Below are 72,089 nucleotides of genomic sequence, written 5' to 3' on the forward strand. Positions count from 1 at the left end.
TAACTAAAACTAAGAAATTATGAACATTTATTTAACAGCATGGGCTTTCTACATACTGTGGATGGCTACACAATAGATAATAGAGGTATGTACCTACTTCACCTATAGTGCCAATTACAGAAAGAGATGTGTGCTTAGAAACAGGTTTAACATACTCAAATTCATGGAAGACCATTGAAACAGAAGCATTTTCCCAAGAACAAGGGGGAGAGCTGCAGGAGTTGTGTCATCAACGATGCTTTTTTTCCCCCTCTTGGCAAATGCTTGGCAACCTCAACTGGGCCACTGAGGGTCAAGGAACATAAGATACACTCTGGTGGAAAGCTAACTCAGGGAGCAACTCTGCAGTTCACCTCCCTTCTGTCAGAAGGTGTCTGCTGAGTTGGCAATGAACAGCCTTCCTCTGCTCTCCCCACTTTGAGATTCTTGGGACTTTGCTCTGACCAATCCGCTTGTCCTCCCAAAATGGTTTTAAGTGTTCCCAAGTTTTCTTAATGGATCTGGAAGCATGTGGGGAATTCTTTGCAGGGGGGCAAATTGCACAATGACCTTGTTAATTTCATCTGAATCTGAAAGGGGAGGGAGGGGGGAATTCCAAGCCTGCATTCTTTTCATTTCAGTCTCTGTTTAGCGGCTACCAGTGGGTTAAAGGTAGGGGATCTTGTCAAGGCCTTTAAAAAGAATTAGCATTAACCAAATGGAAATAGAAGAAAATGTTACAGCGTTTTATAGTGTAATAAAACAGTGCATGGGTACAATTTCAGAAGCATAAAGGAGCAGAAGAAGAAGCCTGGGCAGGAGAGGGGAAATAGTTCATTTCTTCACAGCTCATAAATTGGTCCATCCTGGCTTTTACTAGGCTTTCTGAGATACAATCCCTTTTTTTTTTTTTTTTTTTAAAAAGGAAAACATACATACACAAATAAACTCACAAATCACAACCATTTTCTAAAGAGCTAAATGTCAGCTTTCACAGACCGTTACAAATGCAGTTCTTATTCTCCTGTAACTTGCCAAATGTATGATCTGACCAGCAGGCTTAATAGATACTCATGCAATCATTCTCAATCTGAATCAAGTCATTCTATTGCCCAGGGAGAAGGCAAAGATGGCACTGTCTTCCCTCAGAAAGTAAATTCACCCAAGAGTGGACTCTTATTTCAACATAGTGATGAAATAATTTCTCAGGAGGACAGTTGGCCACTTCAGGGTTGTAAGACAGACTTCATGGCACATACGTTGCATCATGCACACATACATTCCAATAATACAACTGAGGGCTGCTAAGGATATTTCCTCACTCTGATTGGCAGCAGGATTGATTCCAGTTTTGAACCTCACAGACACAAATATTCAGGTCAAGAGGCATAATAGATTTTGATGTAGATTTTATTAAATGCCATTGCCCCATTCCTATAGACTATTGCTCAAATGAAGGGCTCCAGAAAAATCAAATCTTACCACAGATAGGATCGAGAATTACCAGTGAAATGCAACAACTGCTGGAATCATTAAAAATCAGATGGAGTCTGGTAGTATCTTTTCCAACTAACAAATGTTATTAAAATGAGCTACAGCTCATTTCATCAAAGTGTCTAAAATGCTGGACTTGTGTGTATGGTAGTGTGTGTGTGTGAGAGAGAGCGAGCAAGCAAGAGAGAATGAATATATGTGGTAAATGTCAACAGATATTTCAAATTATAACAGTTATTGCATGTGGGATTTTGCAGAGCATTACTCCTTTGATTTTATGCACCAAAGCTTGTAAAAAATAAATTTCAACTGTTCTGACAAGAATATTACTATTTTTTCCAAAAATATTCCAAACATAAATATGTTTCTGATGTGAGAAAAGCTAGGAAAGGGGACTATACAGAATAAAGTGAGATCCATGCTGGATATGCTTGAGAAATTATGCTTTGCAGTTGGGGAAAAGCTAAGGAGGATAATTAATTGTAACTGTGTTTTCCTTCCCTCTTATAAATGCTTGGGAATTTAGAGACACAGCATGTAATTTGATAAAGTAAAGATGGCCAAGTAAATGCCTATACAAATGTCTCTGCGTTTATTTTTGCAGATTTGGAGTTGTCTTTAGTTCAGAGTTCCACATGGTGGGTTGATGAGTTTCCATACATCAGCACTTCAGATGTTACTGAAAAGAGTGGGGGAAACTTTCATTTTCTGTTGAGGAGCAGAGTTACTCAGAGACCACATGCTTATGGTGGTAGAGCAGGGCTACCACCACCTTTTCCATGTTTCTCCTCCAAGCACATTGTTAACACGTACATAGCATTCTTTCCTGTTATATTATTATTGTACCATTATCTTTTCTCTGGGAGCTCAAGTGGTAAAGAGTTTAGCTAAAGTGACAATTTGGAGAAAAAACAGTATGGAGCTTCTTTCTATTGTTGTTGTTTTGGGGTTTTAGCCTAATCATAGAATATGTGCCTCCCCAGTTTGGGATTTAGGAGTGAGCAGTGAGGTGGCCAAGATTGGTGGTAACACCAACTTATTCCAGATAATGAAGACAAAGAGCCTAAGGCAGCTTTCCAAATTTAAGTAACTAAACATTAAAGTGGCAGATATAAACACTTTAGTACTAGGAAACATTGATGTGCGTATGGCAATGTAGGTATTATCTGTCCAAGAGCGATAAGGGCCAAAAGACCATTCACATGGTGTGTTGTTTTCCTTCCCATTTTCTTTTGTGTCGCTGCCCTGGTCATCAGAGTTTATTGGGGTCAGTAAACTTCTTGACTGTTTTTGAGATTTAATGTACACATCAACATCTTCAGTTGTTAACTCTTTATAATATTCCTGAATCACTGCCTAGTTTAGATAGCAAATTTCACAACCTTCCAATTTCTTTATGTTCAGTTGTAATCTTCAGATGGAATGTTAAAGCCCACACATTTTGGTAGAACTTCAGGTACGCCTGTACAGTACTGTAATTAGGTTTATTTCCAGGGGTTTCAGATAATTTACCATATTCTGGTTTTCCTTCAGATAGTATAAAACATTTGTATGGCATTTTTGAAAAATTCCATGTTGCAGACTTTAAAAATTGCCTCTAGTGCATTGCCTATATACAAGTCTATAATGCAACCAGAGCTGGCATGCTGTTAATACCTGTGATTGCCACACCTCAAAGAGTATACAGTGTTGTAATTCTGGGAAAAGTGCAGAAAAGGGTAACTGAAAGTATTATGGGGCTTGAATGTCTCTATGTAGAAATGCTATGGTGTTTGCATCTTTCTAGTTTAGTAAACAAAGAGACGTGACAGAAATTAGAGAATTGTGTTTGTTGAAGGTAAGTACGTAGAGCCAGGTTTTCCCCTGCCTGAGGACAAAGATTGCATTTCGTCATCCAAATACAGTTACAACAACTTCCTTCATATGCAGTAACAGTCACCGGCCTGGACAGCTTCAAGAAGGGACCAGATAAATTCATGATAAATGAAGCTGTATCAAAGATAAGATGCCTGTTTTTGCACTTTTCAAGGAAATCAGATTGGCACTTTGTGGAAAACAAACTGTTGGATTACATGGGCCTTTGGTCTGATCAGTAGGACTATTATCTCTGTTTCTAATAGCTCAGACCATGTGGCTCTGCTATTTCTATTAGTACCATGAACCAAAACCAGAGAATAGCTTAGGAAAACCAATGAAGACCTGGGAAATATTGTACCTATGTAACTGGTACTTTTAAAAAACCTCAATAAACTAACTTAAAATTGTCTCAAGGGAGTTTGTGACAGCTCCGTGGTTATTCAAAAATTCAGAGCATTGTTAGTTATTGTTGGCCTCCCTCCAGTCATGGCTAGTCACCACATATCTTCCTGTATCAGTTAACTGCTCAATAGATGATCTCGTTAATGCTCCCAAAAGACAGCAATACCTGTAATTTCCTCATTAACCTTTTGCAACTCCTGCTGCCTAGAAAGCATTTAGCTAGATGGCCAACTTTCACTTTGGCCCACAAATAGAATCGTAGCCCTGCCTAATGTTTGCACTCAAGGTTCCTGGTTTAGTTATAGTCAAGGAGAAACTGATACTATTACCATAATTTTGAATCCTCTCTATAAAGACATTGGCATTTCATTTTGGAAGAGGGATGCAATAATATTAAGGGCCAGCTCAGTTTTATTTATTTCTCCATACCGGAGAGATTGCAGTGCAAGAACATATAGAACAACCCCGTATACAATTTCTGGCGTCTTTACTTCAAAGGATCAGGTATTTGGAAAATTCTTGGACATTCCTTGTCAGAGTGGATAATACTGAAATTACACAACTGTGGACAAAGGAGTCACAAGGATAATCTAAAATCATCCACAAGAGGTGGTTGTCCATCCTCTTCTTAAAAATCTCCAGAGGTGGGAAACCTACAATGTCCATATGTGGACTATTCCACTGTTGTACAGATCTTACTGTCAGGAAGTTTCCCCTATGTCTAAATACTATACAGTTATTTCTGATCCTAGTTTCTGTGGAAATGGGAAATCATTGCTGATCCTCTTCCCTATGTCATATTTTATGTACCGGTCTTTCCTGAATCTTCTCTTCAGACCGGACATCCCAAGTTCTGTTAGCCTGTCCTCACAGGTCACGTCCACAAGTTCCTGCATCATCTTTGTTGCTCTCCTCTGAAGCTGTTCTAGCCTGACAATAGCCTCCTGGAAATGTGGTGCCCAGAATCATACATGTGGGGAGGGGAATAAGGACTTCATGTGTTATTCATACAATTTGCCTTCTAATGCAGCCCAGAACTGCATTAGCCTTTTTGCAGCTGTCTCATACTAGCTCATATTCAGCTTGTTGTCCATGACCAAACTTAAGTCTTTCTCTTATTTAGGACTGCCATGCCATGAATTCCCCATTTTGTATACATGCCCTATATTTTTCCTCCTTAAATGTAATAATCACATTTCTCCCTGTTGAAAGACATCTTGTTTCTCTCAGACTATTTTTCCAACTTGTCCAGATTAGGTTGCAGCCTCATTTGGTCAACCCTGCAGATCCCTGCAGGACACAATTGGTTACTGCTCTTCAGTTCAATGCAGAGCATTAAGCAACTGGTTGTGGACCCACCATAATGTAGTACCATCCAAACCACACTGCTTGCCAATGTGCTTGTCACTGTCAAATGGTTTGCTGAAATCATGGATTTCATCCATAGATCATATCCAAAGCATTTTGTTAATTAAAAGAGCTAATTTGTCAAAGAAGATAACATGTCTCACATAACCTATTTTTAATAGTCATGTAGATCCTTAGCAGTCACAGCACTGTCTTCAAGAAACGTTCAAAAGGCCTGATGTATTATTTGTTCTAACATTTTTACAGGTTCACTGGTTGAAAATTGCTTTTTTTCCTTTTGTGTTCTTCTCCAGTCCTCCAGAAAGATAAATGACAGAAGTCTTGGCAGCTGTTCACCCAATTCCTTCAATATTTTAGGTCTATTTTGTCTGGGCCTGGGGACTTGAAGGAATCAGATAGATCTTTTATCACATTCTTACTGACCTGGATGTTCCCTGTTGTGTTTGTTCCTGGTCTGTGCTATTGAAGCCACTATTTATTTTGGATGTAAAGATCAAAGAAAATAGGAGTTGAATTTCTCTTTTTCCTTTCTGATTTCTCCATTTGGAGTAAGCAGCGAACCTACTGCTTTGCCTTTCTCTTGTTATTGACATATTTGAAGAAACCCTTTTTGCTAGATTTTGCTTCTTACTAGCCTTAACTCGTTTTCCACTTCTACCTTCTTGACGGCATTCTTACATTTCCGAGCAGAAGCTTTGGAGACTTGCTTGGTCCTTACCTCTTCCTTTCATTTCCAATAAGCATCCTTCGTTAGTCTTAGCTCCTTTGCAATGCACCTCTGCATCCACACTGGCTCTTTTAGATGTCTCTCCCTTGTTCACTGATATTGAGACTGCATTAATTTGCCTTTTCAGTTAGTCCCTAATGGTTGTATCACCTTTGCCTTTAATGTTGTTTTCCCATGGCATCTTACTATTTCTCTTAGTTTATTAAAATCAGCCTAAAACCCTGAGTTTGGGTTTGTTTTTACCAAGCTTTTCAACCATGGTCATATGCACCCAAATTCCCACTGCTTTAATACCATCAATCCATTCTCTCTTTTAATATCTAATTCCAGTCGTTTGTTCCTTCCACCTTAACCTTTTGAAAGGAAAAAAATACCAACTTAAGAATTTATCTGGCATCTTGTGTTTGGCAAAATTATAACAGATGTCCTGGTAGTTGAAATCTCCCATCACAACCACTTCATAGTTTTCTGAGCCTTGTTGTCTGCTTTAATAAATCTTCACCTACCTCTTCAGACTAGCAAGGTAGTCTGTAGCAGACCTCTAGCAAGATACCCACCAATTAGTTTGTCCTTTTATCTCAACTCATGTTTTTAACACGTGTTACCATCAGTCCAGTAGACCTGTGTACATTCTCACCTTGCTTGTTATGTGTATTTTGGCATTAGCATAGAGACATTTAAGACGTTTAAAACATTCCTGCATTCAGGCTCCCTTTAACTTTCTGCCTAGGGTTCCTCTCTGGATCTGGTTAGCCAGCTGGTTAGTTTTCCCTCTTTCCTGAGATGAATTCTTTCTCTGCAAAGCAGCCTCTTCTCCCTGAAGTTTGTTCAAGTATTGGGCCGAGGTATCCACAGGATTGGAGGTTTTTGTCAAAATGACAAAAACAGAATTGAGCTACTGGTCATGGCACACGTTTGCCACGATGCACGTGCAAAGGGGGCTGAGCTTCTGTTATGGCAGTGTAATATTGCTTTTATTATCTGCCCCCCTTGCCTGCCCTGTGGATGCCTCTGAGCAACAGCAGGGACGGATTTCAAATTGGACAAGATGGCAGATGTAATAGGTGGATCCCTACTGTACAAATGTGATAAGAGCATGAACATACAAAAGGAGGAAGGTTGTACCACAATACTCCATTTGCTCTCTCTCCTGTTTGGACCCCTGCCCCCCCGCCCTTCACAGACACTGCTGGCAGAAAGTTAAAAAAAGGCTGGCCTGGGCAGAAAAACAATAGGAACAGTAACTGACAACATCAACACACAATTCCTTATTTTTTTTAATTATTTCTTCCATAACCATTGCATCAATTTATGAGCAGACAAAAAGTTCTGGTCCCACTTTGCTAGATTTAAATTAGCTTCTCTGGATGGAAGAACAATATTTTATAAGGCAGTACTTTGAAGGCCACCCAGAAAATACATGGCAAGATAGTGCAACTGGCACTTAAGAATCCAAAATACTACAAGATGGAAACGTTTTACAGATCACCTTCTTCTGACTATGAATTCATTATATTGCCTTTTAAAAAAAGGCTACCATCTTTATTTTTAAAAAAAACTTTTGTCAAGTTCATATTGGTCAAAAAGGCAGTATTTTAAAATACTCAAGGGCAAAGATTCACTACTTTGAGAACAGAACCAGGTTTAGCCTTCTACAAAAATCCAGAAATCATTAGGCAAAAATAAAAGACATTTGTTTTCCCGTATTTCCACTGTCATCTAGCAGTCATATTGTTTTTCTGCAACCTAAATATAGAAGGCACAGACATCTGGACAAAATATATGGACTGGATTCTTGAAACAGGTTAACTTTAGGAAAGCCACAGAATGAGACTTTTTGCCCTTTCCTTCCTTCCAGTAACTTTCAGGAGGGTCACTTGAACAGCAAAGAGATCCTTTGGGGAACGTGGGGAACATCAGGAAATTCAGGGAAGGGTATTTTCCTATGCTAAGTAAACATTTCTTGGGTTCTAAGTCATCTTTTAAAAGGCAACTATATTTACTGTATTTTGGAAGGACTTGATGCTCGCTTCTTTAAAAACTTGCTATGCCTACTACTAACAAACATCTCTTTCCCCATAAAAGGAGTTTCATCTGGCCCTCATTGTCCTGGCCTTTTAGATTCCATATTCTAGTTCAGACTTAATTATATGCATACACATTTCTGGAAACACGAATGCCTGTTTTATTTGGAAGCTTCAGGAAAATTCACTTTACAGCACAGTTGGGCTACTTTTTGCGTTCTCTTTTGGGAGGAGCAAAAAAATGCCCCATATTTTAGTCACTTTTTTAATCAAGATCAAAGCAAAGTGTTCTTGTCTGCTAAAAAGTAAAAAAAAACAGAAATGAGAATAGAGGAGAATTTTGAACTCCTCTGTGCCTTTACTATATCCAGTTCTTACCAAAACATCTAACTAATCAGTCTTTCCTGCATGATTCCCTCCATATATGTTGGGCCATCACTCCCATTTTCCTCAGCCAGCATGCCTACACTGATTGGAAATTATGGCAATTGTAGTCTAACAAGAGGAGGCCCACTGGGGAAACCTGCTCTAAGTTTTATTAACTCTTTTGTGGCTTAACTAAAGAAATGAATGTTATGTTCAGCTTTATGGAGGATGCCCAGAATTCTATTAGTGAGCCCCTTTTCACTGCCATTTCAGTCCAAGTATATCAGGGTAATTGGAATTCTAAATATATAGTGCAGATACCCTCCAATGAGACAGAATTTTAGTTTTTCAAACAATAGTTGTTCCTTTCTAAGTACCTTGCCTTAATCCTTTTCCCCTTTGGAGGCATTTCTAACTCATTAACTTCTTTGTGCAATTAAAGAAACACAGTGCAAACAAAATCATCACTCCAATCACTAAGATTAGAGATGATCATCAGGGTCTGTTTGGAGAGACAAAGGCTGTTCAGGAGAATGTTACTGGACTTAGTTGCTCATGACTCCAATTCAGTGTTTTTTTGTTGATGATGCTGGGAGAAAAAAAAATTACATCCCTTTTAGTCCATTACTCTACAGATAACAGATGCCCTCCCATTTTTCCCCAAGTACTCCAGGCCCATTACACTGTTTTTACTTTTTTCCTACATCCACTGCCCTTCTATCAACATATCTTTTCCTCTCTCCAAACATACATCCATACCCTGTTATACCATTTTACAGGCAATGTTAAGAATGTAAACATTCCTTTACATTCTGAGAACAAACAAGGAATATGTAAAAATAAATATATTTCCAGCCAATTGCACTTCCAGCCCTGTCAGGGAGAAGACAAAGGCTACTGAAAGTTCTTTATCCATTTGAATGGGAAGTGCAAATTGTTTGGAGAATGCCAGAATCTGGGCTGTAAAACATCTTTGCCATAATTAGCAAAGGTGTGTCAGTGGTCCTGACTGACAATGAGGCCATCAGCTCAGTTTCATGCTGATAGTCACAGCCCGTTTGTAGACTTCAGTGACATTATCACAGTCTGCCAGAGAGAAACAACTGTCTGCAAGGGGTTTTTGGCACTGAGTCACTGTCCAGCGTCGGAGTCGGCGGCTCTTGGTTTCCCCATCTCCCTCCTCCAGCTGCAGGAGGTCATCTGCAGAGACAGAGCCACGCATGGAGACTCCTCCACTTCCTGGCATTCGATCGGGCAAATCAAGCTGGTCAAAGGACTCTGTGGAAAGGATGCTGTCCTCACTCACAGCGCTGGATGGGCAAATGCGAGAGGCTAGGGACAGCTTGGGCAAGATGACCTCAGGGAACATTGGGAAGACTTTGGCTGGCACACCATCAGACTCAGTGCTGCTGGAGGAGTACTTGCCATTGTGTTTCAAAATACCTTTCCGCCTGGCCTGATTGTCACTGGAGGTCTGAGTGGAGGAGGGAGTGCCCACAAAGACACTGGCATTGAGGTCTATGTTTTCAGAGTCCAAAACATCTGCAAATTCACTACGGTCCGAAGATGAGTAATAGCCAGACTCTCTCTTCTGTGGCTTTTTCAGAATTCCTTTCTTGGGCATTGGGGGGATGGCTATAACACCTTCTGTATTGCAGGCCAAGGATCTGGAGGACAGGACACAAGCTACATCAAGCGCAGGCCTAGTATTATCTTCTTTCTGCACATCAAGAGGAGCTACCACAGCCAAAGGACTCTGGGACTTCTCACAAGAGTTTCTCTTTTTCAAGATGCCCTTAGGTCTCTTCAGGATTGATTTGGATTGGTTCTCTGGAGCTAGGCCTGTTTCTTGCAGAGCATGAGACACATCGTTCTCCTTTTTTGACTTCTTGAGTGAACGCTGCTTCTCCAGCGTGACACCAGGGATGTGTTGCTTGAAGAAGCAGCGCATCTTGGAGCCATTTTCAAACAAAGGCCTGGAGGAGCGGCGAAGCCAATCTGCAACAGTAGCCAACGTGGATTCATCCTCTCGCGAGGACTCCTGTTCCCCAACTGGTACTCTGTAGCCCCAGTTGACCCACCAATGGCTGGCTATGTCCTCAATGGTAGCTCGGCGTTCTGGATTCACCATTAGCATCCACCGGATCAGGCCACAGGCATCTGCAAATCAAAGAAATCATATGAGATGTACAGATAGGGGGTACGCTTCATTTCTCAGAACTCATTTCTAACTTCACTACCACAGGAAGAAAAGGTCCTATTTCAGCTAATGACCTGGACTTACTATCCATCAGATACCCAAAAGCTACAGCTATGAGAATGTACAGACCTTACATTCACAGAAGCATAGTGGTAATTCAAGGCATGAAGTCCAGCCTGCTGCTCAGTGCAAAATTCAAATTAAAGTATCCTATACAAATGGCTGTCCAGCCTAAGCCTCGCTTAAGAATTGGTTTTACTGTCAAGCTTCTCTTACTATACAAAGTTTTTCCTGACACCTCTGTGATGACAAAGAACAGATCTTGACTTTTCTCTCTTCTTTTTCAGTATCTGAAGCAGGTGATCTCTCCTCATAGGACTTTATTCCTGGATTTTTTATCGTTCTCATTGCCCTTTCTGAATCTGTCTATCTGTCTGAAGCTGCAATATCCTGAATAGGATACAGTATTCTTTTTTTTTTTTTTTTTTTTAAGAAAAATCATTTAAAATATCTATTAATATAAAATTTAAAAAACACAATCAAGAAGAAAAAGGAAAGTAAGAAAAAAAGAAAAGAGATTTACAAGTGCTATAAGTTGGAATAAAAAATTCAAAGTAACATTAGATTAGTACTGTGTATTAAAATACCTTGTAACAATTCAGAACTTCAGAATATTATCAGAATCAATGTATGCACTGACTACAATAGCCAATTGTAAGTAAAAAAAAAAGAATTCAAAGATTTTTGTCTGATCTAAGAACTCCATCCTTATTTAGCAAATTAAACAAAAACTTAGATATTAAAGCCTTACATTAAAAGAAACTCAAACTTTGAATATGATACAAGCCTATATGTAGAATTATAATTCAGAAATGGTATCTGATTTGTTTCTCAAATATGAATTTATTTTTTACACTAATGCTTACTCCCACTACTTAATTTGCCATTCTTCTATGGAAGAAATTATACCTGATTTCCAATGAAAAGCATAATGTGTCCTGGCAGTTGTTACCATATATAAAGCCAACTCAGTATACTTCATGGAAATATAAGGTTTGGTCATGTTTAACAGAGAAACAAATGATTGGAAAGTAATTTCAACCTTTAATTTTTTTCAGTGTATAATAAATTATCTTCCAGAACAGTTGGGCATTACAACATTGGCATCAAATATGGAAGACTGTTCTAACCTGATTATTGCATTTATAACAATTTTTAGAAAATGAGTTATTTTAGCAATCAGTACTAGAGTAATATACCATCAATAGAACATCTTGCACTGGTTTTCTTGAAATGTAATATTCTTGGTGAATTTAATGCTTCTCTTCCATTGATGTCCCTGCTGTAGCACGTCAATTGTCCTATTTAAATTCTGCACCATTTAATCATACAATCTTTAAGGGTTGATAAATGAGCTCCAGCAAATGTTTTTAGTTTTTTGTTACAAGTTTTTCAAATTCAGTCAAGTCTTTGAGTATTCCATCTTGTTTTTGTAATTTCTCTAGAATATTTATGCAAAGCACCTGAAGAGCCACTCCCTCAACAGAAGCAACCCAGCCATTAAACAACATAACCTAATCTGTATAATCTGCAGATGGCTTGATAATACAGTTTGAAATGTGGTATTGCCAATCTGCCTCATTCTTTTATTAAACTTAATCCTTGGCCGTTTTGGACCATATAGTTTTCTCTGCCACTATTTTAATATCTTGTTTTCAATTCTTACTGGAATCACCTGAAATAGAAAGTTAAGCTTCGGAAAAATACTCATTTTTATCACTGCAAGGGATACAGTACTCAAAGTGTTGACTGATTAATACAAAATGGAATGGAACAACTCCCTAGGCAGAAAACCGCTAATCCTGTTTCCACTTACCTGAAAGTTTGGTGGGTTCTTTGTAATCTCCCCTTGTAATCTGTTTCACCAGTGTCTTGTAATCATGGCCATCAAATGGCATTGTGCCATGGATCAAAATATAGAGAAGAACACCAAGGGACCAACTGTCAACCTGCAAATATAAAAGCCAGCTGTTAACTTGCAGCCAGTCTACCCAAGGAATAGAACTGTTCCTTGATCTTTATGTTGGCAACAGCTATCACCATCAAGAAGTGCAAATAAGAATGCCTTGGCCTGATCACTGCTGATAAAATAGCAATGACACTGTCTCAGGATGTACCTTGGCTGCAAATAGCACTATGGAGCCAGTTGTTTCTTGCCATCAATTTTCCCCAAAACATCCAACAGGGTTGTTAAATGCAACATGCATGGCCAGGTGCATGATCTTGCAACAGTTAAGTATTCAATGGGAAGAGCCAGGAATTTCAGCTATGACTGTTTTGCAGCTTGAATAACATTAATAGTCCAAATGCTTCTCCAGTATTGAGGAATTTTTATTTTATCAGTTCTCTTACCTCAGGTCCTTTGTAAGGCCTTCCGTTAACTATCTCAGGAGATGCATAGAGTGGACTGCCACAGAAGGTGTGAAGAAGCCTATCTTGTTGGAAGACATTGGAAAGGCCAAAGTCTGCAATCTATGGTGAGGAAGAACAATCCTGGATTAATGCTGTTTACTACCAGAAGACAAATAGCAAGGATTTCCTTTAAAGTAAGTCTTACTTACCAACCCCAAATCAACTAGAATTGTATTTTTACAGAAGCCTTTCAGTTTCCTGCATTGTCCACATAAACACAAGCTATCTGACCTTAGATTTCGAACCAACATAAGTATATGTAGTTCAGGGTTGAACTGTGGAGTCCTTGGCGTTCTCTGAGCTTGGTTGTTTCCTTGCAGACATTTCGTTACCTAGCTAGGTAACATCTTCAGTGAACCCCAAGGATTCCCTAGATTTAGAGTTGTCAAATGCTAATTTTGGCAACAGAATAAGCACCTTGTTCTTATTGTTTACTTATGGTAAATATGTATGGTGGCCTTTTAGTCAGGCTTGAAATCTGAACCTATTGTCACAAATGACAAGCTACTACCTATAAAGCAAGAGATCTTTTCCCTTCAAATATATAGTAAAGACAGGTGGATCATACTAGCTCTCCTCCCCTTACAATTATCCTCTGCCTTTCATCACTGAATGGCAGCACAAATAAAATAAGGTGACCTTTTTTCCCCACAGTGAAGAAATACCTGCACTTGTTGGACTTAGACCTGTTGGGAATATTAAGGTAGCCTTTGAGGTGGAAGATATGAATGCTAACAACAAGCTCTCTTTCTATAGTGAGAGAACCACTTTGTTGAGTGCACACCAGAACTTTAAGATCAGTTTAGCTGTGACTCCTGTTCTATTAGTCTGCTATCCCTCAACAGTAAGTATTTGCTAATGCCACCACCATCATGTTCCCTCATGCAGCCCACAGCCAATCAGATGAGCCAGATGGTACAGCACATGTTTTCAGAGTTTGTGATTTCAGAACAGCTGATTGTCTGGGCAACATAAATTGGGGCCTAGGCCCAGCAACATGTGCAGCAAGGGTCAAAGTGAGCAAGATGGCAGCCACACCATCACAATGGAAACCCTACCCTTATGTGTATGCAATGCTGACACAATCTGGTACCCTCAATCTGTGCTCAACTATAAATTCTTTATACCCAGTGGCCCACCTGACATGTTGGCTAATGGCAATAAGCATTTTCAGATATGCAACTGGATTATTTGATCTAAAAAACTGTTTTCAAAGTTTCTATCACTGTCCCATAAATGTTTTCCTTTTCTTTTTCTTAAACAAACCACATCATTTTCTTCTTGTATTCTACTTTGCCAAGAGTCCCTATGTACTTTAATTCTTCATATCAATCTGCCTGTTTAGGAGAAGAGAAGCTAGAATTCCTGGCAAACACTAGGTATTTTTAATCGTTTCATTGTTAAAGGATCCAAGTAACCCAAAATAAATGGTCAAATCAAGGATTTGGACAACAGCATTTTCTTGTTTTCTGAAGCCATTAAAAAAAGGTAGGACTCAAATTTCCCTTCTGCAACTCTGAAATCTAATAGAAACAGATGGCAGTGCATAACGTAGAACTGTCAATGCCCCACTGGCATAGTTTGAAGGCACAGAATATATCAACATTGCTGAAAGTAGCCACTTCTGAAGCTGTCTGTGAATCTTAATGTTTTGAAATCCATGAAATAAATGAACATTGTCAAACCATAAATATTCAGTCTTACTGCCTAACTAGCCTATGACATCATGCAAGCTCTAAGTTGACTTAGAACATTTTCACACTGGAAGGCTGAACATACCAGCTTCCCAACTAAAATCCATTGTATCAATATAAATACCAGCATTGGAAATATCTGCATTTGTAGGAGAGGATTGGAATTCATCACATACTATCCAAACCTTTCAAAATTGCTATTTTAAATTGTCCTTACATAATACTTTAAAGTTCTCCAATAAGTACCATAGGAAAGAGGTGCTCATATCCATTCCAACTTACTTTGATGTTTCCATTTGCATCTAGAAGAATGTTTTCTAACTTCAGATCTCTATGAACAATTCCATTCTGTTGGGAGAAAAAACAGAAGCTTGTTTTTTTCCTGTTAGAAAAGAAAACAAAGACATGCTGGAAGGCTATCTCAGTTCATCCCACCTAGTTTTATATCATATATTAGTAACATGCTTAAAGATCTGTTTTTCTGTGAAGTAAAACACTAAACCAGACAGAGGTAGAAATGTTAAGTAAAACATATACACATCGTATGCATACTAAGTAAAGAAGGGAGAGTAATATGGAATAACAAGAAGCCTCCTGCTAAGAACTATTTTGTACCTCTGAATAAAGATGCTTACATTCAAATCTATGGTTTTCTATGCAAACAATATAATTTGAGTGTGTGATTGTGTGGGAGTAGTAGTAGTAGAACCCCCTGCACAATTGTTGCTAGCTAATGCAGATGAAATCACAACAAAGGAAACCCCCCCATAATGCTTACAAAATCCTTCAGTGAACTGTTTCCTTTTGCTATTGAGAATTCCCCACATTGGATGATGTGGAAAAATGCCAAATTTCTTATTCTAGTACATTTTGTTGCAAAGAACAAGCTGTTGTCAGTTTCTAAACATGTCCTAAGACAATGGAACTAGTTGCAAATGAATGCAGTATGTTCCCACCCACTGCCCACACTCATCTGTAGTCCTTAACATTCCTGGAGCCCCAACATTACTTCCTAAGATAGAGAAAAGAGTCTAAAAATCTACATTTCTTCCCTCCTCCCTACAAGAACAAAGCTTGCAAAATAAGAACAGTAAATGTCTAGAATTCCAAGCTGACAAGTTGTGTATGAAGCAGGTTATCCAAGTTGGACCTTAGTTGGTTGCATTACGTTTTCCCTTGACTTTCAAATGCATGGAAGTAGGTGCTTCCCAATATAACAAGTGATTAATTTTTGGCATGTAATTTGAAAGCTGCTGGGCAAAATAAAAGAATTAACTTGACAATTTCAAGGCTACTTTTTCTAAGGCCAAAGGAAGATTGCTCAGGCTCCATTACCTTGAAGAGCACTCATACTCAATGATGGAAAATTTTGATATCTCTCTGTTGTCTTTCCCATTAAAAACCCATACAAAACAGGATAATACTGGAAAGGGTTTTTTTGCTGTATTCCCTTTATAGAGCAACACATCCAAGTTTCTTCAGTGCCCTTCTTACTTAAAGTAAAGGAGAACTCAAATCTTACATTATCAGGTTTTTTTAATCCACTATTTCATGTCTCTATGATTTTCCTGAGGGTAAACCTGAAGTTCGTACTACTCTGACTATCCTTATTGGGAAAGCATTCCCAATGCTTTTAGGAGGACATAACACCCAGTAGGCCAAAATCTCCCAGCCTAATAATTCTGACCTGCTAGCACAGACTTTACTGTAGGTGTGCTGTCCCTAACGCAGAAGCTCACAGGTCCATCCATAGGACCAGATGGAACATTCTGAATATCACCACAATTGCCCAGCTTGTGCAGATTTTGTATGTAGACAGGAACCTTAATATACAATCCTTTTTTTTTTTCACTTTGAGGAGGAGGTTCACCCTCTAATGTTTACATCCTCAGTAACATAAGGAGGAAATTCATCCTCCTATGACAGCTAAAAATGAGAAAATGGTTCAATTATTAATGTTGCCCATGCATATAAACGCCCAAGGATGCTGCATAACAATGTTATTAATTAATCTACCTGGAATAGATGTGTGCTCCGTATTAAACTAATAAAGCATTACTCTGCTAAAAGGGAAAACGGGGGAAAAAAAACCCCCTATTGTGCTTTTGATACAATGCAGGAAAGTGAAACTCATGGATCCCAATGGTGATGAGAGGATATTTAAATAGGTGGCTATATTTCAGCTTTCAACCATTTTAAGTAACTAGATGTAAAATATGCACATGAAAATATAAATTGAAATATTTAAGTAGGTTATCAATTTTCACTAACCTTATGACAATAATAGATTGCTGACACCACTTGCCTGAAGAAGTGCCGAGCTTCCTGCTCCGTCAGTCTCTGGCGCTCACTAATGTAGTCATAAAGATCTCCCTTGCTAGCATATTCCATCACAATGACAATCTTGCTACTGTTTTCAAATACTATATAAACAAGAACAGAAAAAAAAAAATTAGGGCCAACTGTAAAGAATTCCAGATATCTTAATGCCAAATTCTTCTGATAATAAACCTGTTACTTTAGTTCCTGTCCTGACCTGCAGGCTTATATACTTGTGCTGATGTGTGGTCTATAGTCTTATTTCAGTTCATGATCAAAGCATCCCTACCAGATGCTTTTAATGTAAAGCAAATGGTAGCTTTTTTTAAACAAAGACATTCAGATATATTAACAAGTAGTTTAACACTTGTCTTTTTTAACTGCTGCAGTAAGTACTGTAGCAGGTAAATTAGATTTAAGTTGAATGAATTTCCTCATTAGGAAACACCATCAGCTGTGACTAAAACAAAAATTTGCTTCACAGATGGTACCACCACAAGGCATGTAGGCTGCCAAAGAATTGCAGGGATCAGTAACTGGATACCATCTCTTAATTCATTGCTGAATATAATAATGGTTTACATTTAGACCAGGGTCATGCTATTTCTTCTACCATTTAATATCTTGCCTATGTTAGTTCTGGATTACAATACTAGCAATAATGCAGTTAAAAAATTAAGATGATGTGATCAAAGCTGCCCAGTTTTCATGTGTGACACATGTGTGATGCACATAAAAAAAAGGGGGGGTGCCTTGATGGCACAATCATGGCCATCGTCTTGACTTTTTTGACCACATCTCGTGGACACTCCTGCAATAATCAAAATGATACTTTTGAAATGTTAACCTTTCTATTTCATGTTTAACAATACACCTTATGATTTCTCACCTACATTTGCCTTCATAATATTATACATAGTTCCTATACAGTGAAGTTGCCCAGACTCAATGTACTTTATTCCCAGTCCCAAAATCATAAGAATCAACTGGTATTCAGAACATGTACAAGTTATTTTGTACACAAAAATAAAATAAAAGTCAAAGAGCAAATACTAAACAGTACTAAAAAGTGGAAAGAGAAATTTTCAGTGTGGCTGTGTTTCACTTCTCCACCTGTACCTCAGGCAGAAGCTCCCGAACCCCCTCCCTTGTATTTTGCTGGTGAAGGACAGCATTTATTTATGTCTTATGTGGTCAGTACTGCTTGAAGAGAAAATCTTGGTATTTCTTTTCCTCCCCATACTATACATTTGGCCTCCTAATCAAGAGTGACAAAACCAGTTTAAACCCTTCCAGGGCTTTGCCTGAGATGTTCTTATACTTTATACTGCCAGATTTTCAGCTTGTGCCAATATGCAACAGTAAAAAAAAAAATGTTCCTTGCCAAGTGTCTCTTTCAGAACTTTCTACCATCGCTATGTGCAGAGGCCATGGCTGTTTTATTAAGCCACAGGTCAGATAAGTCAATCTTTAATGCTTTATTTTAACAAATTATAGTCCGCCCAGATACCTTTGGCAGTTGGGCCTATTCAAGGTAAAGCATACATAAATAAATCAGTCCACTAAAATATCTCAATTTTGCTATCTTATCATAGCTTACGAATGCTGCATTAAGCAGCTTTAGAACTATAGAGATAAAAATGGCTACCCGGTCCTAAAAACAGCTACAATTTCTAGAATTCAGTTTCCTCCTTTTCTGAATAGCGAATGGCCTGAAAAACAATTCTGGGACTAACATTCTCACAGAAGACCAATGCATTTAAACTGAGGCTGTGAGCAAAGAATTCTTACCTTCATGAACAGCAATGATGTGGGGATGATTGAGAGAGGACATGATTTCAATTTCTCTTCGGATATGGAGAAGATCCTGCTCATCCTTTATTTTGTCTTTCCGGATAGACTTGATAGCAACCTGGAAATGCAGAATTTCCCCCCAAATTAACAGTGGAGCAATCTCTTGTTTATGCAAGTAAAAAATATCAATGCACATCTTGGATTTTTAAAAATTATTAGATTTGTATCCCACCCAGCTCCAAGCGGTGTACATAATGCTGTTGCCTCCTATTTTGCCCACTGTAACAATTCTGTGAGGTGGTTGGGCTGAGAGAGAGTGACTGGCTCAAAGTCACCCAGGCAGCTTTCATGCCCAAGGGAAGACTAGAACTCAGGGCCTTTCAGTTTCTAGTCCAGCATCTTAACCACTACACAATACTGGCTCTTACTCTGCTTTTATTTTGAGACCCAACATTACTTTAAGTTAAGGAACAAGGGAGTGAATAAATATATTCAGAATAACTAAATGAATGCCTATAAATTCATACTCCTGGGCCTTAGAACCAACATCCATGTCTGGAAGCATAAATTTTGAGAATTCTGTGGTTTTAATTATCTATCTATCTATCTATCTATCTATCTATCTATCTATCTATCTATCTATCTATCTATCTATCTAATGTGATTTATCCCTACCTCAATCCAAGTAGTTTGTATTGAATTGGTTCAGCCCTTAGAAATGTGTGCATTTATGCCGTTAAGATAAAAAAAGGCATAAGAAAGGCAAGAATTTATCTGCTAACCACAAAGATGCCAGCACACTGGCACTTAAAACATTTTGGTTACAGATCGACTCTTCATTTTTAAGTTAAACATCTTTTGTTCTTTTTAAACAAGAATCTGCTCGATTCTTTTCAAAGCAGCAGCTTTGCACAGGCTTAATATGGAGCAGGAATTCTGTGTTTTGGTAGAGTTCTTGCAGTAAAACACACCCAGTGAATGGAAAGTGAACAGAGCACATGACTCCAAATGTCAACAGTTTTATTTGCTACAAATGAAAACATTCTATTACCCCCAGCCATCCATTATGGCTGAAAATAAGTCACTTGGTCAGATTTTTTAAAAAACAATTTGGCACTGAAACAAAGCCATACAGTTCCAGGTAATATTTTCTCTTCTGAACAAATAAATAAAAAAAAGTAGTGAACACAGAACTTCTCCAAGCATAGCCAGCTAGCCAAAATGCTGCAAATCTTAAATAGCAGGAGCAAACTTTCTAAAGTCTGCTCAGATTGCTTTATTATGAAAATTCTTTTACGAGGAAACTAAGGAGAGGAGAGGGAAAGTGAGCACACTAAAGAATAGATGTAGTTAATCCTCTTTCAAAGAGATTGTGAAGACAATGCATGTCTTGGGTTGAATTTTCAACAGAATCCGGCACAACCTCCACATCCTCCCTCAGACAAGAATGCGGAACAGCATTAATCCTGTAAAAGGATCCTGGAAGACACATAATACTAAGTTTCCTGGCAACAACAAGGAAAGGGAGGCCTAGTCTTGCATCCCAAAGGCAGAAATGTTAGAGCTCTCCCATCCAGCCACAATGAACTCAAATTCCTTCTTAGCCATAAAGGGAGAGAGAGGCAGAGGGCATTCAACTCTTCCAAAAGATGGTTGTATTTTTAAGGCATACCCTTTTAAGGCATACCATTCTCAACAACAAAATCATTTGGACTAAGTGTCCCAACTAATGATGATAGAATGAAAAGATGGTTAACCTGCTAGGTTGAATCTTAACTTGGAATTCTAAAAAGCAAATTCACTTATTCTTGTTAAAGAAAGGATAGTTTTATCAATCACCTGAGATTCAGTTCACTCAGATGGAATTTCTTTGCATTTCAATGGGTTACAAGCAAAAACTGAGGTGTGTGACTTTGCCCTGGTTCTACTGCTATGAGTATTACTCTTTCTTTCATGTGAAGCTATTTTCAGAAAACTAAGTAGTACAGAAGTATTCATCTGATATTTACACATTAATGTTGGCCACCTTTCTACTGGAAAAGTCTTTGATTCTTTCTTTGGAAGAATGGCCAATTACATTTTGGGAACATTGGTCCAATTTTTGAAATAACTTCGTATATAAAAAGTAACTCTGATGCAGAATTTAATCCTAACTGGAAACCTTTCTTGGATTATAATGTTATATATGGATTTGTGCAACATCCAAAATTTGGCTTCTCTTATCATTAGAATTGCTTCTTCATTTGATCTATACCTTTCAATACTGATCTAATGTATTGTCTACTGTTTATAGCTTTCTTAGTGATTTGAACTGTCTTAACAAAGTACTGTACGTTCACTTGAAAATTCAGTAGGAATAATTACTGGTATCCTATTTCCTGTTTTTTGATATGTTTTGTATCTTTCTCACTTATATCCTTTTCATTTATACTCTTTCAAAATATTTAATAAAATTAATAATAGACTAAAAAAAAAAGTTGGCCACTTCCCACATATGCAAGGTCACTGGGATTGTGGCCACAGCCTTGAGCTGTCTTGTGATCCTTGACTGCATCCCCACCATTTCCTTCCTCTTTAGGATGCGCTGTTGCTTTTTAAAGGAACGTTCCATTTCCAAAATATAAACCAATTATATGAATCTATCATGAATCATCTCTTGCAACAAAAAGATCAAAGAGGTTAGAAGCAGGCCTGCCTTGCAAGGGATAAACTTAGCTCAATAGTAGTATGAAGTGTGATTTTTTTCCTGCAAGCTGAGGGCCACACCTAGCATTTGAGTAATATATAAGGATCCATACTTTCAAGAACTGAGATGAAGCTCCGACAGAAATAAACACCCTCGCCCAATATCTGAAATGTAATTAAGTAAAATAAATTCTAGAACAATTCAAGAGCATGATTACTTCCTATCTATTTCATACTTTTCCTCTTTCTTATACAAAAAAAATCTGGCAGCAAAACTTTTCAAAGAACTCTGGATGCTTTGGAAGGAAAAAAGATTATGTTAGCAGCTCATGAAAGATTACGAAAAGAGAGAAAAATATGAAGGAAAAGCCTTCTAGTTACAGATTTTGTTTCATTCACATTTGTCAGCCTTCTGCAATCTCATGTCTTCTAAATTAAAATGTCCTACTCAACTAACATGTCTAATTAAGAATTTGTTTTAAAAACTATAGGAGTCAACTAGTCTGTGGGGGGGGGGGGTAGGGAGAGACACAAATGAACAACTAGTGCAAGGGAGGTCTGCAGCAGAGGATAGGAAATAGTATCCTGCAGAGGCTTTGATTCACAACACCAATAAGCACATGGGCAATGAACTGCATCACTATAAACAACTCCAATGGTCAGTGATTTTGAGATTGTGGTCCAAAGTATCTGGAAAGCAGCAGCTTTCCTTTCTCTGGTTTATACTGTACAGAACTAAGTGCAAGCCTCTTTCATTAAATGGCCTTTGTGCTAAGTTCAAGGGTTCAATCTCCAACTCTTCCCACCTCACTGCCTCACCATTTGGATAGGTTTCTGGAATGTGCATTGTTGTTGGGCAAAGCCTTTTCTGGTAAACAAGTAGTTGCCTTCTCTCAACCTATAAAGGTCCTCATCAAATCCATTTCTGAAATCTGAAACCCCAAACTACACTCTCAACTGACTCAGAAATGTTTCCTCTAAGCTAGGCAGAATTGCCCTAGAAGTTTAGAAATTAAGATTGCATGAAGTGATCAGAGCTGCTGGTGTTGAAGCACCACTTATACCCTCATTCTCAGTACAGTTGTCCAAGAATACATCTCCCAGATTCTGTTCAGAAAAGAGACAGATCTTTGAAAATGGCCCAGAAAAAAGGGACAAGTACCCCTGAGTTATGTTCCATGTCTTATTGGGACGATACTAAAAACTACAAGCTGCAAAGCCAGTTGTTCATATGAACGTCCCTAATCTGGTATCTTCAACATGTATTGGACTACTGCTTTCATCATCCTGAGCCAACATAGCCATAGGCTGTATTGGTTGCACGTTGTGAGACCTGCGATCCAACATACCAAAGACACTAATTTAACAAAGACTGGTTTTTACTTTTTCTGCTACAAATTACATACAATATGCTGTTAAGATTCAAATTTTGTGCCTTCTGTCAATCTCCTTTCCCTCCCCCAACATGGTATTTAACTATGGTGTCCTAACTCATATGGCTCCTCTTTAACAACTTTGATCCTAGAAAAGTTCACATTCAATATTGAGAATAAAGCACTGTATACTATTTGATGATATACTGTATATGCAAGAATAATCAATATTGTATATCTTTACTGATTTTTACTGAATCTACCATATGATGGAGGGCCTGAACGGGCATGGACTAGAATATTGGAAAGTGGGCTTTAAGACAATCAGCACCATATTCTACTTAAAGACGAGTTGGAATATACAGCCATTTTGTAGAATACAACTGCAAATTATGATTGCAGGTGGACAATCTTTATCACCAGTCAGCTTTATTTGATTGTTACAATTTGGTCTGAGTGCTCACTTCAAATGTGGCTTTAATTATGGTTTTGATGAGAAAGAGATCTTCAACAGGTAATAAAATTTTGCCAGGTGCTTTAGAATCAGTTCCGAATTCTATACATTGCCTTATTCCTAGGAAATCATGCCTTATATCTGGCTGACAAAAGTCCCCCGTGTTTGCTGCTTTCCTAGGTTTTGGGGTTTTTGGGGGGGGGAGAAGTGGAGTGGGGAATTTCTATTTTAAGAAAATCACTCTGCTTTTCTTAACACACAGCTCAACCCCTTGACTGTAAGTACTATATTCTGTTAGCAAAACTATAGAAATCTAGACTTCCAGTTTTATCTGGCGGAGAGCCAAGGACTAAAAGCTACTCTCCCTGGCTTATAGATACAGAATAACAAACAGGAGTAAAAACCAATATGCTTCACCATAGAAGCACTCTGCAGTTTCTAACAGAAAAACAAGGCACTCAATTTCTTTACACAAGCAATGCAGGGTCATTACGGCAGTTAATAGCTTTGACAACAAATGGAAAGTAAAAAGTAGGACATTTTGAAAAATTGCATGTATAAAAGTTTGTTAGTTGTTTAAGCTACACCATATCCTATGTGAGAACTGTTGATTTTAAGTCTGTACTCCTACACTGGTTTGGTAAATACAGGATTTATTTCCTTTGATTAGAAACATCACTGAGCAAAGCTTCCTTGGATTTATTAGTAGTGTAACTAGATCTAGACCTAGGGAAAGTAATGTGGCAAGACCATCCACCGAGATAAAATTAATTGGATCAAGACAAAGAATTCTGGGAATTGCAGTCCCAATATTTCCAAAGGCCTTCAGGTCTTATTCTTTATCTATCTTCAGGACTGCCCAACTCCATACCGACTCTGGGCAGCTCACAATATAAAAAATACAAAAAGATAAAACATATGAACGTATGACAAACACATCTAATAAGGGGTTTCATCTACCCTACCACAAGGCCTGGGAAAACAGTCAGGTCTTCAAGGCTTCCTGGAATGTCATGAGGGTGGGAGCCATCCAGATCTCGGGGGGGACCTGATTCCAGGTGCTGTGACAGAGAATGTACTTCCTGGGTCCTGAAAGATGACACTATTTAATCGAGGAGACCTGGAGCACACCCATTCTGTCAGCTCTTACTGCCTGGGCAGACACCACTGGAGATTGGTGGTCCGTCAGATAACCAGGCTCCGGACCATGTACGGCTTTATAGGTAATAACCAGTACCTTGAATCATACCCAGAAGCATACTGGCAACCAGTGCAGCTCACAGCTTGGGCCACTGTATTCTAGACCAGTTGAAGCTTCTGAGTGATCTTCAAGGACAGTCCCAGTAGAGCACACTGCAACAGTTGAACCCTAAGATGACAAGGGTGTGAGTGACTGGAGGGCTGCCTGATCCATGAAGGGTACAACTTGCTCATCAGATGAAGCTGTGCAAAGGCCCTCTTGGCCATAGCTGCCACTTGTAGGTTGGGGAAAGCTGATCCATACAATAACAAGATGTATCTTCTAAACAGAGGTGCCAGTTATCGCGCACACCTTGTTCAACTGAAAGCAAAAGCAACAGTGATATTCAAGTGTATGATTTAAATTCAAATAGGAGCTGCATGATTGGATTAGCAGCACTTATACAGTACTGCAATATGAGTATTTCCCAAGATACTAGCTTTGGGATAAAAAGGTAAAGACTCAGTCAAGTCAAGCTAAGCTCCTGATGATTACTTAGGCACTTCCATGTAGTTTTCTTGGCAACAACACAAAACTGATTTGTCATTGCCTGCTTCAAGAACGTTTGTTTGACTTCTCAGTCTAGCTTAAAGCTCTGGATCTTTTGGTGCCTCCCATTCAAGTGCTTACCAGATTCAACTGCTTAGTTTGTTCCAGGATGAGCCCAGAGAGCATATATAATTCACAGCAGAACTTGTTTCTTTTAATGGGATTTATTTTTAAGTGCCAAAGCTGGAATTTGGTCTGATCTGTGCAAGGATTCTGTGTCCGTTCATAATTCTTTATAAATGTGAGTTCTATGAAGATTTAGTTAAACTGACAGTGTTTCAGTGTGGGTCTTCCGGGCTGGGCACAGAGAGAACTGCTCCTGTCTGTGCTCCTGCACTCTGAAGATGCCGGTCACAGGTGCTGGCGAAACGTTAGGAAACAAAACTTCAAGACCACGGCCACACAGCCCGGAAGACCGACACCAGCCATCGTATGCCGGCCGTGAAAGCCTTCGACAATACATTGACAGTGTTTCAGTTTGAAAACTGTAATAAGCATGTCACATATTTTAGAAGTCTGTATCATTTGGTTTCAGCTATTTCTTTGAAAAAAGCAACATTATAAAAAGAAAGAAGAGGTGACCCATCACTTATAACTTTATCAAACTGGTTAGTTAAGAAAAACCATCTAAAATAGCACATTATCCAGAAATATAATCAAGAATTATCTTTAGATCAAGCAATTGAAACTTAGTGAATCTTAAAGGCCTGAATGTGCAAGTAACAATGTAGTTCCTAGTAGCAGTAATAAAACAGGCAAGTTTCTGAACTTATGGACACTCTTCAGGCAAGCTGGATATTCATTAATTAAATGGAGGAGAGAGAAAAAGCAGCTGGCTTGGATGAAATAGAGATTGGTACGTGGACTTAATTTGACTAACCTGGGCATGGTGCAAAAAAAGAGGTCAAGTTGTACTACCTGCTATTTTTGTTGGTAACCTTATAATATTTATTCTTTCAGGCTAGTATAAACATGCAATCTCTCCTTTCACACGGAAACAAGATCTGTGACTTCAGTCAGCATGACTGGAAGCTGTTTATCTACTCCCCACATCAACACAGCTTACTAATGTGCCAAACCAATGCTGCTGCCACAGAGAATTTATTTCCAAACTTTAGGCCTTTGCTAGCCCTGCTTAAGCAATATATCGTATGTAGGGGTTTATGGAGAGACAAACAATACCATCATGATGAGTTCTTTCAAAAACCTACAGTATTATACTGAATAAAAGCCAAGACATATCCTTTAGGGCAAATTTACATTGTGCTTACATAACCACCCAATGCACATTCTTCTAGCAATGCTAATTTACACAGGAAAAACAAGGTTGAAAGAAAGATATTAGAGACCTTTGGATCTTGCTCTTCTGGATATTGTATCTTCCCCACCCTTTAATTTTCCAGCCAATGAGACTCGCTTTCAGTATTTCAAAAGGCAAGCAGTACACAGGCAGATAATTCATGTCAAATCAATGACATTAAGAAGGTGAGAAGTGGGGAAGAAATAAACACAGCAGCACAGGATGGCCCTCTTTATCCATTCTTTTAAAGGGGAAGGACCTACATCTCGGCCAAAGCAGCCCACAGAATAATCTCAGCCCACCAGGACCACTGGCTCACAAACAGCTTGCCACTATCTCCAAGAAGAAAAGCCACTGCAGGAAGCTTTGCAAGAGAGCTCTAAATTTACCACCCTTGCTCTGATGTAATTGCCCTTAATCCTATCACTCTTCCTCATTAGCCAGAATGATTCAAAGGAGGCATGAGAAGTTTTGCATGGACCTGCCTCACAGCATGTTAATTCACATTATTAAAGTATATTTTGATTAATACGCTTTGCAATTTTTTCCAGTATTTTTTGCGCTACTGCATTAACTTAGAATCCAATTCCTTATCCAGTAAGCTGGGCCATTTACACAGCAAATAAAGTTCAGTATGGAGATCCAAGTCCAACAAAGGCCTTACTTGCCTTTTTTTTTTTTTTTTTTTTGCTAAGCACTATATTAATTTGTGTGCGTGTACATCTTCAAATCGTTGACTGCTGGCTACTGCCTGGACTAGTATTTTAAATATACCACAAATTAACCTCCATGTCTCTTCAACAGGGAAACATTCACTTAAAGCTACCTGCGCAGACATATTTAACCCAACTGAAATGTGTGGATTTTACTTCTGGGTAAACATTAAGAACATCTGGAATGTAACTGTAGATTAATCCAATACACTGTTGCAAAAAAATTCAGGATTTTTTTTTCCTGGCGATACGTATAACAATTAGTATGCAATATAATTAAAATAATTAACCTTCATTATGCAATCCCACTTCTCTTGCCAGCTTTGGATTTTTTTTTTCCTAGCAAAGACTGCTAATCTCCCCCTACCATCAGCAAACTCTGCAGGGTGTAGGTTCCTAATTACTTTCACTGTGCAGCAAAACGCCTCCCCTCTCCAGCCAAAAGCATTCTGCAGAGTACCAGTCCAGATGTAGCAGCCAGTCAGTCCTGCGCTGTTTACCGGGGAGGGGAAAGGAAGGGAAGGAGGTCAATCCTCATTACATCAGCTGCAAGGGGATCATCAGCCACTGCTGCAAAACCACAGCATTCAGTCATGCTAAGGAAAGCGGGGGGGGGGGGGGGAGATTGCTGTTAGTGGGTTACATGGCTTAACAAGCTGGAGGACAAGAAAAGAAGATAAAGCCTGCAGACTAAAGGCAGGAAAGTAGAGAGTTTTCCTTCCCTCACAAGTACACACGCAGGCAGACAAATAGCGGGAAAATTCAAAAGAGTGCTTGGATCGATAAATTTCCCCAAGGTTACCCCTACCAAAAAACATCGGATGGAGACAGGAAAAAGATTCTGAGTGGGTCAGAAGAAAAAAATTAAAGTGGAAAAACATCTGATTGCTTATCTTTCTGATGGCTGTATTACTCTTTCCTGTGCCTTGTGGTTTGTATAGTCTAATCTTTAGTAGCGATTGATTTATTATTTATAATGATTGTTTTAATATATTGTTTTACCTGATTGTTGTACGCCGCCCAGAGTCACTTCTTGTGAGATGGGAGGCTATATAAATCTGATAAATAAACAAACGACTAGCTCAAAAGCAAGGTTTATTCGTTGCCAACAAGTCGCAGACACCAGAGCCGCGACCGCGCACGCAGGTTCCTGGAATACGGGGCCAGAATTCAGGAGGCGCGCGCGTACATGCACAGGTCGCTCGGAGTTTCACTTTCCAGCTGCCCATCCATTAGGCGCACACAAATATACCGAAGCCCCATAAAGCCAGGCTCCTTCTCTAACCTGGCGCTCTGCAGATGTGCTTGGAACACACGGCCCACCATCCCCTGCCAGCCCGGCCCCTGGACCGGGAAGTCGTGCGCTAACACAACCGAAAGGCACCAGATGAGGGAAAGTTGGAAGGAAGCCGCGTGCCCTCCTTACCAGCTTGCCGGATCGCTCCCTCGCCTTCTTCACTTTGCCGTAGGTGCCTTTGCCCAACGTCTCCAGGAACTCGTAGCGGTGCCGCAGATTATGCTTGTGGTAGTGCCGCTTTACCGCTTGCTTTTTCATCGGAGCGCCGGAGGACTGCAACAGCCCATCTTTGAGCGGGGAGACCGCTGGAGCATCGGAAGGCGGGACGCGCTCCATGGCCACCCCCGCCTCCCCGCGGAGCCGACGAGCCAACTCAAGGATCGCCAGCCGACCAGAATCCTACCACCGGCCGGCCGACACAGTGCCAATAAATGCTACAAACCTGCCCGCGTCTGACCCGCCCTCCTGCAGCTATTGGCTGCGCAGTCCCACGTGGGCGCCCGTCTATTTCGCAAGGTGTCGCTGCGCGCGTGGGGGGTGGGTGCGGGGGATAGCTTTGCAGAGGAGACAATGGGCCAATATGAGGAATGTGCGTTCTTTTCGAGGCACTCCACGTGAGAGAAGAAAAACCCATGGAATTCAGTGGGGCCTATTTCCGGGCATGCATATCATCAGGTATGTTAATTCGCACAAGGCGTAAGAAGAAAGAGGAGAATATGATGGTCTATGACAAAGAATAAAAGCCAGCCTAAACATACTTACTTCCAACCAAGTTTAATAGTGGAATGTGCTGTCCAATGGACAAAGATAGAAATATAACTCCTGGAAGAATCGAGCCATATAAAATATATTTATATGATTACACACCTCCCATGCAGCAGTCTTTTCTTTCTTGAACTTTTCAAACAGGAGTGATTTATTTGTGCGTTTTTAATCTAACCTTCCAAAAAGCCCAGGATGGTGGGCAGGCTGTCTAATTCATCCTCTCAGTATTCCTGTAAGATAGGATAAGAGTAATAATGGAGTAGCTATTTATATATTAGGTTGAGATTTCTATGTCTCTATTTGCATTCATAAATATAAGAAATTGACAGGCAGAAGAGGAAAAAAAGGTGGGAGAAAGGAAGGAACTGTATTGACCCAGTGGGGGGAATTATTATTTTTTACACTGGAATTGTAACAATTGTACCGCAATCTGTTGATATTGGCTTGGATTCTAAGCTTTTGAACCCATCAGAACATATGAATCTAAAATAGATGATCCACCCAATTTCAACTGGTTTTCCCATCCCCCAGTACATGGCCCCCATCCCAAGGCTTTTGGGGACTCAGAGGTGGCAACGGAAGGAAGGAAGGACACTGTTCTCATGTGAGCTTCCTTAACATTAAATTATCTTAAGATCCAACTGTGAGAAATTTTGTTGCATCTAACCTAGCATCAGCCTCCACTGCTCCCCTCCCACTTTCTCTCTCATTATTGGACTTAGCATCCAATGTGATTAAGTATTTTATTACAGAATGTGTCCTAATTTTTGTTAAAATTTAATTTAATATTCTGATTTTGAGGCTGCTCAACTCTGCAACAACTCTGGGTGGCTTACAGTGAAATAAAATTATAAAACACATATATGAAAGAAAAGAAGAGACGGCTGACTGAAAGACCAACCCATAACAGGAAAACCAAATACCTAAACCAAAGCTGGGATCCACTACAAAGTATACTGGATATCTTGGATTAAAGAAAACCAACCTCACTGAACTGACCTCCTTCCATATTAAAATTCCCTCCAATTTATTCTAAGTTTTCTTCGTGTGTGTGTGGTGGGGGGGGGGGAGGTTGGTCATTTTGTTCCTATTATTAAGTCATTGGGATTCAGAAAGCATTTCTGAACTGCACCACCACTGAGAGCTCTATCCATAAACCCAGATGTTTTCTGCCCACCCCTGATTTAAAAGAACAACTAATAGATATAATAGTCAATTAGAAGGGGTATGAAAGCAAAAGACCAGGCTTACCTTAATGAGATACAGTCTTTATTTAAGGGGAAACAGGCTGTTTCCCTATATGTACAAATAACAGCCAATTTTATAATGCCTATTTAGAAAGCATGGCAGGCCCTAGACTGGTGACTTTTGCCCCATCTAGATTCATATTCACAATAAGTCACCTTAAGACTTGTTTATTTTTTTACAAAAAGTGTTCTATGAATCCAGATATTGTGGTTTGTAATCCATGGTTTATGATTCAATGCAAGATATGGAGTCCAGTCAATTGTAACTTGTTTATTAAACCATGGAAAAATAAATCATATCTTAGCACAATGTATGTACCAAGTCAAAATCTCTCACTATATCACAAAGGGTTGTTGTTAAGACAAAATGGAGCCAAGGGAACCATATATGTAGCCATGACCTCCTCGATATAAAGCTGAATAGAAGAAGTAAATGCATAACTGAAGTGTCAATATAAACACTGTTCTCATATTTGAAATAGCCATTTAGGAAACATTTGCTGGGATAGTCATATGGCATATACTTAATATAAAAAATATGTTTCATGTCTAAGTCACACTCTTTTTATAAAACAATTTCTGCTGGGATGTTGCCATATTTGACTTCAAACCCTTATTGTAAGGATCCTTTTTGTAGGGTTTCCTTTGTTATATATTATTGATATTAATATGATTAATAAATTTTGACAATTTAACAATCTAATAAATACACATCCAAGAGCTTTCATGCACTGGATGTATTCTTAAAAAAATATAAATAAAAAAAACTTACAAGTCTAATTTTTCTCCTTCTCCCCACATTCCCCCTTCCTATATGGAACATAAGAATAGCTGGAATGACTGCTACATTGTGGTTTTAGATCTTAAAGAGGAAAGTTCCAGCAGCAGTCAAAACAAAAGTTTCAGCATGACTTTGGCATGTGAGGCCATTCACTGATTGAAGAGAAAGATAACTCCAGATTTACTCATCCAGACCTGGATTTTCCCAGAACTTCAAAGACTCAGGCAGAAGCAGTATATACAAGGACAATATGCTAATACAATCAAGACTAATCAAATTTATCTGGTCATAAGATAGCAATCAGAATTAATTTGATTAGTACATTTGGGTTATTCAAACAAACTGCTTGTTTTTAAAAAACCTGGAATAACTTGTATATTTGATGAAAACAATTCCCAGTGGCTAGTTGTTTAGGAAAGAGAGGAAGAGTCGTGGACATCCTTAGTGGGGTCATAGTCATGCAAATGACACCAATGATATGTTATGATGCAACTTACACAAATGACAAAATTCATATCATTTGTGTGATAACATGACATCATTGTGGCTTCTTCTGTTGAGCACCTGTGCTACAACAAGAAGAATTAAGGGAAAGATGCTTATTCACCTGATTAATGCCTCCCACCCCCATGAAAGGAACCAGATAGGACTTCCTTTATAGGAAACGCTAATTATACTGCAGAAGAAGAAGAAAAATGTGGTTATACAAGTTAATATTCATACTGAAGGTTCAAGGAGTTGTGAACTCTATAGTTCTGCATCCAAAGCTTTATTCTAGATGCTATTTTCTTCAATTAAGAATGGTTAAGCTTTGGTGGGAAGGAAATATATTATAAATTGCTTATTATATCAGAAGGTATCTAAAGGTAATGATGTTGTAGGACAAATTAGAGAGCTAGGTGTTGCTAACTTGTAATACTTGCACAAAGAGAAATAGCAGCTGTTTTTATTCCTAAATGTATATTATACCTGTCAAAAGTATTGACTATACAACAACCCTTGTTTTCTTGGTATCTTAATACTTTCTGTGCTAATCTAAGCTACTAAGGTTGCTTGCTATCTATGTGTGGTAGGGACTAGCAGGTTTTCTTGCATGCAGCAGCTGCCCCCCACCCCGTCCCCATGGCCACCCATGAAAAGAACTCCAGTTAACAAAGAAAGAGACTTTGGAACTTTTTGTTGACTAAATATTGAAACGATAACTTCATTATGTTAAAAAATCAATGTCTAGAAATCCATAGATATTTGAATGTATTCAGAACAAATCTCTTATTTGCAATTCTACTTGCAAATTATTTCCATTCTTAAGTCTTCCTAGAAAAATTGATGGATTGTGTTAAAATTATTATATTGCAGCTTATCACAATAGCCCTATCCCCTCACAGTGATGACTTATGGTTAAAACAAATAACCCTATTTCCTCACAGGGATGACTTATGGTTAAAACAAATGTGTGGTATTATGTGTCTATGCAGGTAATACATATATCTGTGCCTCTGAGGTCTAAACCTACAAATGTATTAAAGTATTACAATGCAACTAGCCTCTGTTTGTGGAACTATATGACTGTAAACATTTGCGAAATCATATAACTCTTGGTTGGCTAGGAGGTAACAAGGTGATCAGGCCTTGTTATGGTGATATTAGGAACGCTTTGCATTAAACTGTAAAAGAAAAACTCAAGTATCTTAAGAAATAGATATATCACTTCTTTTCTTAAGATATTTATCATATCAATTTCTGGTAGAATTCAAGAGATAAACCCCAGCCATAACAATGGATGGAGTCCAGAGCACTTCCTGGCCAAAGAGGCTCTTTATGGAGAAAGCATAGGGTGCCCTGACTGTTGCCAGGTGGAGTTTATATTCACAAAGCAGAACATACACTCAAATGCATATTGACTTAAAAGAAACAAATGAAGGCTGTAGTTTATTGATGTTTACATATAGAACATGCAACATTTTATGATTTTTATTGTAGAATCCATTTTCTGAATTTACAGTGTTGTTTAAACTAATGGGTAACAATTATATTGGCATAATTGCCAAATAGGACTGAGGTGAATAGGGAGACAGAAATTAAAAATGTATAAGCTGAGGTTCCATGGAAGAATTCAGCTACTATTGTGCTTGCAGCATTGCCAAGTGTAGTGTTGTATGTTCCTTTCTTATCCACATGAATTAGAGCATGCAGTTATCCAGCTGTGCTCTCTCTTCATCACATCCTGCAGATGCTAGAACCTCAGTCATGGAGAAGCAACCTGATGCAGAGTCTGACATCCAAATCATTCCTGCTGCTTTTTGATTGTGCCAGGAAAATTTATTTTTATAGCCTATACAACTGATATTAGTATATGGGAAACATCTTCTGGAAGAAGCTAGCATTTGGAGGGTCTTGACCTACAAGCATTAACTGAAACATCCAGTATACTGACTTGTAATGAACATGCTATATTTGAAGACCAAGCCAACATTCTTGCTCTCTTATGTATTCAGCCACCACTGGAGGAATTGTAATAATTAGCCATGTAGCTGGGATCAAACAAGGATTTGTAGAAAACTGCATTATCAACGGCTATGATAAATTATTGTAGATATAATGTTCTTGTGTATGAAGATGGCAATTTCCTGTGTTTTCAGTTGGGTTCTCTTACATTCAGCTGAAATCATGGAATAGTTTTTAAAGAATGACGGTGACTATCTATTGAAGGATGTGCTTTCCATCTTCAGCACTATGAATCTGATGTTAAGATCATATGGTAGTCTTCATCTAGATGTGCTGTAATTAAATTCCTATAGTCTGGAAGTTACCTGGTTGGGAAAGGCTGACATACAACATGAGCAGGCTGTTGACTTTGTTTTGCTTGTGAGAGTCTCAGGAACAAGTGGTTGGATCTTATTTGAAGTTTTGGTCTGATAAAGCACATTTCAGAGTATGCTCATCCTTTTGCTACTCGCCATGTAAATTATGCTGGGATCACTGGATCAGCCTCCCAGCTCTGCAACACCCCAAGCTGTTAAATTATTGTAACATACCAAAACTCTTTGCTATGAATCCAAATGTCTCGTATTTGTGCCTAGTGCTTATGTTTGATAAATTCCTGTCCACCAAGAGGCAACTGTACCATGATGGGCTCCCTAAGCCTCCATCACAATTCTTTAATTGCTTTCTTTGATGTGGTTTCAAAACATTCCATGTTGCATTCTATAGTTGTCTTTTGAATTTGATCTTTTGCAGGAGGTCATTTGATAAGAAATACCCAAATAGGAAATATAAAGCAGAAGGGCATAAGGTGAAACAAGAAACCAAAGGTTTAGATATTCTTCCCCCTGGGTAATTTTGTTTTTACTGATAATACACGCAGACCCTTCCATTATGGGGAATTACATGCTTTCACTATGAAGAAAATAGACGCTTCAGAACCTACTTCAAACTCACAAAAGTTTGAGGAATGTCAGACAGTAAGGAACACACCATCTTATTCAACAGCCCTTGATTCTTATCAAGCAATTTGCCAAGAGGGGCATCATGCATGGAATGAAGAATGGTACTTTCTGTTCAACTCTTAATATGGCCTAACACTGTGTCTTGTACTGACCTCCCTCCCTCCATTTGTAATGGCTTCCCCTATCCTTAAAGCAAGCTGCTATATGAGTTTTCAACTAGCTTTGTGCATATAATACATGGTTTATCTTTAGTAAATAAATGATCAGCTGTGCAGTTATTTTAATGAATTAGCTTCTCCAATGTGCATTAAACAGCTATAACTCTTTTGACAGTAAAAAGGGCCATTACCTTGGCTTGAGAAACATTAAAATATTAGCAGCAGTTTTCTTTTTCTCATTGTATGGTGTTCAATTTTTGTACATAAGATATGTCATTGTTCAGAAAGAAACAGACAGGAGCAAATCTTAAATACTCCAGTTCCAATATAAGAATATGATTTACTTTGGAGTACTTTTAATGAAAGCAGGTTTAACTATGGTTAACTTACCAATCTTTTTCCCAATAAACTCAGTTTTCAAATTTTGCACAAAACAATGAATCACCACCTAATCACATTAACTGGATTCGCATAGGCTCTTGAGGCGTAAACTACTCAGCCATGTTTTACTTTGCTGTGTTGTTCAAACCCTGCAAAATTGACCACAGGGCCTTCCTAAAGCTTTTTCCAGTTCTGGTTTAAGGGAGTAGTTGAAAGCCAATTGAACTGGGGTGGGGAGGGGGGAAAAGTGTATACTAAAGGCAGAAACATTTTTTAATTGAAAGATTTGCTATCAGAAGTTGAAGCTAGAAAAAGATAAGGACTTGCTTTAAAATGGACCAGTCATTATGAATAAGAATAATACAAATTGCATCCAGACATGTATACATCAGTGAGAAATGACACAGTTGTTAGCATAGCCTTGCGAAATCATTCCCAAAATAACTTAGCCCAGACAGAGCATCTATTCATTGGAACTTATCTGATAAATGAGGAAAAAAGGATGAGTAGATAATAGTTTAGTGGAGATTCTTCCTCAACTTCCTGTTTGTAAAAAAAATGTCAAGGTTTCTCTGAATTTCTGTTTGCATTATGTTAAAAATAAACATAGCTGTTTTGTTATCTCCCTTGTGCTTAAAAGTATTTATTGCTGCCCATTTTTGGAGGCACAGCTAAAAGTTCTTTTGATCTGAGTCACTGGAAATTGCTACTGGCCACATCCAATACATTGTTATAGGTGCAATTTTTTTGCGCTCCATGTGACCTCTGAGCTGTAAGCAATAGTGGCAAAATATAGCAAAGTAATTTTATAAAGAAATTAGAAGTATATAATTATGTGCAAACAAGTAGAGACTGATGAGATTGTTATCTTTTTTTCATAAGCAGAAAAACAAGCAAAGCTGTACTGTAATACTTTAAATATTAGCAGATATATTTTGACATAAGGTTCTATGCTCTACAGCACTGGGTATAACAATGTTGGATAAAACTGACACACTAATTTGATGTATAATCTGGTCATTTTTTTTTTTTAAAAAAGAAAATAATATGATATCTCACATTTGCTGCTAATCTTTAAATCACCAGGCAACCCCAGTGTAAAATCTCAGAACTGGAAAATTCTGAACCAAATTAGTTTGTTTCTGTTTGCTAAGTATTTGGTGGAAATAACTGTTTATAGACAAGAAATGATAAATAAAGATAAATTTTCTTAATCTCCTTGAGAAAATTCTAGTACATCACAATAAGTAAACATAAATGTTAACTTACTGTGATATACTAAAATTTTCTCAAGGGGATTGTAAAATGAAATCAGAGTAAGAGATAATTTTGTAATCATACTTGTATTTGCTGCAAAGGAAATTGGAAGCTTCTTTCTATTTTTTTTTTATCTTTTCTTTCTGCACTTTTCTCTTTTTCTGTTTTCTTTATTCTGTATTAGTTTTTGTTAGCTTTTATTTTCTCTTTAAAACTTTTAATAACATGTATATAAAAAAGGAAATACTGTTTAATACTTATTAAGCAAAGACAGTGTGTTGAAGAAATAAAACAAGAACCTGAACCAAAACCTCCAAACTACCAAGGCCCCTGAACTCAAGTAGCCCTCCTTAATTGCTTGCTTAGGCGTTTGCAGAGGCTGGTTCACAAGTTATCTTAAATCATCGCTTATATTTTTAAATGGGAACTAGGAAGTAACTAACCACAGAAACTGACTACTGTAGTGCTGACCTCCACTTTATTCTGCTTAAGAATAATCAGAAGATCTAACCCATTTTATTTGGGTTTGACATCATTACTGGTCAGCATTTATTATATCACTATAAAGGGTGTTTGTACCCTCCTTCAGTTGGGCAAACCTTGTATTCTGTCCCCAGTGCTGTTCAAACACACTTGGCTCAAGCAGATTGTGTGGTCTCCACTGGTAAATTGGGTCATGGGGAATTTTTCCCCTTCAGTGATCACTGTTGTTACAGATTGGCAAATATGTGTATTGTGTATACATTTGAAATATGTATCCTATACGAAATGTCATAAGATGGACATCTTGTAAGTGTTTAGCCCCATCTACTTCTGCCCTCCCCCATTTTCCCCATGTGTTTGATTATCTCTGCCAGCTGAAAATAACACACTATCCTAGAGTAGATTTTAGGAGACTGGGTTCTACAGTTGTAAATCTCACCAGATGAGAATCTCCTCCATGCTAACTTCTCAGGGTTCTCTTGTGGGCTAGTTAGAAAACCATGCATGCCCATCTTTTGTTACAACAGAAAAAATAAACCTAACTACCCCTGGAAATCTTTCCATGTGCACATTTGAAACTGCCCTTTTTTTAGTCATGGAATTTAATGGGGCATAACTAGGATCCAAGAGGATGTTTGGGGAGAACTTGAGCAGCAATGATTTCTGGTGGGCCCCTCATCTGACAATGGGACAAGAGCCTATCTCAAAGCACTGAGACCATGCTTGGAGCAGCCACCCTTTCTACTGCCCAATGCCTCAGAGTGGCACCAGCTGAAGACAACATGGGGAATTAAAACACTGTCAGATGCAGCCATCCCGTGCTGCTGAAGTTACTGGGAAGCCCATGTCACATGTGGAGCCCCATCTGATCCTGGATACCATGTGCCAATGTTTTTTTTTGTTTTTAATCTGCGCTCAGTCATTACCGACTCTGCAGTGACTGCTTGGACGAGTCCTTGCAGTTTTCAAGGCAAGGTGTTTCGGAAGTGGTTTGCCAGAGCCTCCTTCCTAGAGCAGAGCCCAGCTGGCGAGCGCAGGAGGTGGGGTTTCCGTTGCTTCGCGCCCTTTTTGGGCGAGCGCGGTTTCGCGCTTACCGGCAACTGCTCCTGACTCCTTTTGCAAGGCACCGCCAGCATTTTTCCTCCCACCGGAGTGAGAGTCCCCATTTATCTACTCACGTGAGTTTTCGAACTGTTGGGTTGATAGGAACTGGGGAGGAAACAGGAGCTCACCCTGTTAATGCGAAGGCTGGACTCGAACCGCTGAAGCGTCGACCATTTCTGGCCGGCAACTTTCAGCGTCATTAAGCCACTGCGCCACCAGATATCTCCATTGTAAGTGGTGACCAGTTTAAGGACGCCTTTGCTTTAGTAACTAGTGGAGCAGAACACTAGTTTACAAGTAACATCAGTCTTACACTATATTCACCATCCAGAAACCACAATGCTTTCCACAAACCATACCTAAGTTTTTCTGAAATCCCTAAGATTTATTTTCAGGACAGTGTGTAGAACATCTTTCCTCAAGCTAATGTCCTCCATTTTGGGAGGACTGGCTAGGAATTGTAAGTGCTTAACTCCAAAATATCTGGAAGCCCTGAGTTTGGGTAAGGCTACCATAGAAGAAAGAGGAAAAAAAGATAATTGGAGATGAATGGTCCCTGCCTACGTGGCCTAAAGGGATGGACTGATTATATGGGTATATCATTCATGTAGGACTCACTTAGCTTTAGAAAAGTTATCAGTACATGGTGAGAGTCTGAGGCTATTTTGTGATGAATTTGAAACAACTACAGTGAAGTGCATTTTGCCTGTAAATACGGATATGCACATTGAATCCTAGCCTCAGATATATACTCTTCTTGGAAACCTATGCTATTATATAACTTTAGCCTTAACATTTAAACATACTCATTTTAAAAATTCTTTAGAATTAGCATCAGGGCAACTTTCTACCAACTTGCTGGTTCCTTCATTTCCTTATCAGATTTTCCATTGCTCAACCTGCACAAGTATATTTTCATGGTTTATCCTCTCAAGGCAATAACTTGCCTAATGACAGCCATTCACTTTCATGACTGAACAGGTCTCTGACTGGAGAAGAGACACACCAATTGCTATGATTTTACACAATGAAGACAATTTCTCTGGCTTGCCTGACTGGGAAGCTGATAAACTAAGCAGAAAAAAAGCCTCAATAATATCCAATAAGAGATTTTTATAAATACTAAGCCAAGGCATGAAAAGTTGAATTCAACTTGCCCATTTCACCCCAAATCTTTGGTCCTATACAACTGGATGGAAAGGACTTAGCAGGATGGATCATACTTTGTATCACTGGCAGTGAAATTCTGCGGTCACAGTAGGCAAATAGCAATAATTAAGTTGGAGAGCTATAAATTATTCTCCAAATGTTTTTCTCCAGTAGTGGTAATGGGTTTGCCCTTCTATTTGCCACTGAAACTGGCAAGATTAGATTAGAGCAAATGTCTTGGTTGTTCTTTAAAGGAAGGGTGAATTGCACACCTGCTTTTTGTCTGAGCTTAGGTAAAAGGTTACTGGTTGTAAGAAAACTAATTAAAGCAAATTATGACTCAGATGTCTCATCTAGACAACCAGCTGTTCAGTAAAGTTAATGGAGGCTTTCTGTTAGTAGGAAGACAGACTTTGACAAAAAATAAGAGAAGTGACAAAAGAGGATAGATGTTTGACTGATGTGTGCTTATGCTGAGTCATATGTATAGATGCAAATGTAGAGAAAAATTAACATTCTGCACCAAATTTGTAGGAAGAAAAATTGAGGAAATGATTTCCTTGACGTTCTCCAGGGGAAGGTGAATGCTCCAAATATTTTTCAAGCGCAAGAGTCCCCCTTAGTGATAGCAGTAGCAACAGGAAAATCCTAATGGGAGCAGGTCTTGTATAATTTTTTCCCCTTGGGATTAAATAAAAGCATGGGAAGTCAGGGAGGCTGCAGATGGTTGAAAGAGAATTGGACAAGACATAACACATCCATTGGCCATCTGATAATTAAGTAAATACAGGAATGTACCACCAGACATTATTTCACTAAAATTATTCTTTGGAAGAATTTCAAAAGCAAGTTCTTTCATCACATTGAATAAGAACTGTTTAGAAATCTTGTAGGAAAATTTGTTGGCCTGGCACAAATTTAAACTGAAGTACAGTAATTATATCACAATGAAGACAAGTATGACCAGGCGACTGATTACCTGCTGAAACTGCTGACAGATCAAGACCCTTGCTCTCTTGCTTTACCTTGGACTGGATACCCACCAATTATTTGTACTAGTTGCTATTTTATTGATTTGAAATTTGTTGGATTTAATTGGTGTGATTAACTTCTAGTTTTGATATGGCAAAACAGTGCTCCCCCCCAAACATCTGATAAAAAGGCCCAATGCTAAGAGGTTTGAGCAAATGGAATTCAGCTTTTGCTTCCAAAAAGAAGCCTCACCCATCATGTAATCCCATTCAGAGAGCCCATTCAGAGAGCCCAGACAGAGAATCAGTATACATCAGGGGCTTTTAGAAAGGTGAATTTAGCCCCTAGATAATTTCTGATTTGCTGGCTACACCCAGGGCACCATAGATGGAACAGTGCCCTTGATTGGGCAAAGCAAAATTGCTCTTCCCCAAAAGTCTGGCTTTCATTTAGTGCCCAGGAGAAAAGAACAAAAAGAAAGAGGTGGGGGGGAAGGACCACTCTTCAAATATCCAATGAGGAGACCCAGATGTTCTCTCTCCACTCATCTTCTCTGCAAAGAATGTGTGCTGAAACCCAAAAGCTTATACATGGAGATAATAATTAAGTAATTTGGCTAAGCTGACTATTGATTTTCTTTGGAATTCTCTATGTTTCTTGCCTTCCCTTGTTTTCCTTATATTTCTCCCCTCCCTACAAATGTTAATATTTTGAGAGATTTGACTTCCTTGTTTCAGAAGGGATTTCTAAATTACATTAATTGAATGTCTACATTAAAACTTTTCCACATGCAAGTTTGCAGTTACATAGTATTTGGGTTTCAAGATTGACATAATATTTGCTAAATTCTGTAATCGTGGGCTTTGACAGGAAGGTCCAAAGGGTCTTCCTTTCTGTTTTCCTAAAACTGGGCTGGAATGAGTAGTCCTGAATAGAAGGGCCAAGACAGACAAATTAAGGCAAGGGAAAATGAATTTAAATACAGTACAGCTTTCCTGATTTGCATCAGGGGAAAAAATTAGCAGAGACATTCAATGTAAAGAATAAACATCATTCTTGTTTTACATTAAGAAAAACATCCAGTCATGTGAAGATCTGTGGAATACAGAAGTCAACTAATACTGTTAAATTTTTAGTTTGTGTACAGTACTTTTCTTTTTAGATTTTTTTATCCCGCCTTTATTATTTTTATAAATAACTCGAGGCGGTGAACATACTTAATACTCCTTCCTCCTCCTGTATTCCCCACAATAACAACCCTGTGAGGTGAGTTGGGCTGAGAGAGAGTGACTGGCCCAAGGTCACCCAGTTGGCTTCATGCCTAAGATAGGACTAGAACTCACAGTCTCCTGCTTTCTAGCCCGGTGCCTTAACCGCTAGACCAAACTGACTCTCAAACTCTACTATTATTACCCCTTCCATTTAGATAACAAAAATCTGATCCCTTTCCTTGAGGTAGATTCAACAGATGTAACACAAGAAGCATAATAACCTGCATTTAAATTTTCCTTGTGTGCTAAATGGTTTGATAGACCAAACCAAGACATTTTGACCAGATAAATTTGAATGGAAGGTTCCAGGTTTTAGGATAAAATAGTGTCTGGCATCTTTAATAATACTGTAGCACATAATTTGTTCAAAAATGTTCATATGCACCACTTCAGTCATTCCTTCCCTGATCTTATAGGGTAAGTAATCCATATTATCTGGATATAGAAGTTAATAGGGAAGAGAAAGACTGAAGTTGCATGTGTAGCCACCTGATAAGTTCCATTCTAAAATAAAATCAAAAGTGGAAATACACAGCTTTCCATTATCCCAAATATGATTAGTTAAGCTTAGCAGAATCACTGAAATCTGTGTGAATGAAAAGGCTTAGCCATAAGAGATATGCCATGAAATAATAATTGCAGTAATGGGAAATGTACCTTTTGGCCTCTCAAACTGTTAACATGTCAGGGTAGTGCAAAGTCCTGAAAAATAATAATGAACCAGAGTGGAGAATGGATGGATAATAATACTGAAGGAATCTATAGTAAAACCATCATTTGTAGCACCTCTCACTTTTGCTGATAATGAAGCTGCTAGGAACTATAATTCAGCAGCATATGGAGGCTCTAGGGTTCCTCAAGACAACTAAATAATAGCATTTATATGAAAATATGCAGGAGTTTAAGATGCAAAATCAGTTAATTTTCTTCCTGTGGCATTGAATCCCCACAATGTGCCAGGTGTGATTAAGCCAATCATAGCTCTTTGCTATGCTTATAAACTTAAGCAGATCCCTTTTTTCCACCTGCAGTGACATATAAAGTTAGTCTTAATCAGGATTCCTTGATGACTCTAAAGTAGTGTTTCTCAACCATGGCAACTTTAAGATGTGTGGACTTCAACTCCCAGAATTCCCCAGCCAGCATGCTGGGGTTTCTGGGAGTTGAAGTCCACACATCTTAAAGTTGCCAAGGTTGAGAAACACTACTCTAAAGCAAAACAAGTCTCTGCTATATTTCTGATATGAGTCTTTGAAATCACACATTGAAGATATGTGCTTCAATTCCACTGAGAGCCTTTCTTTTTAAAGAGACAAGGCCATGTTTCTTGTACTTCAGATGAAATTTCTGTTCCCACTTCTGGTTTGCAAAACTCAGCTCTGTCATCCCCAAACATGCTCTTTCCAAAACAGAAACAGTATGATTGAAGTCCCTGACAAAAATTTCTCTTTTCAAACTACGCTAAAATTGAATATTTAATTTTAGAAGTTGTATAAAAAGAAACTTCAAAGAGGCCACACCTGGGTCCCATTAGGGATGGATTACACTGGCAGATTGTGGTAGGAAAACAAACAAACATCCCAGCTGGTACCATCTGCTCATAGGCTCTCTGTGAGCCATTGGAAGCAGAATAACAAATCGGCTTTTGAAATCGGCACAGTTACTAACTGCAAGTTGCGTCTTGACTTGGCAATGCTAAGGTTTCTGTCTGAAGTCTCTTTGGACTCTCATTGCGTTTGTCTGTTCCGTTCTCAATTTCTATAAAAAGTTGAAATAAAAGAAAGGTTTTGTATGTAAGCCTACGTATTACAGCTGCAGTCCACTGGAATGGACAAACCTATGAAAACCCACAGTCAATCAATTCAGTTTGTGAATCTCCATCAGCTTTTCAAAAGACCAAGGATTCATCTGCACAGAGAGGTCAGTTACCTGAGCAATATATCCAGCCTATGCAGTCTGTTCCAAAGCTCATCATATACTTCATGTCCAAATATTAGCAGGAGATATAAGGATGTACCAGGACAGTAGGAGCTTTCATATCAGATTTATCACTGGGAACTTGATACATTTGTTGTGGAGAAGCCATGTTTCTCTTATTGGCTTGGGTGAAAAAAAAGTTTCAGAAGTCTGAAAACTCAGCTGCTTCCAGTTAACATTGACAGTCCTTCTATCCCAGACAAAGGCATTTCTCCTATTTTGGATCATGGGAGTTAGAAGTCGTTTTTTAAAAAATGCTATGCCATTGATCACATTGGGTGACATTGTGCTAAGCTAGTGTTTCTCAACCTTGGCAACTTTAAGATGAGTGGACTTCAACTCCCAGGATTCCCAATTCGCAGAATTCTGGGAGGTAAAGTCTACTCATCTTAAAGTTGCTAAGGTTGAGAAACACTGCACTAAGCTATTAAGCTAGCTTGATGGCTAATATGCCTTCTCACACCTGCTGATTCAACCTATGATTGGTTAGCATGATATGTAAAGATAGGGCTTTCATATTATCTGACCCTACAAAACTAGAAAACAAGCCCACTGTTCATTGTTAGTGTCTTCTTCCAGGCAGACAAAGCCAGAGTCTATTTATGTATACTACCTTTGGCTAATAGAGTTCCAAGTGAATTGTTAGTCTCATCCACTTAGGAACAAGGCTTGTGGGTACATGTGTTCCTACTTGCTAAGCCAGCCAGCATAGCTTAATGGGACATAAAAAGTGGCTTGGTATGTTCATGTATTCTTTATAACATAGAAGCCTTACACAAACAAATACATGCTGCTTCACTGGAAATAGATAGCCTGGTTCTGTGCATATTTACATAGAAATAGCTGCAGGAAAACTTTGTCCCATGTAAGTGTGCATTTGGATAAATGTATGTATGTACAGTTAATTTGCTTTATAGACTTTAAGAATTGTGTTAGACATCTTGCGGATATACAAATCAATCAACAGGAAGTAAATATTGTAAAAAATAGTTATACTAAATATATCTATCTTGTAAATATAAGTATAAGCATAAAAGCACACTCAAGCACAAAGGGCATTCAATATTTATGTGTAAATACATTCTGCCAATATATAAAGTCCAGAGATTTTGCAGAAACACAATTAAAGTGTGCAATCTATCAAATCATATCCCAGCTCTTTAAGGGTGAGACTTCAGAAGCAATTGAACACACTTGTATCTATATTTTTGGCAGGCAGACGGTTTTCATTGTAATGTTTTATCCTGACAAGCATTTTCCCATCAACCTCAGCAAAGATAACTAACTCTGCCACAATTAGTAATTACGATCAAAGACCCTCTGCACTAGAGCTGGTTTGATCACCAGCTTAAATTGCCTGTTTTATGTTTTCCCCTGTCGCCCTGGGCCTGGTGAGATCCATCAGGTATCATTTTCAAAGATAGAAAAATTCTCTGATCCCATTGCTGAAAAATAGACTTAATTTCCTTATGGACTTGCAAAAAAGACTCTAGTATAATTTCCCTTAGAAATCACCAGCCGGAGATATATCACTTGTTGGCATTGACAGTCATTCATATCATGTTCCCTCCTGGAGAAAGGCTGCTTGAATCTCACTTCTGCCATTCCTATTCAGGATACTTCCCTGCTTTGTCTTATTTTTATTTTCTGATAAATGGAATAAGATTCTATTTATAAAGAGGGATAGGGAGAACTATCAATGAAAAACCATTTCTGCCCTATTAACTTCAACACTGTAACTTTCAGTGTATGAAGATACCTAAACCAGACTGATTTGCAACAGCATGCAGAAGCACTTTTACTGAACAGGTACCTCAAGGGACATAAGTAAGTGGGAATGGACTAGATACGGTGATTATAGAAAAGAATGGGAACAAAATAAGGCAAAGCCAGGAGGTTTAATACACTGTTTTGTAGAGTAAGCCTATGCTCTGCTATCATCAGAACATATGGCAATTGTTACTGGATCTAGGCCAGGGTTCTGTTCCCGCAGTAGCTAAACAGGCATATGGGAAACCTATAAGCAAGTTGTGAGGACACAGCAGTTCCTTTCCTGCTTGCCAGCAGCTGAAATTTAGAAACAGACTGTCTCTGATCCTAGAGGTAATGTTGTTACCACTGATAGCATTCTCCTCCATCAACTTGTTTGATCTCTTTTAAGGCCGTCCAAGTTGGTGGTCATCCCTACATTGTGTAGGAATTAATTTCATAGTTTACATCTGTCCTGTGTAGAGAAATGTATTTTATCCATCTGGACTCTCCCAAGATTCAATTTCACTAGATGATCCTGGGTTGTAATATTATAAGAGGAGGAGGCAGACTTCTCTTACCAACTTTCTCCACCAGTATATAATTTTATATAACCCGCCCCCCAAACCTTAGTCATTTTCTAAGCTTAATAACCAAATACTGTAACCCTTTCTCATAGGAAAGCCACTCTGACATCTGGATCACTTTAATGGCCCTTTTCTGCACCCTGCATTCAAACCTGACATTTTTTTCCTTTCTCCTCTTTGCAGTCATTCTTGAGTAGCTGGAGCAAGATAGCTCTCAGGAGGAAAAGCAGAACCTCCAGCTCCTGCCAAGTGACACCATCTAAGACCAGTTTTCATCACAGATCTAGAGAACATCAGATTGGAGAAGGCTGACAATTGCTTGAATTTTCCCTTCATGCTAAGCCGTGTTATTTATTTGGAGAGGTATGGTGTATGAAGCCAGCCTTTGTGGTTAATAAACTCTGATTTCTGGCTTCATGTTGTACAACCTAATTCATTATGGTACTGTATATTCAGTAGTTCAAAGTTAAAAAATGGCTTAGTGTTATGTGCAAAACAGGCTATGGTTTAGTGATGCACTAAGTTTTTTTTCCTTCCTGTACACTGTAATAGGTGAACCTTAAATGTTTATACTGTAATAGGTGAACCTGCGTTTGTGATAAGGAACTGGAAACGGTGACCATGAATAATTACCAGCTGCAGACAGGGACTTCATTTGGCTTGGCATGAACCCATAATATGTGAAACAGCAATAAAAGCATCTCCCTCTAAGCATGTGCAGAGTATCCTTCCTATACTACTAGGCTTAACCACTTAAGAGTCAGCTAGTTTAAACAGGTTAGACCAGTTTAAAGCTCTTCCTTTTCTAAAGAATTAGGAACTGAATGCTGCCAAGTGATATGTTCATAAGCCAGTTTATTGAAAGTAAGCTGAGCGGAGGGACTTCCTTGTGTGTTTAGTTTATAACATACTCATGTATAAACTCATCTCCTTGATTATTGCTATCGGTATACCTCAGCAATTGCTGTGGCAGGTATAAGTGTTCTTGTTTGAGGATATATACTTTCAAGGTGATTTCCTTCAGCTATGGGAGAATTTAGTCCCCTGTAAATTATAGGGCAATGAGATTTAGGCAGCAAAACCCTGACAATCACTAAATGGCAGGAGGAGGAGAAGGTAGAGTTTTCTCTATCTCTTTGCTTCTATGTAAGGTTCATCCAGATTTTTCCAGCTGAGACCTGGTATCCTTAGCGAATTGAATACATAGTGTCTGAGTGGTTTAAAAATAAGTTGTGAAAGGCTCTTAGAAGCTGATGTGAAAAACTGTAGAGACTTCTAATTTTCCTGTTGGATATCTGGTGCCCTCTGCTGTCATGCTAGATGGAGTTTCTCTGTTTAACACATTTTTATACTGCTTCTGATCAAGATGTTTCAAAACACGCATAAAAGAATAGTGTTAGAAGCAACTCAAAGATACAATTACAAATTGTTTTTTAGTCTTGTTAGTCTGATTTCTTCCGTATGTTCTTGATTGTAACTCCCAGCATCCCCAGCCAGCATGGATAAGGCACTAACTCAGGAATGAATTCCAGAAGTGATATTGTGTGAGTTTTCATTTTGTGAATTATATGTAGCTACTTAAGAACATATTTCAAGTATGGAAATTGTTGCTATCAGATGTGGTAGCAGCTACTGATTTAGATGTTTTAAAAGGGGGACCAGAGAAATTCATGGAGAATCAAGCTATCTATGATTGCTACTTTTATTGGCTATATACTGAGTTAGAGACATCATATTTTGAATGCTAACTGTTGAAAGGTAATAGAAGAAGCGGGCTATAAGTCTTCCAGCTGAAGTTTATGAACTTTCAGAGCACATCTGGTTGGTGAGATTAGCAGGACTGTTGTTATATTTGTATCTTTGACACACTCCTTGGTTTCTTTTGTGAGAACTGACACCTTCATCTGAGCTTTACATGGCAGTTATGATCTGCAAAATTGTAGATTAAACGTATCAGTGTAAGGATGTTTAAACCACCTCAATGTAGGTCACATTATATTGCTCTCTATGGGGATACCTCACTAGGTTGAACAATTGGTCTGTCAAGAGCTTCTATAAAGAAGCCCAGATATAGTTGAAATATATTTGCCCTAGCTTGCATGCTTTAGTTTTAAGTTGTGTTCATTTAGATGAGGACATAATAAATATAGTATTCCATATTTTTGCTTGCTTTAGTGCTAAGGGTAGGACTTCAATTCTTCTTCCTCAGCAGGAAGCCTATAATAGCTTTAACAGTTGATTGAGGTTTCCCTATCATTGTCTCCCTGGTAGCCTGTAAAAACTTAACTTACTGATTGCTGCTTGTAACAAAACTGTGTTAAAGGTACAGGTCCCCTGATAGAGAAATTGATGCTTATTGAACAAGCCATTCTAGTCAGTGTGAAAGAGCACTAAATCCAAGTCCACACAATATTTTTATTAGTATCAACAAAGACAATGCACCCAACTTTGTGAAATCTTTTCAGATCTTCAGCTCTCTTCATCAGTCACTTTATTACAAAACAAGACTGTAGAATAAAAAAAGATGGAAAGGCAACTTGACATTAAATTCATAAATTGCCAACATGGAAATATTTGGTAAATATTAGCATAGGAAGGAAGGTAAATATTAGCATAGTATCAGCTATATAGGACTGCCTTAAGATTCTGAGAGGCGTCAGAAAGTTTCATTTAAGGCTACATACATGAAGAGAAATACCAAATGAAAATATACTTTAAGTAGGGTCAGAGGGACATAATGATTGTATAGCTAATGTAAGATGAATAATGGCGAGAGGAAGAAAATGCAAAAGGGACAGCTCTGTCACATTGTTATTAATGTTATTGTGTAATTATCACATAATTGGATCTGTAGCTGTTTGATTCCTATAAATATACCTAATGCCATGGATCTCAATTGAGTGGGGAAAATGGAGGTGGGAGATTGTCACCTTGAGCTCCTGAAGGAAAGGTGGGATATGAATATAATCCATAAATCTGGATAAATAAGAACAAAGAACAACATTGGAGCTGTTATAAACACCTCTTCTTTTGATCCTCTGCCTGAAACTTTTGCTTCAGTAATTACAACAAAATGTTTGACTATGTAGATCATGCATGATCTACATAGTCAAACATTTTCTTGTAATCAATGAAGCAAAGGTTTCAGAGGGTCAGAAGAAGAGGTTATGAGAATGGCATGGTTGGAAGAGATGATAGCTGGATACCAAACTGGAGGCTGAAACATTAATAATGGGAGATATGCAGATGAAGCTATTTTGTTGGCAGAAGTAAAAGACATGCAAGAGCTCATTATGAAAATAAAAATGGAAAGAGAAAATGCCAGGTTAATGTTAAATATTAAGGCAAAAGGAATGTCATGTTGCATGCTTGGTGAACTTACAGTTGAGAGTGAAGAAGCAAATGTGATAGTTTTGTTTTCTTGGGCTCAAGAACAGATAAAGATTGACAGTGTACTGAAGAAATAGAGAGGATATTAATCCTAGGAGAAAGGTAATGACAAATTTAGACAAGATCATGAAAGATTTGGATATTTCTCTAACAACAAACATCAGAATAGTTAAAGCAATATTTTGTCCAGTAGTATTGTATAGCTGTGAAAGCTGGGCACTGAGAAAGAACAAGAGAAAAATACCTTCAAATTATGAGCCCAAAGATAGTTGCAAAGAGCACCAAGGACTACAAGAAGAACCAGTCAGTCAGTCTTGGCTCAAGTAGACACTTAAAGCTCCCTAAAACTATGATAAACACATACTTCGGGTATGTGATGCCTAGAAAAAAATTATTACACTTGGCAAGGATGTGGGAAGTAGCAAGTGAAGACAACAGGTAATGTGCAGGAGAAATTACTGGAATTGGATCAAATAAATTATTCGGAAGAGCTACAAGTTATTTCTCAAGACAGTGAGCCATCGTCATGAAGTCACAAGAAATTGAACCTGACTATATAGTGCCTACCTCATTTTTTAACTTAAAATATTCAAAGTACATTATACTCCATTCTTTTGTATGTGTCTGTATGTGTGTACGTGTGCATGTTTGTGCATTATTTTGTTTTATATTATCATTTTTATTTTTTATTATGGCTAGAGACCTTGAGAGTTAAAAGTAGTCTGGGCCTCCTTGGAGGTTTACGTGGACCTGAATGTTAACACCTATATTGTATAGGGGGAAATGCATTAGAATAGAAGCATGGACTATGTAGCCTGACTTTGCCCCACTGTCTGCCCCCTAGCTTTGGGGAACAGCCTTAGAGCCCCTCCAAGAATTTCATTCATTTCAGTTGATGCCAAATACAGACTTTACCAATCACAAAGAACAACAATTGGCTATTCTAAAACTGAATCACAAGAGGGGTAAAAGGTAATTCAAGTTTGGTTGATGAAAATGATAAGAACAAAGAAAACTGACACCACTTTGGATAATCAGGATTCAACTGGGAGGTCTTATCTGAAGAACGTGTGTAGCAAAATTTTGTTCTTTATAATGTACAGAAGGTAAATGTTTATCCTCTCTCATTTAGGCTCCTTTTTTGCAGATAGGCAACAGATACTGCACAGGCATGATTTGTTTAAGGCCACCCACAGAGTTCAAGGGAATCTGAATTCCAAGTCCAACACTATCTGCTAGACAACATACCTTCTCAGTGCTGGCCTTAGCATGGATTATCAGATTTATAGAGGGAAGATCAAAGAAAATTTAACTTTGAAGTTTGGCATGGCCCAGGTATTCTATTTATAGGTCATAGGTCTTACACAGGTCATAGACATTCTCTCAAGTAAACATGTGAATGTTGTAGGGTTTGCAGAAAATAAATAAACCTACATTGTGGAGGCATTTCAAAAACATAGACATTGGTCTCATCACAGCACTCAAGACAATATGATCATATCACTATATTTGTTTGATGACTTACTGTTGAAGAATATTTATTGCTGATATGTGGTTTCTGGGTCAATCCTGTCTTCTTCTAAGCAGTTCCCAATGCTTAAATAACTGTTCTCTAAAGAATGATTCTATTTTTCCACTGCTCTTATATTTCTTACTCTTTTACAAACCACCATGCTGAGCAAGGATTGTTAGCAATGCAGCTTTTTAAAAGGCACCGGAACCTTACCAGGAGAGGAATGAATCTCACAGTCTAAAAAACATATTATCAGATTTTATGTGCCAAAATTATTTTCATATTATATGTGGTATAATGATAATATGATCCACAAAAGTGTATGCAGTGCTGAAATAGAATATGGTGTAGAGGTTAAGGTGTTCGACCAAAATGGGGAAGATTCAGTTGCACCTCCTGCTGTGTAAGGTTTTTGAGAGACTTTGGGTCAGTCATTCCTTTTCAGCCCAGCCTACCTTTCAACACTGTTGTTGTAGGGAAAAGTTGAAATGGAAGTGTTACTTATACTACCTTGAGTTCCTGGAGAAAAGGTGAGATATAAATTTAATAAAAATAATATGCCATAAGATTCTTTGTTGCATTTGCTGCAAAAGGCTAACAGAGTTAATCCTCAAGGCAAAATAGATGAAAATCACAGGATGTAGAATGGGGATGAGTATCATGGATTTTGGTGCCTGAGTTGACTAAAAAAAAACAAAAAACCTCTCTCTACCTCAGTTCCCTATCTGTGGAAAACAGGATTGTAAGAACCCTAGTAATGAATCAGCAAGACTTATTTGGTGCTGCATATTTATTTATTTATATTTCAAATTTGAACACCGCCTATCTCACGAGGAAGTGACTCTGGGTGGTTTGCAATAAAAGCAACAGATAAATATTAATTAAAATACAATAAAAATAGTATAAAATACAGTAAAATCAAATAGATACACAAATAATATCTTCCAAGCTGCTGGTGATCGAAAAGATATTAACATATGGGAGCATCTTCAAGGTGCTAGCCACCCCCAGGGTTGGTTGCCCCTTTTCTCGCCCCATGCCAGTTGGCAGAGCCAGGTCTTGACTGGTTTCTGGAAGGTCAAGAGAGTAGGAGCCTGCCTCACCTCTGGGGGGAGGGTATTCCATAGGGCGGGGGCCATGGCAGAGAATGCTTTCCTTCTGGGCCCCACCAGTTGACATTCTTTCGTTGATGGGGTCCATAGCATACCCTCTCTGCTTGACCAGGTAGGATGGGTCAATATAACGGGGGTGAGATGGTCCCTCAGGTAAGCCGGTCCCATGACATGTAGGGCTTTAAAGGTGGTAACCAACACCTTGAATTGGACCCAGAAGCAAACTGGCACCCAATGCAGCTCATGCAGCAAAGGTGTAACGTGTGCCATCTTTGGGGCACCCAAAATGGCCCACGTGGCTGCATTTTGAACCAGCTGTAGCTTCTGGATACTCTTCAAGGGTAGCCCCATGTACAGCACATTGCAGTAGTCTATACGGGAGATGACTAGAGCCTGAGTTACTGACTGGAGGGCCTCCCAATCCAGGAAAGGGCATAACTGGTACACAACATGTAGTTGAGCAAAGACCCTCCTGGACAACTGCCACCTGCTCTTTGAGCAGGAGCCATGAGTTCAGGAGAACCCCCAGATTACGCACCACCCCATCCAGAACCAAAGATAATAAACTTCCAGATACAGAGGAGCCCCCAACCCACAGCCACTCTGTCTTACCAGGGTTCAGCTGAAGCCTGCTGTTCCCCATCCAGACCCCCACAGTCTCCAGGCACCGCGAAAAGGTAGTCACAGCATCACTCAAATCACCTGGGATGGAGATGTATAACTGGGTATCATTTGCATATTGATGATACCTCATCCCATGGTTGCAGATGATCTCGCCCAGTGGTTTCATGTAGATGTTAAAAAGGAACAAAAGGAGTTGTGGGGAAAGTACTGAGCCCTGCGGCACCCCACAAAAGAGGGGCCGTGGGGTGGACCTCTTGCTCCCTATCAACGCTGATTGGTACCAGCCCTTGAGGAAGGAGGTGAACCAGCACAAGGCTACAAGGATTTAGAGGGAAGATGGATTCTAATCCATTTTTCAACAAGGTTTTTCAACATTTCTAATTTTTTTTTTTACGAATGTAACAACATTGAATATGAAGTTGTCATTTTTACAAGTAATGCTCCATTTCAGTGGTTAATTACAACTTATACAGAAGATTTTGAGATATGTGTAACAGAGATAATAAATATTTTATTTATAACTGGATTTTTAAAATGCCATATAAAAATAAAAAATGTAGTAAAGCACCTGTTGAAATACTTTATTTCTAAGAAATTATCTCTGCATATGATGCATAATAAACAAATAGACACCAGGTGCAACTTGGTCATATAGTTACATGTGTGATATGTTATAAATATTTATATCCTCCTCATTCACAGATTAAAAAGGTTGGACAGAATCAAGCAAAATCTAGAGTTTGTTATTCTTCATTCTTCAGAATACAAAGACATACATCTCTTTATACATATCTAATCACATGTTCAATTCCAGAAAGCTGATGATGAATTTTGAAACACTGCTAAAAGTATGAAATAGTGGACATGTAATTTTAGTCCTTAATTAAAGAACACATTTTAATAATTCTCAGTATAACTTTTTCCTCTTCCACATTTTACCAACATAAGCAGTAGTCTGATCAGACTTTTCAAAATATGTGCCTTTCCTAGGAGGTGAATTCAGTATCCCCATATACAGTACAGTGCTGGCCAGGGATGATTACAATTGTCCAACTTTTCTGGAGGATTCCAGGTTAGGAGAAAGGGTTACGTTCTTCTGATGTGTGTCTTAGCCTTAGATGTCAACAGTTGTACTGCTCTGTTGACAAATGTATATCAGCACCAGACAATTTTGTCTCTCTCTCTTTGTGGGTAAGTTTTACTGATAGGTCTCCTGCTGCTGAGCAAATTGATGGGACTGTTGTGATAAGGAGAAGCAGATCTACCTTGGGGCAGGATAGCTACCTTGGGGGCAGGAGAAAGGGCCTGGCTGTCTCTTGTCATTAGGTATTATTCCTTACCAAATATAACATGGCAATTTCTTTCAGTCTTTGATTTGTTTTCTGGAGTCTGTTTAAACACAAACTTTTGATCACTTAACCAATTTGCTGTTGATTATTCGCCCTTCACAAGGCTAATGGAAGGAAGCATCTTGACACATCCCTTGATCCAGGAACATTCCTGTGGTTTTTTAGCCTCTGATCTTTCATTTCTTTTCTCTCCTTTTTCATCTTTTCCTTTCATTCTTAAATTTCAAGTAATAATTCATGTGCCACCCATGGTGCTTGCTGAATTCATGCCTATACTTATTTGTGTCTGGCAAAGGGGACGGCCATTCTCTTCAACTCAATCTTGCTTGCTTCTGATTTTTATTCATAATCTCATTTTTTAAAATGGTGCTTTCACAATTTAAGTTTATGCTACATCAACTAAAAATCAGGAGGGATCTGGTGGCACCTTTTCTGACTTACACATTTGATTAAAAAGACATGAGCTTTTGGGAGCCATAGCTCATTTCACAGATGTATAGCTTGGCGTCAGGGAGGACCTATTAAAAGACGGACCACAAAAACAACCACAAAACATTGCTGGTTGCATCTACGGCTTACAGATCAAACCATTAAAGAGCATCAATAATAAGCTATAGCCCATACTGGGCAAATGACACTTTCTCAGGCACCCAATGGCAGGCCCATACTGGCATACAGACAACCACTCAATCACCCGACCACCCTGAAGCAAGAAACAAGAAACAGCAATGATACTAACATGGGAAACAGACACTGCAACAAACCTAGGCATTTATTTTGCCCCCACATTTACACCCAACATCTTCACATACATGATTAGAGGTGCCTTCACGTGTTCCTCCTCTAGTATGATATATGCCAGCAATGCCCCTCTGGATTCTACATATCACAAATGGGCCAAATTCTGCAGAAAAGAATTAACGGACACAAGTTTGACATCAGGACTCAAAATAAGGACAAAATAATATCAGAGCATTTGAACTTCCCAGGATATTCTATTGCAGATTTCAAAGTGAACATTTTGGAAAAATGACTAGCACCATTGACCCACCTAGAGTCACTTTGGCAAGAGAAGTGGCTATGTAAATTGAAATTGAAACTGAGTGAAAGGTTGCTGAACTCACATACGTCAAAAGATTTCTTAACACACACAATGGGTCTTTAACCTGTTATAATTGTTAATTGATAAAGCACTTGTAATCTGTCTCACATGTGCCCTGTATCTGCATAACCAACCTTCCCTTCCCCACCACCTCATCCCAATGTAAAACCCACATCAGTCAAGCCACTCTATGTATCTGATGAGGTGAGCTGCAGCTCATGAAAGTTTATGCCTTTAAAAAAAAAAGTTAATCAGAAAAGGTGCTACCAGATTCCTGATTTTTTGCTACCGTAGACTAACATCGCTCTCTTCCAGCAATGCCTATAGAAACTAATGTCTTTCTGTTGTGCTTTTAGTATTTTTGTAGCACTTGCATATGTTGAATAGATGGTGCTTCTACATCAAGAAGATGAGTTAACGAAGGAAATTACTCTCTGAATTTCCAGTTAATATAATGCTGTTAAAAACACAAGGAAGCCTGCCTAGAAAAACGACGTGGATCTTACTGGATGTTGACCCTACTGAATTATTGCACATTTGGGAAATTTCATCTCACACTTAACATTGAATACATGCTTTCTTCCCTGTATTCTTTTCACATACTGCACATGAACACAATTTTTATATACTTTCACCACTTTCACACATACACTCACCTTATTCTCACACACATACAGTATTCATCTCTGTAAAAGAATTCCTTCCCTGATGGATAAATAGGCCTTGAAATGGACTTCATCAGCACCAATAGAGGCTATTCACAGCCTCTGTAGAAGAACCAAGTAAAAACCAAGTTTGCCAGAACTGTTGTAGAACTGCCAGCAAAGACATTGTGCAACTCTTTGGTGTTTCCATTTTTAAGTGATCTTAATAACTAAAAGAAGGGGGAAGAAGCAATGAAAAATACAAACATTTATAAATGGAAGATGAACTGGTCTGGCCCCTTTTCAACTTCTATGACTTGTTGGGGGGAAATTACATAATAAAAGATCCATTTGGTAACACCTTGGAGAAAAATGACATAGAAACATTACATGGACAACCTTGAAAAAAGTCAGAGGGTCTAAACAGCCCTTTAATTGTGTACTTGCTATCATAATTTTTAAGTCATCACAGTAATTTCAAAATTCTTCTTTCCTAATGGTCTAGTGAAGCTGAAGTAGGATAGCAATTTTGCCAGTAGACACACTCACCATCATATGAGTGGTCATCAGAGCCATTGTTAAATATACTCTTCATAGGCCAAAAAATATTACTGTACATTTTGCAAAAAAATTAAAACCTGAAAACAGGTATCTTATGATCTACTTAATTAAGTCAAAATAAGGAAAGTAATGATATGCATAGGATTTTCACTGTAACTAATGTATTAATTAGTATAATTTGTTTTGATTTTGCTAGTGAGAAAGAATGCACCCAAGCTGTTCACTGAGTCCCCAACTTTATGGCAATTTTTTTTTCTAGCCTTTTCCCACAGGCGCAAGGTCTGCTTTTTTTCAGATCAACAGAATGTTGAGCTGTTGGTTGTGACAGGAATTAAGTGACCGGCTTGTCACCCGAGTCTGATGTCATGGGCTGAGAGAGAGTGACTGGCCTAAAGTCACCCAGCTGGCTTTCATGCCTAAGGCAGGACCAGAATTCACCGTCTCATTGGTTTCTAGCCTGGTGCCTTAACCACTAGACCAAACTGACTCTCTGAACTTTATTATATTTCAACAGCTTTGGAGTATAGTTCCATCTACTCTGGGATGTCTTCCTTGAAAGGCCAGAAGATATACAGCAGGTCTCCCTGTTCACAGATGGAATGGGAGGTTTACCTTCATAGATCTCTCTGAGAAGCCATGTGGGGGTATGTCAGGGGTAGATTCTGAGACTACTTATTCCCATGAAGTGCTCTCAAAATGGGGGAAGGGGAGTACCAGCCCTTCTTATTCCTTCTATATGGACCAATGGGAGGGAAGAATGGATAAATAAGATGCAAGCATAGTTGCCTTGGTTCCTTTGGAATGATCTATTAGAATTTAATTTTTTTTAAAAAAGGGAAAGTATCATGCTACTACTAAACTTTATGTATTCTTCTGTGTTTCCATCTGCATGCAACACTAGAAACAAAACAGTCTAGCACTATGTATTATTTATTGATGAGTACATAAGCCTTGTGTCACAGTTGTGTGTATATTCTTCTGTCCAGATCACAGTATTGGATTTCTCTGTTCCTGATTTAGTATTCATGAGGCATCAAGACTTTGCTACCTGAGAAACAGGTACAGCTATTTTTAACTTGGGAGATCAGGTTCTGTCCTGCATTTCTCTATGTATAATAGGGCTGTTCACCCTTCAGAAATGATGTGGTAGTGTCACTTGAGCACAGCAAATCTCTGCTGGAAATTAAAGCAGCCCATCTTTTTTCCAAGCTTCTCCATGAGTTTGATAATGTTGTCACTTTAAGAACCTTTAATGTTCTTAATGTGTGATTTTTGAAAATAATAGCAGTTTCCTGGCCTGTGCAGGAGCCTGAAAAATGACATGGGTGCTGTAATTAGTAGCAGAGAGGGGCTGTGCTTGTGTGAGGTCTGAATTGTTTCTGCCAAATAATTTTTGAAGTATGGGTAGTCCTAGCATAAAACGTCATGTAAATCTCTTTTCTATATATCTGTACCAACTCTAATAAGGGAAACCATCATAATGGGAAAACAGAACCAGCCAAGTTTTTGAAGGGAAGGATTAAGTGTCAGGATTCAATGTCATTAACTAGCAGGGGAGATTCCCTGTTCAAAGCTGCCTCGATGGGCAAGGAAGGCTTTAGCCATGAGAACTTTAATAGCCTCTTTTTTCTGCCTATGCAAAGCTATGACTTGATAGCAAAAGAATAATCTTACAATAAATTACAGACTTCTCCACAGACTCTTCTTAAATGAGGGACTGATCACAGGCTTCTCAAATCCTTCTGTATCAATAAACAAAGGGAACATTAAGACAAAACCATTGATGTTTTGTAAAAAATGAGGAAAAATCAGGACAAAGATTTGCTTAAATGTTGCATATCTTTATAATTAAAAATTTGAATTTAGGAATAATCAGTTATTTAAATAGAAGTACAGTATGCTCACCATAGTGGAGAAGACTGCAATCAAGTGATCTGCATGCATGTTCCATCTGATCTCCAAGGGCAGATGTATGTGGGTGTTGTGTTCTCTTATTATGACTTTCTTATTCATGAAAGCACACAATTTATGTTCCAACTAGGCCTCCTGATTCTATTTTCATTTGAAAATCTTTCTCCCATTTCTGTTTTTATGACAAATCCTTAAGCCAATCACAGCTTCCATGCACTGTTGAGACAATGCATTTCAAGGTTATAACAGGGTATTGCTTGAGAACAATGCATGCTACTTATTTAAACAGAGAAAATCAAGCCAGTGGATAGCTTCTGCCTTTTAGGATTGACTGTCAATAGTAAAGGAACCAACAGTCAAGAAAACCTCCTCAGAGTAGCACTTGGTAGAGTAACAATGAAGGTCTTGGCAAAGATATTCAGATGTTGGGATGTATCTATGCCTATAAAGATCAGAATCATGTAGGCAATGGCATTGTCTGTGATACTCTGTGGAAGTGAAAGTCAGACTTCAAAGAAATAGGATAGAAAGAGTATTGATGCTTTTGAACTTTGGAGTTGGAGAAGACTCTTGTATAGCCAAGAAAACAAAGAAATGGATCTTTGAACAAACCCACCCAGAGTTCTCACTTGAGTCACAAATGACCAGACTCAAACCATCATATTTTGGATACATCCAGCTTCCTTGAGAAGTCCATAATGCTAGGAAAGGTGGACGGAAAGAAGAAGACCACCAGCAAGGTGGATGGACTTAATTACAATGGTGATATGTGCACCATTGAAAAACCTGAAGGACCAGGTTGGAGACAGATCCTGTCAATAATCAAAAAGTAGTGGCTCACTCTAAGGGCCTTGCAGAGACATATACCATTACCATTCCTGTGGCCAGATGATTCAGAGGGGAAATCACTGCAGCAAGACACTGCATATTCACAGAAATTTCCAGTGTTACAGAGTGTGTATGTTTGGAGTAGCAATTTGCATTCATTTTGGAACAAAGTGAGATTTGACAGCACCTACATGGAAGCAGCTGAACCTGTGTAGGCTCTCCTTTACTCACTTTTCACTGAATGCATAGACATAATAGAGAGCAGAATGGACATCAAAGTTTGCATTTTATAATGCAATGTGATACTTAAATGTGCTTAATCATATATGTTCTGATCTTATAAGTGAAATGAAATGAAAGAAAGATGATCTTGTACTCTGGATTTAAGATGGTTCTTCCTAAAAAGGAAGAGTAAATAGGAAAAAAAAATAGAAACACAATAAAAACCTGAGTAATACTTACTTTCCTCACCTTTCCAACCTAGGGTTGCTAACTCCAACATTAATGCTAGATATTCTTCCCAAAACAAGAAGTGTGCATATAACACAGTTGTATATGTGTGCGTGTATATATAGGTATATATCTGCAAGACGCCATGTGTCCCCCCCAGTAGGGCCAGAACAAAAGCAATTAACTAAATTAATATCTACTTATTAAAATGAATTGCTTGTAAAATAAGCTCCCTATTTATAGAGTTAATTGACTTTCATCTGCATAGGCCAGTCTTTCTCACACAGAGAAGTGTGTGTGTGTATACACATATATATATGTGTGTGTGTTCGTTCTCCTCCCTTCTTGTAGCAGAACTATCGCAGAAGGAACCCAAAATCCAACAGGATCAAGATGAGGGGAAGGGAAGGGGGAGCTGCTTAAAAGGGAAGGAAGGAGGGGAAACAACAGAGGATGGAGATGAAGGCAGAGACAAGGAAAGAGAGGGAGCATCTTGTTTAGGCATTGTAAAAAGGCTTCCATTCTCCAGGCAAGAAGCCCTGCACAGGGAATGGCTAATATTTTAGCAGCAACCTCTTCCCTTTGGACCCTCTTTCTTCTCAGCAACATTTTCTAGATGCTAAGGCTCCTGTTCCTATTGGGTTAATACAAAACTGTGTTTCGAAAATAAAATAGTGGATAGGGATAAATTCAAGTAGATAAATATCCACGAAACAGCTTTGAAAAATGCAAGGCACCTTGCACTTGCACTGTTCTTGCACTTACAAGAACAGCTTGTAAGTAAATGATCATTAGATGATTCATTTTTCAACTACAAGAAAGTGCTGGGAAGATGTCTTGTGATCTGGTACATCGGCACTTAGCCTTCAATTTCCTGCCTTCTTGGGGGTTGGCTTCTGGCTTCTCTCCTCTGAATGTGTAGCAGGCAACTTGGGTGATGCTGACAGCGCACAGGCAAATGCGAGTGAATGACAACAAAAACAAAAGCCTCTCTGCTGCTTTCAGCAGACGTTTTCCTCAGTGTAAATCTAATGAGAAAAGGCACAAGCACAGAAGACGCGTCCTCCTGCAAACAAGGTCCTTTCAGGACAAAGGGACATATTTTATTGTGGGCAGATAAATTGAAACAGAGCTTAGAATCTGGCTTTGCTGTTAGGAGAGGAAAAAAAGAAGATAAAGCCATTCTTTTGCTAAGCAGATTTGTTGTTAACAAGCTCTTTTGACTAATGATGCTTTGTTAGTTGCCAACTATGACACAACTGGGTTGCCAATTTTTTCCCCCACAAATTCTAGTATCCAGACATGAGGAAGTGGTGGCAAAAGCAGTCTCAGTAGTTACTGTCGCCATTTTTGTTTTGTTTGTTTGTTGTCTCTATCAGCTCGATGGAGCGAGGAAGGTATGCTGGGGCTTGTGGGAAACAATCTCACATGCATCGTATGACACAACGTGTGTATCTAGCACATAAGATTATTCTGCCAAGTTACTTAAACAACAACCAATTAGAGGAAATGTCTGGCTTTGATCAACATTTCCCAGATCAAAATCACTACGTTCCTCCAGGATGGATGGATGGGTCTCTCTCTCCAGCTCTCTATCTCTCTGTCTCTCTCTATCGGGAGCCCTGGTATTCCCTGGTAGCCTCCTACTGATGTACTAACTAAGCCTGACCCTGTTTACCTTCCAAGCCCAAACCAGTTCAGCCATGTCTCCCTGAGGAGTATGCGCCATCAGATGATGAGCTTCACTTGAAGGCATCTTTACCTTTTAAAAGTAGTGAATATAAGATATTTCTTAAGAAGTTCTTTTACTAGCAAGACATACAAATATGTGGAAAATCTTCCTTGCAAAGGATTCCACTTAATCTCGATAATTATAGCCAGCAATGCTTATGAACAGAAGAATTAACACTTTTAAGTTATTTTATCTAGCCCGGCCATTCATATGCTCAGGATTGTTTTAAAAAATAGAATCTTGATACATTCTTGATCACAGTCCAATACACATTCCATAAGTTATTAGAAGTTGTATGAAAAGGTATTTCTTTTTAATAGCATTGGACCTTTCCACCTTTCAATTAAATGAAACAAATAGAGCTCACATGAAAAATACTGACATTTTAAAAAATCTAATAGCAAATATATCTTATGGCTTGGGAAGTGCTGCTTAATGACTTGAATCATAGGATTTTTAGCCTATCAGAATTTGGAAACGAATATACTTTGTTTAGCTGTGTTATCGTTTCTGCTAATTTATTCAGTTTGTCCCATTTAAACATAGTGCTAAACCAGAATTTGTTTTAGCTGTATTTTCTTGAGCAGGAACAAACCAAAGACAGACAAGATTTATACAGCATGTTAAACCATAATGTGGTAAGTTTGGGTTTGACTTAGCATATTGTGTGAAACCATTTATTGTGGTTTGAAAATCACTGTGACTCTACAGTGTGTGAACCCAACTATTTCAGGTTTTCGTGGTTAATCCATGGCTAACATAATACGTGGAATCAGATAATGTTAAATGATCAAACTAATCATGTCATATTCAGCCCATGTCTGTTTACTTCCATTTTTTCCTGTCAGATCACCAAATGGGAGTTGCAAATTCATGAACAAACCATAGGCTGAAATTGTAGTATGCTGCAAAAAGTAAATTTCTTTCTCAGGACACATTTGTATATCACTGTAACAAACAAGTTATGACTTAGTGTTCTGTGTGAATCTTCCAATACTTTTCCTTTGAGAGCTTCATATCTAGAGACAAATTTTAAGTTCAGCATAGGTTTCCACTTATGATTATGGTTGTAGGATCTGGCCTTATGAATACATTACATTTTTTCTTTCACCTTTTCATGAAAACATAAGAACCACCTTGCTGGGTCAGACCAAAGGTTCATCCACTCCAGCATGTTAATTCCTTTGTGGTCAGTCAGATCCCGTATGGTTGAAAATATGTTTCTGGGAAGCTCTGAAGTAGGTCTAGAAGGCAATTACTCTCATTCCAGTTTTATTCAGAGGCACAGGAAGGGACCATGCAAGTCCTAATATTACTAAGGAGTGACTAGGTAACTGTGAGTACCTATTTATAGTTGGCAACCACTTGTGAATGTTGTCATCAAATTAGGGAGGAGATCCTACCTCCTAAAATATCAAGCATGCAGGCTTAATGGTCTTTACAGGAGTTCCTTTTCAACAGCCAGTGGAGCATTGAAAATCTTTCAGAATCTCTAATTATGTACATGCCCAGTTAGCTATTCCCTAGCTATGAAATTCTTTATAAGAATAAAGATGCTGTTACAAGCAACCTCAATTCTGGTGGAGATAAGCATGCTCATGTCAGCTTAGATATTGATGCCAGACCTGTCTGCTGTTTTAATGATCATCTGTGACTCTCTAGATCAGGGGTCCTCAAACTTTTTAAATGGTTCACAGTCCCTCAGAATGTTGGGGGGCTGGACTATTTATTTATTTATTTATTTATTTATTAAACTTGTATGCAGCCCATCTCCCCCAACAGGTGACTCTGGGCAGCTCACAATAATAGTTTGAAAAAAACATGAATGAATCCTTATGCACACTGCACATATTTTATTTGTAGTACAAAAAAAAACCAGGAAAAAAACAATACAATAATTAAAATAAAGAACAATTTTAACCAACATAAACCCCACCCTGCATTGCTGGTCAGTGTCAGTAAATGTTATCCTCCCCCCATCCCGTCCCCCACCGCCCCCCGCCCCCCGCATTATTGGTCAGTGCCAGTGGCCGTTCTCCTACTTGAGGGGCAACCATACAGCCCAAATGGAGAAAGTAATAGGATGCCCTGGACCCCACCGATCACCCTGCACAGAGGATCCCTCCCGCGGAGTATGAGGAAGTATGAGTTGAAGTGACCCTGTGGTTGTAAGTGTGGACGGGCTGCCAAGTGCCTGAATTTTGATCATGTGACTGCAGGGGTGCTGCAACAGCTGTAACTTTGGGGACTGAGCATAACTAATGAATGGTTGTTAAGCGATGACTACCTGTACAAAGAATTTGAGATGATGGAACAGGTCTGAGCAAGGAAGAGAAGTTTGGATATAAATGCAAGGAACAGAAGAGAAGAAAAAGTGAAACAGAAACTGAGTACAATGCTTTCTGCGGTCCTGATAATTTGCAAAGAAGTAGGCTGACCTGATTTCCAAAAATAAAAACTTGGATATACGAATATTAAAAAATGCATACATGTATACAAATCTACAAGTCAATTTCCCCAAAGTCACAGGCAAAAATTACCAGAAACAAAAGGACACAAGATGTTTAGAAGAGCTTCTCTGGAATGAAGCAACTTTAAGTAGTTCCAAACATTTCTGCTCCCTGTTGTGCTTTTACACTCTGTGAAAAATTATTTCTACGCCAAATTAATTTAATAAATGACTAACAATCAATTGACCACTCTCTCCATCATAAGGCTATCAGACCTGATCTGCAAAAATCCATTAGTTGTCAGCAAAGAGATACAGGAAACACTAACTTTGCTTCTTATTCTGGATTTCTGCAGACTAGTACTAATCAATCAGCCAGTAAAATGGATAATGGAATAGCTTCATTCCCATGTTCCCTTCCACCATAAGGTACCCCGAGACTTGATGAGTAATGGAAAGCCATCATTTCTTTGGCTACTTGTTCCCATACTGTTCTGCCTGCTCTACCTTGAGCCCTCCCATTAGTTCAAGGATGCCTTCCCCAAAATCAGGACTGTCCCTGTAAAACTGGAATTTAATCTTGGAAATAAGTTTCAGGCACTGATAGTGCCTTCTGTTGACTAAAACCTAATCATGGCAGCAGGTTATTGGTAATATTTTAATGACATTCCCAATGAAATCCATTGTGTGGGTAAAACAGGAAGGAACATAAAATGCAAACCCCAAGCACCATGAGAACAGGGCTCCTGCCGTTCTCCAAATAGGGCGCTTGTACTCATGAGACCTGGGGAAGACCAGATGGTTTCCGAGGGATTGCAAGAACGGGGTGGGCAATTGGGAGAAAGAATGACACAAGCAGCTTGGAGAATGACACACCGATCACCCTGCACGGAGGATCCTTCTCGCGGAGTATGAGGAGAGGAGGAGAGCCGCCGGACGACTCGGTATACCTGTAATGTAGAAGAGTCCAGCTCTGCAATCTCCCTCCTCGTGCATCGCCCGCAGCTCCTGACACAGCCCCGACACCTCCGCTTCTGAGAGACAGCAGTGGCGGCCAATCAGGCAGGCGGGCTGGATAAATGACCCTGGCGGGCCGTATCCGGCCCGCGGACCATAGTTTGAGAACCCCTGCTCTAGATGGTCATTTATGCCTCCCATTAGTGCCTGGATATCTGCCCTGAGGACCAGCTTTTGTTAAGAGAGATACCAAATTCTTAGCATCCAGAAGACATTCCAAGGGATGTTTTGCAAAAGAAATCTCGGGTGACTCAGTCAATGTCATTACAACTTTAGGGGTGGGAAGATGGGAAGCACAATGGGTAATATAACCCATGTCATTTCAGATCTGATTTGAAATTTTGCAGAGGCCACACATAGATTCTAATATTATCTTTCCAATTCTTGGATTATAATTTGAAGAGTCTGCAGCCTTTAAGTACTGCCTCCTACCCCTAAAGAACGTACAGAAAAAATTTCTCCCACCAGGACTTCTTGGAGACATGCAGAATTACATGTTTATATTAAGGCTGTGGAGGGCTTCAGATTCAATGCCTAAAAAGTACTTTGACATGTCTGTGGGTATGAATATAGCATCTGTCTGCAGCTCCTTACAGTAGCCATGATTTTTTCCCATGATCTTGCAATGTACTTTAAGAATTGCAGACAAGAACTATGTTCACATTTCCATGGCCTCCAAAGCAGCTTTTTGGAATTGACTCCAAAATATTGCACAGCTATAGTTCATATATTATTATAAGTTATTATACATTTAAATTAATTCAGTCACAAACATGTGGTGGAAACAAACTTATGTCCCATATCAGCAGACTGTCGGCCTATCATATGTAATACACAAAATTTGCTGGTATTTATGGACTTCTGGGAAAGAAATGGTGGACTGGACAACTCTGCGAAAAGCAGAGCCAACAACTGTGACAGAATGAAGAGCCGGCTTTTTGATAATTCCTCTCTGGACAAAGAGAGGACCTGAAATTGCCCACAAGTGCTCCAGACAGTTGCTCCTCACGAGAAGACCACATGACAACAGTCTCTGGTGGGTTTAGAGTTCTGGAAGATAAGGGAATAGCCATCTTGCTCAAACTGCGGCTGGTGCCTTTGAAAGGACACTAAGTTCGCATACTTCCTTTCTAATCACTTTTGGAAATTGCTTGTTAACTGCTTTTCAGCTATTAGGAACCTTTGGATCAATAAGTTTTACAGCACTGGGTGAGTTGCCTTCAATCCTTATCAAAAGAAGTTTTAACTACAAGTTTAAGAACTTAAAAAAAAATTGGGGGGGAATAAACAGCAAAAGGGTGATTAAAACTTTGATTTTAGAAAGTTACAAATGGACTAAGGATCCAGATAAATTTGAAATAAGGTTTTGGAATTAATTATAAAGAATACTTCCTATGAGAAAATACTTTTGTTTTGAATTTTTTAAAAACATAAGATAAGACTTTAAAAGACTTTAAAAATTAGACACTAGAGGGATCTATAAGGAACTAAAGATTACAATTAAAGGAGAACAACACTCAATTTACAACTACAGAATGAAGCAAAATATTTTAACATTGGACATATTTAAGGATATTTTTGAAAAATGGACCCAGATGTTAATTTTAAAGTGTCTGCCTCTATAGATAGACTGCATCTAAACTATGTTATGGAAGAGGAACAAGTTTTACCTGACAAGATTGAGACTGAGTTGAAAGTGGATTTCAAAATGACAGGCTACAAAAATGGCATGGAAAAAGATGTTACACTGGACATACAAAATAAACCGGCTGATGTCTTAATAATTAAAAAGGATATACAAACAACAAACCAAGAGAGTGACCTGGATAATTTTCCTATATTGGATTTACAAAAGAGGCTTGTTAAAGTTTTGAAGAATCTCTTGAGAAGGGACAAAGAAAAAAATGAAAAGAAATCAAGTTCTACAACCTTTTTTGAAGGGACTAGATCAAGATTGTTAGAAGTAAAAAGAAGGAATATAAAGTTGGTTTATTTTATCAAGGCTAAAATAGATATGCTGTTATCTCTGGTAACCCTTAATGGACATTTGCTGACATCAGGACTGAAATGATGAGGCTTTATGAATTTGTTTATAGATAAGAGATGAATATGGGAAGAAGAGATAATTAGTTGCTTTTTAAGAGAAGATAAGTTACTAAAATTATTTATACATGTGATGAAGGTGGGAAGTCACTTCTTTATATATTTCATTTCTTTTTCTTTTTTTTACTATAGTCTTACTTTTTCTTTCTATTTCTCTTTTGCTTTTTGCTTTTTTCTGCACCTTCTACTTTTTCTTTTTATTCTTTTAGTTTTTTCAGTTTCTATTAGTTTTTACTGTTGTAATTATAATTCTTAATAAAATTACTACAAAAAAACACAACTTTCCAGTATTTATTTAGAAAAGAGAGTATCTGACTGATTTACATATTATGGAGCAAATTAGAATCACAAGTTCCCAGCACCACTATTCCTAAATAGCTGTCCTTTCATAACCACTGCTGTGCCTTTCTTTTTGAAGTCTCAGAAACTATTCCCCTTTTAGCTTGAATAATTTGTTGGCTTTTCTGTCTCCTTTCCCGTGATATTGTCTGTATAGGACACAGCTTGGGAACTCATCATCCTGGGATAGCACAATTGTGTCTACTCAGAGCATGCCTTCTCATCCTATGTCTGATTCTATGGAAGCAAAATCTCATTGAACCCAACTGAGAACATTCACTAGTCTAGCCTTTAAGAATTATTTACCAGTTTGGTAACCTTCATATGCGTTGAAGCACCCCTTCCATCATTCTCGTAAATTACTCTAAATCTGATAGTCTTTCTCTGCAACCCATATATGCAAGGGAAGGAACACCCAAAAGAGTAGTGCTGTTTTCAATCTCTCCTTTTCCCATATTTATTGGGATATGTGCCACTCAAAGTCAATCACGACTGGAGCAACCTATAAGCCCAATAAAATACACATATACACACATATGTTTCCAACTTCTGGCTACTTTGAAAAATTTAGCACATGAATCCAGCCAATATTAAGAGTATTATTTGTCTAAATTAGAGAGTTAGTACTTGCCTCAGTTATTAATGCCTCTGTCCTGGACTAGTAAGATATATAATTTAAAACACAATACAATTTTATCATATTATGAAGCAATCTGAGACTTGAAAGATTTTTCAGCCAAAAACATTTTCTCCTATGCTTCCATTCTACAATATTCTTTTTCTCTTCATTGCCTGTTTAATTCCAACCCCCCACCCATTTATCCACAAAGTATATCTGGATAAGAAAAGAGGGCACAAACTTGGATGGAACTAGTATGGATGCCAAGTAAGGGATCAACTTGCCCACTCACTGAGTGGCCTGGCACATACAGGAATGCCCTCCACTGTCTATGCCAAGGGAACCTGTCCTACAGTTTGAGAACCAGAATCCCTACTTTATCCAAACATCTCATTTCCATTTTGTTCCTACAGAATTCGTCTCAAGAATTTATGGGGATAATTGTCTGATAATTTCCAGTAAGTTAAAAGTATGAGAACATAGCTTGGTACCCAGGTGTAGAAACAGAGGAATTATCTGCTGTCAGTTTACTTAACTGAAGCCAAGCAGGTGGGATATAAATAAGGAATGATTGTGTTGTCAGCTGCAGAGTAAACGTCTTATGCCTTTCATCCATGTGAGGTGTCAGGTCAAGATCAGAGAGAAACACCATTTCACAGCTGTTGCTGCAGCAGCAGCACATCAAGGGGCTTCTTGGTGACAAAAACAAATAGAGTGGAATGCTTCCTCCTCTTCTACTTGCTGTGAACTATGATTTTCAAGGATGGGAATCTGCAATATTTATTTCTACCTCTACCAGCTCCTTCAGGGTCACAATCAATTTACTTCAATGACTGAGCTGGAAGACTTACTGTAAGGTTAATTCATTATCATGAATGTTAACTCTTCAGTAAACCACATTTTTAAAAGCCAGGGTGGTTCTACTTTCCTAGCCCATTTCAGACTTTCCAAAATTAGGGCTTCCAGAAGTACTAGACTAAAGTGGCCTTTATTCCAAGCTAGCATGATCAATAGCTGAAAGCCTTTGGAGAGCACCAGGCTAAGGAAAACTGCCCTACTTCATATCTGGGCAGTTGGAAATGGATGTTGCCACTAAATGGCTCTTTAAATAGTTACTAGCCACAAGAAAACTAGCCAGGAAGTGTAAATTAAGCTGAAGTTGAGCATGGCAGAAAGTACTAGTGAAAATTAGAACAGCAAATTTGAGTAAGAATAGAGCAAACCAGTTTTTAATATTCAGTTTCACTGTCTCAGAATTCCAGCAGCTGCTGCAACCTTTGCCAACGTAACACCCTTAAACATGGTCAAGCAGAAGTAGGACCAGGAAGTTAGAAAATGGCCCACATAAAGTTGCTAAATAAATAAAATAAATTATAGCTAGAGGCCATAAGTCTGGAACTCTTGGGGTCTCTGAGAAGTCCTGCCTCCAGATATGTTGAAGCATAGGAGGGCACTCCATGGCCTCTGGGTGGCACGTCCCCCAGCTCCATTTTTCTGCTTCTGAGAGCCCATCTAGATCACACCCCAATTCTGACAGCAAGATTTGGAAAAAAAAAAAAAGTAAAGCCAACAAAAGTAAGATATTCTTCAGTCCAAATAAATGTTAGGGAAGGGAGGCAGTTTGGTGTAGTGGTTAAGGCACTGGGCTAGAAACCGGGAGGCCGTGGGTTCTATTCCCACCTTAGGCATAAAGCCAGCTGGGTGACCTTGGGCCAGTCACTGTCTCTCAACCCTAGGAAGGAGGCAATGGCAAACCACTTCTGAAATCTTGCCAAGAAAACTGCAGGGCTTGTCCAGGCAGTCGCCAGGAGTCAACAGTGATTTGAAGGCCAAAAAAAAAAGAGAGGTAGATCCTGAAGTGCCCATTTTTGCACCTTTTATTCTTTTGGCTTCTAGGAGCTTTTAGCAGGGAGCTAAAAAGAGATTTTCCCTCTTTGTTTTCTCTTAGTCTTGGCTCCGCTTTCCCAGATTGAATGACAGATACTTTTAGGCTTTTTTATTCATTGGCTTTCTACAGGAAAAGTAGAGTATTTCTTTTCTTTTTTTTCCCCACCATAGGGAGAGAAGCTCAGAGATGCAGGTTTTGCACTATGAGCATATAACTTCCTTAACATACTTTATTTGTCCTTTGGGGCCTTAAGCATCTGCCTCTAGATACTCTTAAAAAGCTTGGTTCTCCTCACACACATACGCTATGCTAAATATAGACCTCAGCGAGTGAAGGAACTGGAGGTTCCAACCAGGGTAACCTCAATTTTTTTCCCTGTATGAAAATGAGAAAAAGAGCCTAAACAGTTTTAGCCTGCATCCTCCAGGAAGGTCACCACATTATCATGTTCCCTTCAGTTCCCCTTGATAGTTGATGACAATACTGACAATATCTGTACTGGTCAGAGGATGGTGGTGATGGGACCTGTAGTCCACTACATCTAGAGACCCACATATTCATGGAAGGCTGCATTACAGGAAGACAAGAAAGAAATGCTAGGATAAGCCTATGGATATCAGTCAGCAAGCTTGATTCTGAATAGCTGGGTCAGCAGGTTATTTGCAGCGTTATAGAACAAACCCCATTGCAGTAGAATCCCCAAGCTTGCCATGATACTTATGCCATGTAAGTGAATAGTGATCAACCATGCCAATGCAGAAAGTAAACCTCTTGTCCTGTCTTATTTATAATCTGTTACATACTAAAAAGTGTAGTGAAATGTAAAGTTTAGTCAGGATATAAACATCTAATTCAGGGGATGGAGAAATGTCCCTTGCAGTGCCAGGGCCTTTGACATGTTCAATTGTTTCCCCCATATACATCCTGTCATGTATAATGCTGAGCATTGTGCTAAGTGACAGTACAACCGGTCTCGTATGTATTATAAAAGACATCCATGGAAGACAGCATGGAGTCCTGGAGAGCTAGCTTTTGTTATGAAAGCTAAGTGGGAACGGCGTCCTTTATTTCATCATAGCCGTGTAAAAGGAATACTTGTTCTTGTTTAAATGTTGCTGTGGAAGGCAAAGTGGGATTGGCAGCTGTTCCTTCCTGAACTAGAAATAAAAAGTAAAGTCTCATTCCAGATGAATTAACAGACATGCCCATATAGATTTCTGGGCACTGATATGTAAATCGTTTGCCATTACCTTCTTCTGAGCTTATTCCAATTTCCTAGTCTAGTCTAAAGCCCTGAGAGGTCTCCCATTCATGTACTAAACAGGTCTGATCTTGCTTAATTTTTTGAGATTGACCATGGTTGGATAGATGCTGCCATCTGCTGTTCCTGAAATGGAAATGCCCTGAGATAAATTTCAACTGCTGTTAGTAAGAAAATCCACAAGATGTCCTAAGAGTTTCATAAGAATGCCACCTCAGAGCCACCTTGTTCTTTGAGCTTCTACTGTTTTTTAGCTACCAATCTGAATATCTATTTGGTTATATATAATTCAGTGACTGTGAAACTGTTCAGGTGACAAAGTTACAATAGAGGTAAGGCACTGCAACAGGAATGGGGAACTTCTATAAGTTGAACTACAGTCCAGTATCCTGACCAGTGGCCATGCTGGCTGGCATTGCTGAGGGTTTTATTTCAGCAACATCTGGACATGTACATGTTTCCCACCCCTGCATTAAAATAATAGCTTGGCCATCGTTCCATTAATATCCTTTGATCTGCTAGAAAGCATTTTCTATGTCATCCAGCTAATACAAGTTATTGTTCTGTACTAGCTTCTTTACCCTTCTTCATGGCAAGACCAAACCAACTGATAGCAGTTTCCCATTTTCTATGCTGCTAGCAGAATACTGCTTTAACCTGCTTCTTCACCTTAACTTACCTTGAGGAAAGAAGACATGACAGTCTATCCACCAACAGCTATTATGTGCCAAATTCACCTGTGGTGCCAAATCCTCAGGGCCACTCAGATGACTTTACAGAGTTCAACTAATATATAATTTTCATCAATAGCTTCTCTCATTGTAATGACAAAATGTATCTGTGATATCTTCAGAAAAAAAATACATTTCTTCAGCCCATTAGAAAGAGATGTTTCAAACTGACCCAAGAAGATTCATGTTATGACCATTAGCCAGAGATACTATTTGTTTCAGAGAGAAGCCCTCGTGAACATTTATAGTAGAGTTGAGTCTAATACATGATGTTGGGGTAAAGCAGCTTTGACCCACCATGATAGGGATTTATGCACTGAAGGACTGCATATAGAAATTTCGCACATTCTTGGTGCTTAATGTGTAGTTACTTTTGCTTGAAATAGTGAAAGATGTGCTTGGCAGGGCTCCATTGCTGTCTAGGGTACCTGATGTCATTGTACTTTTGACTCACAATCCATCAAAATCCATATCCTTTCACTTCATTCTGCATTTCATTAACCCTATTCACAACTGATCCTTTCATTTTCCAGTTGTCTTTACAACTCACGCTGTTGCCATCTAAGAATTCTTTCATTTCTTTTTATATCGTCCCTAAATCTCTTCCCGCAGCTATCTACCTTGCAATTATCATCATGATACCAAAAGGCCACTGAATATATCTATGTTGAACTATCAGAAGAAAACTTCAGAAATAATATTTATGCCAGAGCCTTTGATGTTTGAAAGAAGACTATGCTGTATTCTATGAAATTATAGACATTTGATTAATATGACTTCAAATGTATTGCATGGAACTATGTTCTAAAAAAGAGATGCATTAAAATAAGGG

At 38.7% G+C, this 72,089-nt stretch overlaps 1 protein-coding gene across 1 annotated transcript; it reads right to left on the bottom strand.

Moving 5' to 3' along the window:
• Positions 1-7,092: 7,092 nt before the first annotated feature.
• NUAK2 (NUAK family kinase 2) lies at positions 7,093-28,742 on the bottom strand. Its single transcript, XM_007428357.3, has 7 exons — positions 28,437-28,742; positions 18,694-18,814; positions 16,855-17,006; positions 14,866-14,931; positions 12,830-12,949; positions 12,294-12,426; positions 7,093-10,377 (listed from the first exon to the last, which is right to left on the bottom strand). Exons 1-7 carry the CDS (start codon positions 28,641-28,643, stop codon positions 9,242-9,244), a joined length of 1,935 nt encoding a protein of 644 aa, XP_007428419.1. The 5' UTR covers positions 28,644-28,742; the 3' UTR covers positions 7,093-9,241.
• Positions 28,743-72,089: the final 43,347 nt, after the last annotated feature.

Source organism: Python bivittatus, unplaced genomic scaffold (genome assembly GCF_059951505.1).
Source record: "Python bivittatus isolate LINGU-HERP-01145 unplaced genomic scaffold, Pbiv_v1 ctg000700_np1212, whole genome shotgun sequence".
Taxonomy (NCBI): Eukaryota; Metazoa; Chordata; class Lepidosauria; order Squamata; family Pythonidae; genus Python; species Python bivittatus.

Coding starts and splice junctions, on each gene's coding strand:
- NUAK2 (XM_007428357.3), bottom strand. CDS start 28,643: ATGGAGCGCGTCCCGCCTTCCGATGCTCCAGCGGTCTCCCCGCTCAAA. Junction 18,815..28,436: donor GGGAGCGATCCGGCAAGCTG/GTAAGGAGGGCA, acceptor CTGCATTTCCAG/GTTGCTATCAAGTCTATCCG. Junction 14,932..16,854: donor CAATCTATTATTGTCATAAG/GTTAGTGAAAAT, acceptor TTCTCCCAACAG/AATGGAATTGTTCATAGAGA.